General features: G+C 37.6%; 1 protein-coding gene and 2 long non-coding RNA genes across 4 annotated transcripts; 1 reads left to right on the top strand and 2 right to left on the bottom strand.

Moving 5' to 3' along the window:
- Window positions 1–7,626: 7,626 nt before the first annotated feature.
- On the bottom strand, window positions 7,627–8,409 carry LOC113293509. The gene is made up of 3 exons (XR_003332341.1): window positions 8,289–8,409; window positions 8,159–8,209; window positions 7,627–7,754 (listed from the first exon to the last, which is right to left on the bottom strand). It is a non-coding gene; the product is annotated as an uncharacterized LOC113293509 (long non-coding RNA).
- Window positions 8,410–19,177: 10,768 nt separating this feature from the next.
- Window positions 19,178–23,893, top strand: LOC113299891. Its single transcript, XM_026548988.1, has 9 exons — window positions 19,178–20,505; window positions 20,602–20,820; window positions 21,025–21,232; window positions 21,551–21,796; window positions 21,879–22,106; window positions 22,382–22,780; window positions 22,858–23,223; window positions 23,457–23,507; window positions 23,639–23,893. The coding sequence occupies exons 3-7, from the start codon at window positions 21,188–21,190 to the stop codon at window positions 23,119–23,121; spliced, it is 1,182 nt and encodes a 393-aa protein (XP_026404773.1). The 5' UTR covers window positions 19,178–20,505; window positions 20,602–20,820; window positions 21,025–21,187; the 3' UTR covers window positions 23,122–23,223; window positions 23,457–23,507; window positions 23,639–23,893.
- Window positions 23,894–44,263: 20,370 nt separating this feature from the next.
- Window positions 44,264–48,350, bottom strand: LOC113293508. Of its 2 annotated transcripts, none has more exons than XR_003332340.1 (9): window positions 48,192–48,350; window positions 47,982–48,088; window positions 46,447–46,723; window positions 45,866–46,157; window positions 45,508–45,723; window positions 45,157–45,379; window positions 44,966–45,028; window positions 44,786–44,828; window positions 44,264–44,683 (listed from the first exon to the last, which is right to left on the bottom strand). It is a non-coding gene; the product is annotated as an uncharacterized LOC113293508 (long non-coding RNA). The 2 variants fall into 2 exon arrangements; XR_003332339.1 differs by having other exon boundaries at window positions 45,517–45,723.
- Window positions 48,351–60,948: the final 12,598 nt, after the last annotated feature.

Raw genomic sequence — 60,948 nt, 5'->3', positions numbered from 1 at the left:
TATCGCTTCCTTCTATCACCACTTTAAAATGTGGTGAAAACGTTTTAAAGTTTAGTAAAATGACTCAGTAAGTACTGATACTAAATTTTATCGCTTCCATTGAAGTGCAAGAGCGTAGTAAAATGACTCAGTAAGTACTGATACTTTTGTTGCTTCAGTTATTGGTGCCAGTGGAAGAGATGATGATAAAACTAAAACATAATAGAGTAGACAGATGATCATCGTGTTTGAAGGTGCTGAATATTTTTAGGAGGATGAGAAAGGTGTGATGCGCTCAAGGTTAGTTATCATGTGGTATTTATAAGGGATTATAAGATTCCCAGTATCACATTCCAAATTCCAAAGTTCCCGTGGATGAGTTGGATGATTTAGACGCAAGTCCGGTATCTGTTTTTAGGTTGTACTTGTTGAACTCGTCCTTGCTGCATTCTTGTTGAACTCGTCCTTGCTGCATTGTTTTTCACTGGAGCTTGCGTTCGGGAATGAAATTAGACGAAGTTGATATGACTGAAGCTTTTGGACTTACAATACATAAGAAGATTCCTCTTTGTCATTTGGCTGATAACCGTAGATGACGGGTGCAAATTTGTTTTTATGGAGAACCATGAAGTTTCTTTTTAAGAGATTACCGTAGATGATGCATACAAATTTGTTTTACTGGATCCATGATAATTTTTTTAAACACCTAACCGTAGATGATGGGTGCAACCGGGTAACAATGAACTAGCAGAAAGGATACCAACAACAAGAGAAACAACCGGGTGCAACCGTAGATGATGGATCCATGATAATTTTTGTTGCTTCAGTTACTGATACTTTTGTTGTCAGCAAGTGAGACTCAGTTCAACGGGAATCATGCTTAGGTCATGTGATGTGAAATAATAATGGCTTCTGCGAGTTTTGTTGTTGGTGTTTTCAGGCGGTAACAATGGCCTATGCGAGTGAAATTGTTTTGTTGGGGTTTGCTGGATGCTACCTTTATGGCTGGTTGAAAATCATATAACGGTACCTTATTAGCAAGGTCCGTTTTCACTTATTTCTTGATCCACGGATGATACCAACAGCGGGTTCAATGGTGATTTAAGTACCATGCAGAATTGGGAGAGCCAGAAAAATTGACAGAAGTTCACAATTCAGATACATAATCTGAATGCATCTTTGACAACATTGGTGGGCTTTCGAAGTTGTAAATGATCATAAGCTTCATGGAAATTGTGAATCAAGATACTATCACTAAACTAATCATTATTTTTGACACCGATTTTTTTCAACAAATCTGTTTAAGTATTTGCATGAATCTTCGATACTTAATGGCCACTGCCACCAGTTCTATGTCTAATTAATTAACTCCTCGACAAACTGCTCTGTGTTAACACAACGTGACTTAACCCTCAAGTTAACTCAACCTGTATATTTGGAAGTCTTTGTATATTAGGGAATTGTGTTTATTTGGGAAAGATAGTATCTTAACCCTTAAGTTAGTTATGCATATATATGCATTGAGTCTTTGTATATTCTGTGTATCTAAAAATCAATTGAAACTATCTTGTTTAACCTCGTCATCTTGTCTCTCTTCTCTTTAGTTGAAACCTAGTAGTTAACCCTTTAACCTAGGAGTTCTATCTTGGTATCAGTGCCTATTAATCATCAGCCGCCAGTCTCCAATCATCAGCCGCCAGTCTTCAATCATCAGCCGCCAAATTCTGTTTCCAATCATCAGTCGCCAAATCCTGTCTCCAATCATCAGCCGCCAAACTCTGTCTCCAATCATCAGCCGCCAACCTCTGTCTCCAATCATCAGCCGTCTGTTTCTGTCTCCAATCATCAGCCGTCATCTTCTGTTACTTCTCAGCCGAAAACATCCTTCTCTAATCATTCGCTGCCGGTTTCTGTCTCTCATTCTCAGCCGTCACCTGCTGTTACTCTTCCGCTGTCGCCAACACCTGATGCTGTCGATTCATTGTCTCCTGTTCCTGATTCGTCCAACTCTCAGTTATTGTTGCCGTCTTCTTCTGCTGCTCAATCTGTAACTTCAACAGATGCTCCCCCTGTTACACACCCGATGACTACAAGAGCTAGAGATGGTATTTTCAAACCAAATTCACGCTATGCTCTCATCTGTGATTCCGTTCTTGAACCGTCTTGTATTTCTCAAGCTCATAAGGACCTTGACTGGCGTACATCCTCCGACGATGAGGTCAATGCATTACTTCGAAATGGTACTTGGTCCTTAGTCCCGTATCATCCTTCTATGAATGTTATTGGTTGTAAGTGGGTTTTTCGAATCAAGCGTAATCCAGATGGTACCATTGCACGTCGTAAGTCTCGCCTAGTTGCCAAAGGATACAATCAACAAGAAGGAATTGATTACTCTGAAACGTTTAGTCCGGTTGTTAAACCATGCACTATACGTATTATTCTTACATTGGCTTTATCCTCCAATTGGCCCATTCATCAACTTGATGTGCAGAATGCTTTTCTTCATGGGGAACTTCAAGAGGAAGTCTATATGAAACAACCTCCAGGTTATGTTGATTCTCGTTTTCCTACACATGTTTGCAAATTACATCGTTCTCTTTATGGACTTAAACAGGCTCCTCGTGCGTGGTATCACAGACTTAGCAATTTTTTGTTGCAAATTGGTTTTGTCACTTCCAAGTGTGATTCGTCCTTGTTTATTCATACTGGGACTCATGGTGTGATCTATTTGTTGGTGTATGTGGATGATATCATTGTCACTGGCTCTAGTACTACAGGTATTTCCTCTATTCTCTCTCGTTTGCAGCAAGAATTTGCAATTAAAGATCTTGGTCAATTATCCTATTTTCTTGGGATTGAGGCAATTCGTACTTCTTCGGGGCTCTTTCTCTCACAACATCGTTATGCTCAAGATCTTCTTATTCGGGAAAAAATGGATGGCGTTAAACCAATTACTACTCCGCTAAGCACTTCTGGTGATATTTCCTCTGATCGTAGCACTTTATTAACAGATGCTACTGAATATCGTAGCATTGTTGGAGCTTCGCAATATTTAACTTTTACTCGTCCGGATCTTGCGTTTGCTGTCAATAAGGTTTGTCAATTTATGCATGCTCCTACAGAGTTTCACTGGGGATTAGTTAAACGTATTCTTCGTTACCTCAAGCATACAAGTACGTTTGGTATACTCCTTAAGCCATCCCCTTCTCTACAATTATCTTTCAGTGCATATATTGATTCTGATTGGGCTGGTTCTCTTGATGATCGTCGTTCTACAAGTGGATATTGTGTTTATTTGGGTGGTAACTTTATTTCTTGGAGTGCTCGTAAACAAAAGACTGTTTCTCGTTCTAGTACTGAAGCTGAATATCGAGGACTTGCTATTGCTACTGCCGAAATTATGTGGATTCAGTCGCTTATTTCTGAACTTCGTATATCCACACGCTCTCCTCCCATATTATGGTGTGATAATCTTGGTGCAACTTATCTCACAGTTAATCCTATATTTCATGCTCAGACGAAACATATAGAAATTGATTATCACTGTGTTCGTGATCAAGTAGCTTCCAAGCTTCTTGATGTCCGTTTTATATCTTCTAAAGATCAAATTGCGGACATATTCACCAAACCACTTTCTAGTGATCGGTTTTCTCTGTTAAGGTTCAAGCTTGCGGGAGGGTGTTAACACAACGTGACTTAACCCTCAAGTTAACTCAACCTGTATATTTGGAAGTCTTTGTATATTAGGGAATTGTGTTTATTTGGGAAAGATAGTATCTTAACCCTCAAGTTAGTTATGCATATATATGCATTGAGTCTTTGTATATTCTGTGTATCTAAAAATCAATTGAAACTATCTTGTTTAACCTCGTCATCTTGTCTCTCTTCTCTTTAGTTGAAACCTAGTAGTTAACCCTTTAACCTAGGAGTTCTATCTCTCTGGAAATGATTCTTCGTATTCTTGCTGGGCATGTGCTTAACAGCTTTGGAACGCTCTCTGTCTCCTTCTCTAAATTTTTTGCCAATATTTACACCTCTCCAAAGGAATGACCAGAATCTGATTTCGTTGAACAATTTGTCAGAAATGATACAGTAATTTTGATTTATTCACCACTCTTATTAGGCACCTATGATGTTTTCATAGTTCTGATATCATGTATAGTGACATCAACTGTGTGTGTGTCTCCATCAGTCTCTTTTGTTTACTCTTTTGTATACAATCTCCATCAGTCTCTTTTGTTTACTCAACTGTATAAAAGAACATCAAAACAATGAATACACGGAAAAGTTTGATTTATCTTTGTAGGTGAAGGTTTATCAGTTACAACCAGACGTGATTTACGGTTTGTAGCATTTATAAGTCTTCTTCATTCACAGTTGTTGTGCACAAAGCAAACCGCTGCACCTAAATTGGTGATATTAAAAGTATCATTTTGTGAATAATTGTTCCCTTTCATGGTTTGATTAAATTAAGTAATTAATCTATAACTATCTGTGTGCAAGGCTATACTTAAAAGGTGGTGTTTTGTTACCACGGATGGTATTATTTGGGATGCCCAAGATGTAGCAAAAAATTATATACTTTTTCTTGCCGAAAATAAAAATTTGATCACTGAGTATTGGTAGTTTACTTTAATTTGAATTTGGACCAAGTGCAAAAATAGGGTTTTAATGCCAAGAGATGGATCACAAATCTGCAGTATAGTGAAATACACTGGGGTTTGCAAAGAGTATGCATCCTTTTTAAGAATTTCGGACTTCGTGATACACCCATAGTGAAGGCATTCTTGCAAGTTTTTTGAACTCATACTTGAAACATGAGATTCTGTTTCCAATTTCAGCAGCACCTCTCGCGATGCCATTGATTGAAGGCATTCTTAGCCGTTACACATATTCTGGTTTTGTCCACAGTTGAAGTGTTAGTTATTTACTCATAAGTGATGTTATTTACTCAACATGTTTCATTGCAAGGGACTGACTGACTGACTGCTTTGAATTGTTTATTTCTTGACATATTTTCTTGACACATATCAAACTAAGGGGGCTGGGTAAGTTTGAGTTGTAGATAGTGAATTCTCAGGTTATGAATGTCCAAATTCGAGGTGCAAGGAGTTTCTAGGTTGCTAGGTTACATTTGATGTTGCAGTGCAACTTACATGGACTGAATGCATTTCTTTGTTGCGGAAGTGCAGTCCAGTAAAATGATTACTGGACTGCATTTATTTTAGGTTTTATAAGAAAAACGGGATACTGAGAAACTACCTTTTCAACTCCCTGACTTCAATACCAAAGCCAGAGATAGGTATAAATCACTACAAGAAAAGTTGGATTAAGCGACCAGGCATTTTTGGTTGGAAAAGCCCATATTGAGTCGCTCTAACCCTTAAAGCGACTTAATTTGGCTCTCGCTCTCGAGTTGCTAAAGGTGGGATTTCTACAAGTCTAGAGCAGCTAGGCAATCGCTTTAGTAATCAAGCAACTATCATGTAGCGTCTTTTTTCTTAATTGCTTCATGGCTAAACCGACCTCCCTAGAGCAAGCAAAATAGTGATCGCTTTAAAGCTAGACCAACCAAAATACAGCAAGTAAAACGTTGATCACTTCATAGATAGACCAACCATAATAGAGCAAGTGAAACGCCGATCGCTTCATAGATAGACCAACCATAATAATAGAGCAAGTGAAATACCTGAAGTTGGTTGCTTATATTTTTGAGCTACCAAACTTTTTGCCGGTGCCGGAAGTATCTGGACGATTTCGATTTAGATAATCCCAAATTGAAATTAAAATTAAAATTAAAATTAAAATTGATACTAAAACAAATTATGAACCAAATTAAAAACTGAATCAAGTTTTATGATATCACATAGATCATTTACATCATTTCTTAAAAAAAAGACAAGATCTGTTGTTTGTTACTACATAAGATCAGTTTTACAGAACTTCAACACCAAAAAAAATTAAAAATCTAACAACACTTTTGTTTTAGTAAAACCTTTCTAGCCCTTGGACACACCGACTGCACCAACACAACACCAGAGCCTGCAATACAACTGCCTAGCCATTGCTTCATGATTGGAAGGCCCCTTATCAGGGCCTCCGCAATTGTTCCAAGTCCAGCCTACAAAAAATAATAATCATAAGAACTAAAAACAAGACAATGCAAGTAAAGATGGATAAAGTAACCAATGGGTTTCCAGGAAAATACTAATAAGAAGAAATGTGTCTCCATACTTTGGTTACAATGCAGTCACAAGCACCCATCCATTTCTCCATTTGGGTCTCGAATCATCTGATCTGTGGTGAACAAAGAAAACTGTTATTGACTCCAGTAAAAGCATCTAAAATTGATTTTATCAAAAAACAATCCCACTTGACTACATAATTAGATATACAGAACAAGTGAATTACCTATTACCTTTACTGGACTTTCCATGGTGATCTGTCCAATTGGTTTACCAAGTTCTGCACTGAATAGTGCTTCGCCGAGAGCTCTTGCAGTTTTCTTTACAGCCGAAAAAACGAGGGCCTGACGGGCAAACCAAACACGCGAATCTGGGAAGACTCTAGGCCATCAACCAACGCCCTCTTGGAAACCTCGTCTGAAGGGCAGTAGCATTGGTTGACACCAGTGTTGAACCAGAAACAAAAAAAGAATGATTGTATAAGCTCACAGATCATCCTCAAGAAAACTATGGTTCGTTCGTATTATGAATAAACTGATTCCATTTTTGTACATCAAAGGCATGGTCTAAAATATTCTTCTGATAAAATGATTCACTCATTTGAAAGGCAAGTTTGAATGATTGATCTGATAACGTGAAAGCAACATATGTACTAATTCACACTAATAAGAATAAGGAACTCACCATGTGCGATGGAAGGTGTTGAGATCTGTAATAACAGTAACAAAGACAACCTTCTTCTGAAGGCCCTGCCAATTAAGCTTCATGTAAGCTGCAATGGCTGCCATTCGTTCCTCATCTCCACCAGTCTTCCTACAACAAAACAGTAAAAAGGTCAAACACATCTTTTTCACCCATACTGAAATAAGCACAACATCATTGCACAAATAAACACTAGCTCCCTTGGCAGTATCATTGTCCTAGAAGTGGTTATGTAACTAAGACTGAGTGGCATTGTTGTCGTAACTCTTGAGCATGTAAGATTGGCAGGAAGAATCAACTACAAGTTGAAATTAGTAATAAAGAACTAAGAGAAAGAGAGAGACAGAGTGAGTTACCTAAATTCCTTTTTCTTAATTGTCGTTGCCTCGCAGTCATGTTTTCATGAGCCACAGCCTTTGAGAATTGGGAACTATATGTAGCCATGTGAAATCCTCACAATCATGTTTTCTGGAATCTCTTTGTTTAAGAAATTGTGAAGCTTACCGAGCATCTGTTGTAAGCTCAACAATTCAAGAAAAGTAAGCAAACAAACATAAAAAAGAGAAGAAAAATAAAACTGAAGACTGGAGTCTGAGTTACCATGATTTCTATTCTATCCGCACAAGTAAGCCATTTGTGCATTGAAGAATTCCTCTAGTTTAGATCGAAGATCCTAAAAGTGAGATGCAAACAAGATAATCAGTCAGTATCATATCAAAGTAGTCTCAAAATTTAAAAGGAAGCAAGAGATATACCCTAAGTATGCCTAAATCAACTTGTAAGTCCTCCTGGATTCATGAATTTTAGAAATATGTCTACACAGAATTCAACTGTTTGTGTTCCAGCAGTTTCAACTGTTTCCACATCCTCTTCAGCCACAAAATTCGGCTACACCAATCCAATACACATCCAAAACAATCATAAGTTCAAACATAAGAAATGATATACAATCCCTAAGTCCAGTGAATACAACTAGAAGTAAATACTGCAATAACTTAATCAAATTCAATCCAATGAAGCTCCAAATTCAATTATTAATCCTAGAAAGAGGTTACATACAACAAAATAAAACAAATTAGCTGACTTAATCCTAGAAAGTGGTTACAAATTCTATAAAAAATTAGCTGACACAACAAGAAATTCAGCTGCAAGATTTTGATAACTTTCAATTCTAATACTTAAACGAGAAACAAAACCCTAATTACAATTTCATATGGCCCCAAAACACAAAACAGGAAATTAAAGTTCCAATTTCAAGAAACCGCAAAAAATAATCACAAAGATCCACTTACAGAGATCCATAATGTGATTCCTGCAACTCGCAAAATCATCCACCACAATATCTGCACAAAAAAACCCAAACACACATTCAAACTCTAATTCAAACAAAAAATCAGCATCAATCAAAACAATAATAATCACCTAAAACTTAGCTTCTCTAATCTTCATTAAAACTCACACATCAATCACTAATTCTTCCTCATCATAATGTGTTCACCGAACCCACTTTAATTTCTCAATTTCTAACTCAATTACCGATTCACTGAGAAAACCCTAGTTCTCGATTCATAACAGGACTCAATCCTATTCTTCATAGTTAGCAGAAACACCAACTCCTGCTTCTTTTATACATCCTCACGATATAAATTTCTTCAAGCCATAACTCAATTTGACCTCTCGATTTTCAACTGAAGAAGAGCAAAAAAGAAGAACGAAAAAGAAGAAAGAAGAAGAGAAAATGAGTTTCAAAGAAGCAGGTGAAGAGGGGGAGAGGAGACGGCGATGACGAGTAAAAGATGGGTTAAGTGAATTAGATTTTCTCAAGTAATGCCGCCGGTCATCGATCTATGGAGGAGACGAAGAGCAGAGAAGATGAAGATAGAGCAAAACAGATAGAGTTCGAGTGGTTGGGAGGGTTCGGTGGGTGAATGAAAGTGATGGACGGAGTTCGTTGGATCTAGCCATACGGATTGAGAAAACAATCTGACGGTTGAGATTTTATTTGTGATGCTCATACGGATTGAGACGCATTTGTGTTTCTTTTGTGTTAATACGAACTCATGTTTTCGGTTTAATTATCAACCTTTAAAATGAAAAAAAATCCAAAAAAAATATAAATAAATTTAGAACATTATTTTCGACATTCTGATATAAAAAAATCCAAAAAATATATAAGAATGAATCGGGAAAACGAAAAATGAATTCGATAAATTGTGTGTTTCTTTGTGCTTTCTCTTTGTGTTTTTGTGTTTCGGGTTTGAATTTCGAATAGTCATGAAGTAATTTTTACAAGTCATACAGGTCATGAAGTAGATTTAGTTCACACTGGTAAACTCAGATTATAAGATTACTAGAGATGCACCACGAAATTCATGATGGTTCAGACTTCAAACTTAGCTGGATACATCATCAAAATCGATAAATATGAAGCTCAGTGTTGATTCGAACTCCAAATGTGGTATAACAACATACAAACTATGATCCAAGAACCTATGGGAGGGTTTCTGACTTCATACTTAGCATGATACATTATCGAAATCGATAAATATGAAGTTTAGTGTTGATTCGAACTCCAAATGTGGTATAACAACATACAAACTATGAGCCATGAACCTCCGGGAGGGTTTCTGACTTCAAGACTTAGCATGATACATCATCAAAATCGATAAATATGAAGTTTAGTTTTGATTCAAACTTGAAATGTGGTATAACAACATACAAACTATGAGTCAAGAAGCTCTGGGAGGGTTCTGACTTCAAACTTAGCATGATACATCATCTAAATCGATAAATATGAAGCTCAGTGTTGATTCGAACTTCAAATGTGGTATAACGGAATACAAACTGTGAACCAAGAAGCTTCGGCAAGGTTCTGGCATATTGTACGCATACGATCGTAACTTGGCCGTGAGTGGACTACTATAAGTCCATCTACTTCGTACGAACGATGAATTCATCCATTTACAGGTAAGATTCCTTCGGAATATACCCTGAAACGTTAAACAATCCATGTTCTGGAATATTGTGCGCATACCTTGGCTCCGAGATCGTAACTTGGCCGTGAGTGGACTACTATAAGTGCATCTACTTCGTACGAACGATGAATTCATTTATTTACAGATAAGATTCCTTCGGAATATACCCTGAAACGTTAAACAAACCATGTTCTGGCATATTGTACGCATACCTTGGCTCCGAGATCGTAACTTGGCCATGAGTAGACTACTATAAGTCCATCTACTTCGTACGAATGATGAATTCATCCATTTACATGTAAGATTCCTTTGGAATATACCCTGAAACGTTAAATAAACCATGTTCTGGCATATTGTACGCATACCTTGGCTCCGAGATCGTAACCTTGCCGTGAGTGGACTACTATAAGTGCATCTACTCCGTACGAACGATGAATTCATCCATTTATAGATAAGATTCCTTCGAAATATATCCTGAAACGTTAAACAAACCATGTTCTGGCATATTATACACATACCGTGTATACATATCGTCAAGAAGTCTTGAAGTAATATCATGTTCTGGCATATTGTACATTGGTACGTTCTTACATAGTTTCCGACTTATAGTAGTCCACTCCCGGCCATGTTTCGACCTCGGAGCCACTTTCTTTTTCGAAGTCGCCGGAAAAAGGTTTCATCCGTTATATATTAATGTTATCTAATCTCTCTCGGCCTCACTCAATTTCTATTAGATTCCCATTGGTTTAATTATAAGGTTACCAATTAATTCAAATCAAATTTCCATCCACTTCATTTAATTTTATTTGTTACCGGTCAATCTTACCAAATTTGGTTGACGCATTCATTTTCAATCAGATATATCGGTTTTCTTCTAATTATTCATCATTTTAACTGTATGCACCGATTGACTATAGTCAATTTCACATGTTATCAATCAATTTTATTCAATATCACTCGACATCACTCGATTGCTCCTGGAGTCACTGGGTTTATATGGTTAACTATTAAATCAAATCGAATTTTCATTTAGTACACTTAATTTCTTTTTTTATCTGTCAGTTTTACTTTATGTTGGTCAACCTCACCCATTTTCTCTTGGATTACATCGGCTTCTCATGTTATTGATAATTTTAGCTGAATGTCCATACTCTTTAGTCAATTTCACTTGTTATATATTAACCTTATCCAACATCGCTCGCTCCACACGATTTTCCTTGGATTCCATGGGTATAATTGTATTATTGCCTATTAATTCCAAATGAATTTCACCCGTTATTAATCAATTTTATTCAATAGTTACTCGATTTTTCTTGGATTCCATGCGTTTATATGGTTGACTATTAAGTCAACTCAGATATCCATTTAGTTCACTTAATTTATCCGAGACCAAAAATTTCACCTTGGCCAAGCTGATTTCTATTTTTCACCGAGATAAGAATTGATGCGTTAATCGGCATAATTGACCAAGTTCCACAGATTTTTTGACCGGAGGGATTATCGATATAGTTTTAAATTTTCAAGGTTTCGGTAAAGCTTCGAGATCTATTTCATGTTGTAGGATAGTTTTTTGGTTTCTTTTGTTTGTTTTTTTTTCTCATTTGGAACCAGTTAAAACAGTAGTAGCCTGGAAAATGACCAAGCGGACTAGGATCGGTTTCAAACGCAACCGATCCATCAACAGTTCCGTGGCAGTTTTGAAATCGAAAACCGAGGTGTATACGGTTTGGTCGATGGTTTTGCCTAAAAACCGGACCGACAGGACATTGTGCACCCCTAATAGTAAACTAAGATAACAACCATGATCCGTATGACACTAATCTAACCAATAAGAAACTAAAATGAGATCATTATCGGTTTCAAATGCCTACTTACAAAACTGACTTCTCTTTTGAACATGTGGTGGCCGCTTAAACTTGGTTGCTCAGAGAGGTTGTACCAACCGATTCATTTTTTAGTTGCTAGGAGTCGGTGCCTCAAAGTGAATAGCTACCTGAGCACTTTTCAAGCTGCTATAGATGACTTGAAAGAGTGATGTAGCGAGCAAACACATTCGGTCGTGGCTAGATATTAGATGACACAGGTTTGTAGCCGCCAAACTTTATGGCAGTTGCAACTTTGGATGCTTAAACCCTTAAAGTGACTAAAATTATGGGATCTTGCTAGGATTTTGGTCGCTTAAGCCAGGTTTTCTTGTAGTGAATGGATGCTTAGTCTTCTACAAATGAATTTATGTTGTTCCATTTTGTGACATTTGTGATTTTCTGCTATCAGCCATTATGTTATCAGATATTTTCTTTAAACACCGACATATAAGAAGAATTTTTTGGACAGTTAAAAATGTCTGACCTTCTTTTGGAAGACGGCTAGATCATTGTTGTTCTCTTTTTTGCGTAGCCAGATAACGGTCTAATTTTGTGTTCATGTTATCCCGGTTGTTGAGTTATTAATTGGTGGTTTCGATGATGTCAGGTAGGCAGTTACGGCTTCATGAACTGGTAATAACAAAAATTAATATTAACAGTTCCCACCAGTAGTTTTGGTTTGTTGATTTTCAGAAATGCACGGCCTGAATTATCTTTATGGTCATATACTGCAACTCATTTCTATCAATGAGGCCCCTTGCAGGTTACCCTATTAGTTGGTATTCACCATTCCAGGTTGCCAATTTCAGGTTGCCGAAAAAGCATCAGAGATGGTTTTGGATTACCACCAGGTTGCCAAATGTATCTCTAGCATTCCACGGGCAACTGCAACATCAGGTGGAATGTACTATGAATTTCATACAAAAGTTTTTTGTTGTCACCGAATTGTTTTGCTATTGAATCTTGATTTTTCATTGAATTCGGTATTTTTTTCCTTATACTGATTGAGATTATGCATGCAATTCTCTTTGTATCCTTCTCTGAGTATCACAGGGTTTTGATAAATTAGAGTAAATAACTAAGTGAAAATTTGTTTTATCTCTGAGTATCACGAAGATTAACTTTCAGTCGATAAAGTGAAAATTTAATTTCTAAACTGCCATCTTTCAAGCCAAGATGAGTTCTATATATTTGAATGTTATGATATACAAATGTTACTATTTTTAATCTATTTAGAGCTTCTATATGAATTAGGATGTGATAGTGAAGGTTATAATTTAATCCAGGCTTTGGTGCTAAAAGAGCATTGAATATGTGCAGGAACCAGAAATGGATGTATCTCAGTTAAGGTGTTCTTAGTGTTAATTGTTTTTTGCAGTTTGATCATTGACACCATGCTCTGCCATCAGCGACGGAAGCAGGATTTGAAGTCTAGGTGGGCTAAAATAGCACTATGGGCTAAACACTAAATTCTTAGGGGTGCTATTATTATTTTTTCCAAAAAAGTACACATGAAAAAATGACTTTTGGGTGAGTTTTTGAGATTTGGGGGTGGCTGGAGCACCCCTAAGCCACCCCCAGTACCATCCCTGCCTGCCATAAGGAATACTGGTTAATTTATAGAGAGGAGCTTTCACGCAGAGATTTTATAGAGAGAAGCTTTCACTCTGAGGTATGATCTCAACTAAAATATTTTTACTATTTTTCTCAAAATTGAAATGTAGAAATCCAACAGTGAACAACTGATTTATTGATCTTTGGTGCTTACTTGCTTAACGTGATGGCCTACCACCTAAATGTATGTCTATATTCGGAAGGAAGTTCTACTTTCTTTATTTTGCCTTCATTTTCACATTGTAGCAACTGGTGTTGCTTGGTATTCCAACTCAGACAGCAGACAAATATGGATGCACAACCGAGCCAGGTCTAGGATCCTCTGAAACTTATGGCCGATGACTGAGACCAGTGGCTTTCGCAGTGGAGATGGTGCTTATGACAACGCAACTGGTACGGGTCTAACAGGTATTCACTGTGCTGGTTGTAGGACCTCAACTGGGTCGTCTACGCACCACTGGTGTTTATGATACCACAAACGGGTTGACTCTTGGAGGTACTCATCATGGTATGAGCCTTATGGAGTTGCTGTCAGGGGAGAAGCTCTTCATATGACTGGTACCCTGGATTGGTTGTCACAATGAGGACTGTGGAACTACTAGCAAATGATTTACAAGTGGAAGGACAGGTGATCATGATGAGCAACAACAAGGTTTTGGCAGTGGAGTAACCCTGGCAGCTCAAGTTCTAGATAGGTCTGTAAGTTGAAGAATAAAAATCCAGAAATATTTGCCTGGTAAAATAAATACAATAAACAAACCATACTATGCTGTCAGGCCGGGAACTCATGATAAGAGGACTACAACGGAGTTGAGAAGAAAGGATTGTTGATCGGGCAGATGTGCGGGATATAGTAACAGTGATATGCTACCTGCCAAACGAAAAGGTTTTGTTCGTATCTTGGCACCTTGCAGCAATTATATTAGTTGTATAGTTTGAATTACCGTTGTACTAGGTGTTAATTATGCAGTGCTCTTTTTTCTCAGAAACCACAAACCTTTGGTGCCAAATAAAGGGTCGCTGTCTTTTTCAGTAATATCTCAGGTATACCAGTTTCTACTTATCAGATTGGTCTGTCCACATGATATCACCTGCTGACAAATCAACGGGAAATGTAAAGGTGGCAGATATTCAAAGAAAACCCAGTGGCATGTATGTGATTTGAAAATTGTCACGATTTTCTTATGCTTCAGGAATATTACCCAGGTTGTGCTTCTGGTAATGGTTTGGAAGGCTGAATTGGTGATTTCACATCGTGTGCAGGATGTAAAGGAGAGATGCACGAGAGTGTACGATGGTGGCTTTGTGTTAGCAGGATCCTTTTCTAATGGCATGCTATCGAAAATATGATCATGTCCACACTTCTAGCTGTTTGTGGAACAACAACATTTTTATGTGATTGCATAATTTGGACATGTTCCTAAACTGACATATAAAACATTGTGGAATTGTAAAAATGATTTGAAGCGCAACTGTAAAGTGCAACCTGTGTTCTTTTCTATTTTGCTATTAGTATAATATGATTTAGTTTACCCCATCTGAAGTTCGACATCCCTATTTCATTTATGAGTCCCTATTTCATTGGTTGATTACCATATGATATTAGAATTTGCATTATGCGAATCTGTGACCTTAGTATCACCAATCTCAAACAACAACCTTTAAATTATACTCAAACATCAACCCTTGAATCTGACTCAAACATAACCGTTGTATAAACGGGTTTTGGGTACAATATGTCTGTTATTGGAACTCAATACCATAAACTCAAATTCATCTTTTACATTTGTGGGACCTTTTCTCTCTTCCCATCCACACATAATAAGACTGATTATATTACAGATATTAGCTTGGGTTTTATTAGTACGATTTTTTAGTAATATTTTCTTTCATACAAGTCATTATTAAAGCATGTATCAAATGCAAGGATTGTACTAGAATTTGAAAAAATAAATAAACCTGGGAGCATTGTCGATGGTCAAGGCCGATATAACGTGTTATAATAGGTGCGAGCACGTTTTTGGCTAGAAAAAAAAAGAACTGCGGTTTGAATTCCTATCTAACGGCTATAACGTGCATAAAAATGGTTTTACAAAGTCTTTTCACTTTTTCTACTTAGAAACCCCTAATAAAGACTTAAATGATTGATCTGAACGTTTGCCTTTCTTTATTTAGTTCATAACAGTAAAAATAAAAGAAGAAGTTTAAATGAAAATGGAAAAAAAATGCTTTAAACCCGAGTCACCGGTGCATCCAAACAAGACGCGCGTGGGACGCACATATTGGTTCGTCGGACACTCGTCGTGTCAGCGTCCAACGAGCGTCCTCTTTCTGATGTGAGTCGGACGCGGACACGACTCAAAAAACGGAGTGTCCGTGCAACCCATGCTCTCATTCAGCGAAGCCTGGTTGATTCTGGCCCCACCAAATATTTTAAAGGAAATTTATTTGACGTGACATAATACAAAATAGGAAAAATATTTCCTGGCCCCACTAGATTTTGTTTAATGGAAAGAGAATTTTTTGTTACCTAAAGTAATTATCACATTCGTAAAAATCAAAAAACTAAATCAATCACAAAATAAATCACATGATTAATGAACAAATAAATGTTAAAAAAAATGTCCAATGTCCGGTTACAGTTCTCAAAATCATTCTTTTACTAATAACAAATTCATTTTTTCACATAAATTTATGAATTTTAAAATATTAAACGACATTATTACCAAAAAGAAATATTAGTTGTAGAGGTTTTGGATTCAGTTTTAAGATATCGAACGCTAATATTACAAACAAACAAACAAAAAATAGTAGTATTAATAGGTTATTTGGATTTTATGTTTCACTTTACAGAACACAAAATCATACTTATTAATTACTTTTATTATTAATTCCCCTAAGAAACTAATAATAGATGATGAATACATTGTTTTGATATGGTGGGTTTGTCAAATCGCTGAGATATTGAAAAATAATGATTTGGTAAGAAAAAAAATAAGGATTTCAACAATTTGATTACTTTTATTGTTAAACAATAATATTACCAAAATTGAAAATAATGATTTTAAAATACGTTGTGAAACCCCTTAGAAATGCAACTCACAATTTGATGTGAGAGCCCACGTATAAAGGAAATCCCAATTCACTATAATCGAGAAGTGAAAAGAAAGATGATAAGCCAATCAAGATCTCTGCCAAGTCTACCCCATAAGAAATAGTGATGGCTCTCAAGATAATGGTAAGAATGATTTTGCATATATTAGTTCATGGTAAAAATGTCTTCGTACGCACGGTTGGAAGTTGTTGTCGAATGAAAATAGGTTATCGCGGGTAGGGAGATGTTGAAAAAAATGAATAAGAAACTTGGTTGCGAAACAACTTTGACTGTTGAAGAACATAAATACCTCTACAACCAGTGGGATGCAATTATAAACAAAGGACAAGGACCTGAGGAATCCGAGGTACCAACACAAAGGCCTACCACTAAGAGGTCTCGACAAGTTGGTGAAGGTACAAGTGGAGGTGATGTGTCGGAAGATGAACGCCAAGGAGGAAGAAGCCAAGGAGGAAGAGGAGGTGGTCGTGCAACTAACAAGAAGGGTCGTCCTTAACTGCACTTTTAAGTTTCCAAGTTATTTTTATTGTTAACTGCACCGGATTCGTCTTATGGACACCTTGAATTTGATGTTTTAATCAATAGCGTAATAGTTAATCATTGAGTTTTCAAATTTCACTGAGTTTTCAAATTTCCTTCTTACTTTGTTGTGTCATCAGTGTATGGTTCGGCTAATTACCATGCTCACATATAAGCCGAACATTAAATCTTGTCAGGCTCATTTCCATTTCAAAGCTTGCCAAAGATTCATTTCCATTACATAATTTGCACACCAACCCATTGCGTAATTATTTTCAAATTTAGGCCAAAAGGCTGCAGCTATCAAGGGCGGTAATGGGCAACCGGGTCTAAGCTTGAGGCCGATAAAATGACAATTTTGAACAAATCCCATAACAAGTCTTTTGGAAATCATAGTTATGCTTCACCCCTAACCACATCACTTGTTGCATCACCATACTACCTTGCAAATTGAGTCTTCTAATCTTATTTCTTGCATTGTAGATAGTTTGCATAGTCGATTTGTTATTCTTGTCGTCCTCCTTCAATTTACTAAGAATCCTAGACGGTGGAATACGTGCTCGTGTCATTTTACTCACTTCTAGTATCTCGTTGGGTTTGAGTCGCGCTAATTTTGCATGTCCATGAAGGTCACGTGGACGTGGGTGGTTATGACGACAATCTATTTGTTTATTCATAACCCAATATTCATCATATTTGTTCAAAGACTTATTCTTGTGCTTGAGGTTTAAAACTATCTTGAAAGGGCACTTTGTTTTCTTCGTCTTTGTCCTATTCTTTCTCCCGGTCTTCCCGACATATAGAGAACCCTTTTTAACCTTGCTATCGCCGGTTCCACTTCGCTCACAAATCAATTCAAACCGATCCACTCGGCTTTGTCGTCCTTTAACTAGTATGCAATTTATCTTCATCGCTTGTTCCTCAGCCCAAGCCAGTGCTTCGGGTTTAGTTTTCCATCTCTACATTCATTCAAACACAAATAATTAGTAAGAAAAATTTCGGAATATTCCTACAACATTAAGGTAAACATCATGTTCTTACATACCAAATCATTTTAGAAGTGATCCTTAGTATCTTCGTGAATTACTTCTACTGGATCAGGTTGATTTTCCATCGGTACAGGTCCGAAAAACGTGATCTACAAAGAATATCACAAGGTTCAATATAACGAAGGAAAAATTAATAGTTAGATTCAGCTAATACGAATGTGTCGAACCTTGTATATACCGCAGGTTCGGCTTATACGATATTCATAATATGTGCCGAACCATCAACAAATTACGTACCCAACAATTTTTAAGGGTATGTTCGGCTCATACGATTTTCATTATATAAGCCGAATTATTAACAATTTTTATTCCAGAACTCTCAGCAATAGGTTCGGCTTACAATGAAAATTTCATATAATCCGAACCAGTGTCTAACAAATGGGTTGGAAGTGGAAAATATATGTTCGGCTCATACGATTTTCATTACATAAGCCGAAACATTAAAAAAATTTATTCCAGAACTCTCAGCAATAGGTTCGGCTTACAATGAAAATTTCATATAAGCCGAACTAGTGTCTAACAAATGGGTTAGAAGTGGAAAATATATGTTTGGCGCATATCTAAACAGTTTCACTTAGCCGAACTGTTCATCATGGGGTTGGTTCTGCTCATAGATGTAAGCCGAACCTCATCCTGGTTCGCCGAACCATGATGAAAAAATACAGACTCTTGATAGTTTCGAGCTATAAAAGTGAGATTAAGCATAATATAGAATTGTACATGTGTATTAGAAGCATTTTGTTCCTCATCAATGTCTTCATCATATGGATTTGGCTCATAAAAATCATCACCTTGAGTTTGAGTTTGAGTTTGTGTAAAATCATTCTCATAATCTAAGAAATCAGCCATTTGGAAATCATTGTTGTAGTTGATGTGTATTTTCCTAGGTTTTTTAGATGAATAATGACTCCCCTCATCCTCCATTGAATCAACAAATAAAATTTCTCACTTTCTCCTTCTTTCCTTCTCAATATAAAATTTCCCCCCCCAAAATTTTTCATCTACACATTTAAACCTTAATTCTGAAAATTATCTTAATCACTAATCCAGATTATTAACACTAATACATAAAAGACAGATTTGTTATTATAAAAAAAATTGGTTAAGAAGCTTTCTCATTTTGTTATTTAACGTCCCTTTTAAAATGGTGGAGTATGCCCAGACACAACCTTCAAAGGAAATGCAACGCACAATGCAGAAGCCCAAAAACAGTGAAGAAACCCGAAAAGAGCCTAAGTAGAAACCCTAACCCAAAAAGTGCCTAAATAGAAACCTTCACAATTCACCGAACCCAAACTCTCCTCACATACCACCGCCAAAGTTGCCGGAATCCTTGCACCAAAGCTCACCATCTTCCACAACCAAACAATGATCACGAAATCCGTCGCAACTTCTCCATCATAATAAACAGGTACCTTGAATTTATGAGAAAAGTGATTTTGATTTCATGTTGATCAGAAAAAAGGAGAATAATAGATGGATTAGCAAGAGAATCCAAAAAAATCAGCAACCCATCTCACAGTAGGAAACACTGCCTTCTGATGAACTCTTCCCTTTAATAAACTGAAAACCCAAAGAACATCATACAAGGCCAGGGATAGATCGAAGATGAGGAGATCAAGCTGCATCACCACCACCTCCGCCAAAAATCCTCCATCAAATATAAGTCAGAGACGAATCACAGACAAGGCTGAAGAAGGATGGAAAGAGAGGTCGAATAGAAAATCCAATTTTTCAACCTAGATCTAGAGCTGAAAGCCCGAAAATCTGAGAAAATAACCCTGGAAAACCCCCCCCAAACAGAAATTAAAAACAAAACAAACAAACGAGATTGGAGTTCGGATTTTGTAGGTGGACCAAATCCGAGCTCAGGGAGAAGCTTGAAAAGTTTGTGGAGGTTGGAGGAAGGGGATAGTAGAGTGGGTGAGCAGAGAGAAAAAAGTTACAAGAAAGTGGCTTTCCTTTCCTTGTAGATGAAATTTCTCCCTTCATATATGCAAGCACCATTGGAAGCTAGATGATTCCCTTAGTTGATTTTTTTAAGTACCGAGTTCTCCTGTATAGATGGGCACCATTTTTCGGGCTTGAGTCTTTTGCCATAGGTCCAAATAGAGTAATCTTTGAATCCGAGATGTTGAAATTTGATATATTTCGTCTTCCGTTCACCATAATGAGAAGCTCTGGTCCAAATCGAGTAATCTTTGAACCCAAGATGTTTAAATGTGATATATTCCGTCTCCAGTTCACCATAATGAGAAGCTCAGGTCTAAATCGAGTAATCTTTGAACACAAATATATTTCATTTAGAAGCAGACAAACACAGACGAGGTCAGCGATTTTGACGAGCTTTCTAACATGGAGATCGAGTGCTTCACAGCAGGGACTTATGTGAGGTTTGAGTTCCATGATGTTCCATTTGAGATGGTTAAAAATCCTGATCCCTGTCAGCCTATTCTTGTTGGAGGCATCAGTCTTGAGGAAGCAAAAGTTGGATATATGCAGGTTATTATACTTCAATATTTGATTGAAAAGTATTTTTGAGACAATTTATGCATGTTTTCTACTGTAAGCCCTTATGAATCCTGTTTTCTCTTCTAGGTGAAACTTGAGCCACATAGTTGGCATATGAAGTTATTGAAGACAAAGGACTCTATCATTGTTTCAGTTGGTTGGAGGCGGTACAAGACAAGATCTATGTATTCCCTAAAAGACTGCCATGGAAAAAATCGAGTGCTCAATTACACTCCGAAAAGCAACCCTTGTCTTGCACCTCCCAGTACTGGACTTGCTGTTGTACAAAGTCTGGCAGACAACAAGGTCTGATGTATTTTACTTAAGTTAAAAGTCCATGCAATTCGTTTTGGTTAACCCAAAAAGTGTGGTAATTATATTGTATTCCTTGATAAGAATGACATCATTTTATTATTCCGCATAAAGAAGCAAATGCATTCATCCTTTTTAAATTTTTGATTTCCTGGATTTTTATGTAATCTGCTGAGTACATTGTAATTGAATTTCCAGGCTGCATTTTAGATTTTAGCAAACGCTTCTGTGTTTGTATTTAACCATGGCGCAGAGATAGTGAAGAACCGCAAGTGGATAGGGACTCCATATAAGATTTTCAAGAAAACTGCTCTTATAAAGAATATGTTCACATCGGATCTCGAAATTGCTTATTTCAAGAATGCAAAAATTAAGACTGAGTGGAATTTCTGGGAAGATCAATAAGGTTATTGTGCCTAGTTTTCGTATTTATGTTCTCTAATGTGCATTTGAATTGTGTTTATTATTAAGCTAGCAAAAGATATGAAGCGGTGAAATCTCTACTACTATTTCTTAGTGGTTTACAGTAGTTTGTTCACATAGTTGTATTTTGAATTCGAGACCTTCATTAATGTGTTACAAGTAATCAATAAGTGTTTCCCTGAGCGAATCTATAAAATACAAATTTTTTGCACTTATTTTTAATTTTTCTTCTGTATTGTGTTCTATGCAGCAATTTTATTGCTCGCCTATTGTGTTTCTTATTGTATTCTTTAATGGACAGCCTGCTGAGAAAGATCTTACTCATGGACTAGATGGGATTGCTGTATGTACATTTAAGCAGAAAATTCACAAGCACGATACCGTTTTCATGCATGTATATCAAAAGGTTGAGGTTCCTCGCTTCTTCAACCCAATAATGAGAGGTCCAGAACCACTTGACCGTATTTGGCATGGTGTGGTTGATGCTTATGAGCTCACTCGAGCTAGTAATCTCTGTGTGCCTGCAGACATGGATTCTTTCTATAAGGTTTGGTTACTGTGGACTCAATATATAAAAAATAAAGTTAGGTTTACTGCTTTTAATATTTAACACATTATTCTTTTTACAGAGGCATATCAATCCGTTCGATACCAGGGACCTCGAATTTCATTCAAGGTGGCCACAATTGATGGTGGCACAAAGGCGTGCGATTTCCGAGGAAGAGAAGCTATCTATAAAGCGCCAAATTGAAGACTTGGAGATTTTACGTGATGAGAGACGGAGAGAGAGGGAATCAGAGGCCCTTTCTCGGAGGTGGCAGACACTTGAACAACTTCGTGTTGTTCGCATTATTGAGGTGAAAACTGAACTTTCAAGTCTTTTTAATGTATGTTCAAATGATGGTACTTTGTTAAAGAAAGGCTGTCAGATAGCTTCTGAGTGTTGTATCCGTAGGAATAACCAAGACAATGTGGCACATTTGCTCTGGTTTGGTGACTTCAATGAGAGATTTGGTATCTAACTTTGTTTGTTTTGTTGTTTTTTATTGTTGTTTTTTTTTTCCTGGTAATTTTGGTTTTATTCGTTCAGCTGTTTCAACTGCATAACGAAGTTACTATGTTTTTTTAACAGAATCAAAAGAAGCCTGAGGATATCAACAAACAGTTGCCATTCTTAGAGGATGATCAGAACTCTTTAAGGCTCATGATAGAAGGCTTCATAAAGAAATACAAAGAGTATGTGAAAGGGAAAGCGGGGATGCCAACTGGTGACATTCTCCCATCACCAAGTTCAGCAGCAGGTTTCCAAGTTAGTCATGCAACCACGTGCTTGTCTATTAACAACATAAGTGGCTTATACTTTATGGCTGATGGCCGCGTTACAACTACCTACCCTCATTACCCAGAAGATTATTTTGAAATAGTGGCCGACGATCGTAATAAAATACACTTTGTGGGTAACCGAGTGCTAGTTTCAGCTTCAGGAGACTGTTGTTGGTGTGACCTATTTATCTGGATTTTTAGGCGAGAGGTAATCTCCTTACTGTATGTAATAGGGTTTGCTGTTATTGGATTGTATGTTTAATATGTTTATGTCTTGATTTATAGATTGAACATGCTATAGCGACTGCCGATGAGACTGCTGAAGAACGGAGTGCTTTTTGGACTGTGGAGAGATGTGCAGGATTCGTACAGTGGTTTCAAAATGTTGGATTTGAAGCTCCCTTTCTACCACCAGACACACATTGTGCAATGATATTTGGGAGTTATGAGAACTTTGAGGCGAGAATGTTTTTTGCAAACAAGGAAGAAGTGCATGAAATATTCAATGCTGAATTACCAACGGGACATGATAGGCTATGGGGGGGTTAGGTTGTAAAGATGCAGTGGATGAAATTACAAGATCTGGATTTAACATCTATGAGGGAGATGGTATTGCTCAATGGGAAGAACATGTAATAGTTATGCTGTTAGGTAATAACACTGATTAGATATGTGCTGTCATTTTTACATTGGTTCCATATTTACTCGTTTCTGATTGGTTAGAAGTGTAGTGTATGCTAACACTCGTACACTCTCTATGCGTAGGTTAGTAAATGCAGACAGCCTGGTATAAATGTGTCTGTCTGCTGTCTCTATATTCTAAGTCTTTCATTTATTGTAATAAACATTCTCCATTTGATGAATTCCTCTTCTTCTACTATTAGGAATTCAGGCGGCTTGCAACAAGGATAGGTTTTCAGGGGGAACCATTCAAGGTAAATTGGTTTGTTACTCCATTGTTTGCTTCTAAGAACGATTCTAGGTGAATTATTATTTTCTGCTACTCTATTGCTTATTTTTAAGAAACCTGTCATCGTATTAATAGCTTTCGGTTTCTATTTAATAGTTTATCATATGTCGCCGCCCCTTGGAGCTACTGAGCGTGTGCACCCACACCAGTTGGGACTGCCACTGATCATCAGAGCTATGTGATGGTTTCTGACATTATTGATTCTCAGCAACTATTTGGAGAATTTCATTTCTACTTTTTTGCTACTGGACTTGTGCCTCGAATTTGGTTAAGATGCTTTTCTTTCTTGTGGTTGATTTCTTGTTAATTCTTAAGTTCAATTTGCATACTCAAACTCCTTTCACTGTTAAAACCAACACCTATGAACAAACAAATGCGTTTTCTTTTCTCATTCATCGGCTTGAATACATCACTGAACATTATTTATTGGTGGTTACTACTGCAACAATGTTAATGGTGTTGCAAAATCTCGGGTATTACTTTACGAAAATCAATATGTTTACCTTAGCTTCAAGTACTGTGCCTCCTTGAATTTTCAATCTCTAATGCAAACTGATAGAAAAGCTCCTAGAGAAGTTTTAGAAAAGTGATATTGATAAACGAACTCAACGGAACTTCATTGTCTTTCTCCAGTCTAAAGAGTTTTGGGTTAGACGCTAGTGGTTTTCGTTGTAGATTGATCATGTTGTGACGAAACGTCCAAACATCTCAGAGATAGATATAGAGGTAGGAATTTATCCAAGCAACCCCACTCCTTGGTATACGTCAGGAGTCCATTGATGAGAAGGGGCTGGGAAAGGAGCCTTACCACGTCACGTGCTCTAAAGCTCGAAGAATTTGTCTTGAAAGGTTTAATGACACAAGAATATCGTAGACAAGTACAAACATAGTCGTAATCAGGTTAAAAATACTCCAAAATAAAAAGTTAATATTTGTAAAATTGGAGCAGTTTCCAGTTCAAAAGAAAGAATTTGAACGTCAGTTACCACTTACCTGTAAGCAGACATCCAGATAGCATGGGTCCATAGACAAACAACTTGCCATGTTATAACAGCCAATTCCCCAAGCTAGAGGTTGAACTGACAGCAAATGACTACTTTTTCTTTTCTTTTTTTCATGGTTTTGTCTCTATGGATCATGGCGAGTAATTCTGTAATTGCTTCGTGTGTCTTATTACCTAAAACTAGGAAAAAACATTTCTACCCAGAATAAATTTTTTTCTATATAGTTGGGCCGCAGAGCCCAAAGTGAAGGAATTCCTTTTATGGCTACTTTTCTGTAAAATAAAACCTAACGCAAATTTGCAATTTGACAGAAAGATTGGAAATTTTTAGTGTCCATGGTTAGAATTTTTCATTGGAAAAAATTATCTCTCCGTTTAATCTGATTATGTATTTTTATTTCTTAGGGGTATAATTGGTAAGCAAACTAAAAGATAACATATCTAAAAATCCGTATCTTTTGATTTTACAAATTTTATCTCGTTGAAAAGATTTTATAGAGATCTACACCATGAATACAAACAACAATATCAAATTTAGCGTTTTAACGAAAAAAATAGGAGGTGCTTATCACTTTAGGCACAATTTTCAAAAAGTGATTTCATAGACATTATGCAAACCACCACGAAGGATGGTTAACACATTATGCATCCATATTTTAGTTTATGCATCAGCTAATTTTCTATCTAATAAAACGATGTACTCTCCCCGTTTTGAGAAAAGTGATACTTTCATTTTTTCAGTTTGGCTTATTTATAGAAAATGTCGGGATCACAAATTTTCTTTTACAGTACCATGACAGCGATGTTTCGTTTTTCTTCGCTCGGCCCTCCCTATCGAGACAACGGTGTTCTAGTATATATGAGTAACCCATAATTAATTGAATAAAGATTTGAGTACAAAAATATCCTTTTGATTATGTGAAAAAATTAATGAATATCTCTTTCTTAAAAAACACGTTGCCATTTTTTTAGCATATCCTACAAAATCTCCAAATATTACTTTACCAAAAATAACCAAATTTCCTAATAAAATTTCGTAAATAACTCGTGATTTTTTTTTCTCATGCCCAAAAATTACAACCCATGGACAAGAAAAACTAACAATTATTACTTGAAAATAACCTTGAAAACTGGATTTTTCACAAATTTGGATCGAAAAAATTACTTTCTCAATACGCAACTTGTGAAATTCACGGATTTCACAATTAAAATGCCAATATTGGTACATTTATTGTTTTCACTAGCAAATTAGTGGAGCCCAGGGTGCACATTACGGCTTTCCTAATTAGTGGAAAAAACCTCATAAAACCACTTTGTTTTTTCACACGTATTTTTGTATTGTTTTATTTATTTTTTCCGGAAATTGAAAGCTTCTGATTTTTTCACCCGTACTTTGTTTTTTCTGATCAATAAGCACAAGTTTTTCAACCTTTTTTCCCAGAAATTAATTATATCTCACAAGTTTTTTCAATTTTCTCTCCCAATACTATATTAACACCTCCATCTACGTAATCATATGCATGATTGAAATCAAACTCATCAGGTGAAATAGAATTAGGCATGTTAATTATCCCAGTCAGTTTAGCTGACTTATCCGTGTGTTTTAGTCTGACTGGGTTGAATCAGTTGGACTCGGTTTGACTCGCCTGACTCAGTCAGTTGACTGAGTTAACTCACTAACATGATATGGACCTTGACCTTTGACTGGAAGTTGGATGTTGACCGTTAGATTGACCGTTATCTTTATCCTTTGACTGTTAATTGACCATTGACTTTTCCGGTGGCTTTCTGCCCAGTTTTTGGCTATTTTCGTTACCCTTACGATGGATGATTTGGACATAGAACTATCAATCGAAACTTATCAAGAAAATAGGTAATTGAGTTTTAGAACAAAGTTTGAGATATAGCGAAGGATATCGACTAGGATTCTGAAAGATCATTTATGTATCATTGTCATGTTTATTCAGATGGTAATTACACGTTCAAGATGATGACAATGATGATGATAATCGTGGATAGCACATTGTAGATCGAAAAACTTGAATTGGAGTGGTTTTCCTTCTAATTAGGTGGGAACTCATGTAACCTTCTTGTAATCATTAAGACTCCTTTTTATTTGTGAGCATGATATGTCTTTACCGTTTTTGCGCATGTTGTGTGTACTTTGATGTGTCTGTGTTATGCGTTAAGTAATTTCCTCGCGAGGAGTGTATGTGGTTTCCACACAGTTCCTCGCTAACCTCTATTAGGTGAGAGGTTGTTACGAATATTATTACTTTTATGTTATACAGTAAATTTCTGTCTTTAATAGGACGTGAGGCCATTTGAATATTATGTTAATAGGACACGAGGCTGTTTACAAATATTATTCTTAATAACGCGGGAGGCCGTGGTAATATTATGTTATAAATTAACTTGGGATAACCAGCCGTATGCATATCATATTTGATTGCTTTAGCAATGATTGTACTACAAAATGTTATTTCTGTATTTTTTTGTTTGAAAATCTTGTTTCGATGTTATGTTTAGTACTTAGTACCAAAAGTGTTAACTCTTTTTATTTTATTTTTATATTTTAATTATTTTATCTTTTAGTAGTATGTTAGTGATTACTTGAAAATTATATATTTTTATTGAGCACCCCTTTGGGATGATGTGCTCACTCGTTCCCACTTCAATTTTCAGTAATAAGAAGAAATGATACATCTGAAGATATCCATTTTCATAGCGTAAAGTATTAGCAAATTTAAATATGTTTATTTATCTTTTAGATATGTAATATTTCTATATAAACAACACATTATTATATACGTATCACCCGAGAGACTTTCATTTATATAATGAATATCATAGAGTTTGGGTTCTGTTATTAGCACTTTATGTAATTGAGATTCTTAAAATCGATAGTCTGGATTTGATGCTTCAATTATATTGTAATCCTATTAGCTAAACATGTGGTTAGGTTGGGGCATCACACCTATGTGAGGGATAAATAGCCAATGGCGCCGTGTAAGCATCACAAGAGGTGATCTCATGATAAGAAAGTAAGGAGGATGCACCGAATCGTGTCTAAAAAGGTGATTACATATGAATCGAGATATCTGCTACATATATACAAGCATGACACAGTGTAAGGAGTAGTCAAATCACTCAAATGGTCAAGTCTAAAAATAAGGCAAGGCGAAGTTCCGGTTGTCCGCTTGATCTTGAGCCAGTACCCCAGGATGGATAAAAAGGCTTGAGGGCCTTCCCAAGCTCATAAATAAATGAAGGATCAGAGGAGGTGCGGTACAACTGTGATGAAATTACATCGTGTCAGGTACTCGGACGAAGGACGATTAACAACATTATCTGAAGAAGAAAATACCAGTCCATGTAGAAGAAAATGGGCATGCAAGGTTAGGTGGTCTTTCTGCAGAGAATTCTAGAGATATATTTAGAGATAAAAAGAGTGATAAATGTAAGTGATATTTGTAACACATCAAAGGGTAAGAACTTCAATAATAAGAATACAAATTTCTTCTCCGTGGATGTAGGTCTATAAGGCCGAACCATGTTATATTCTTGTGTTCCTATTTACTTTCATGATTCTTTATATCCTATTTGTCTTTGAATCTTAAGTGTTAATAGATTATAGTCGTTAGATCTACTTGGGTGTGGTCATCAGAAAAGGTGCAACAACAACCTACCTAGAGCAGCAACAACTTCAAACTTATGTAATACTTCTTTTAATCTGAATCTCACACCAAAACCTTTTTCAGGACCAACTCAAAAATGTTTAATCAATGATGAAAATACATCTCCATCAAAACCCATTAGTTAACAAAATTGAAGTAAAAATGAATTAAATTAAATTGAAACGGGAATGGAAGTTTACATAGATAGTGAAGATATGAAATCAGTTTAGTGTTAGAGGTACTGATAATTAAAGAGAAATTTGGAAGAAGTTGGGGTCGTGAAGAAGATGAACCGGAAAAGGAGCCGGAATATGAGACTGAAAAGAGGCGAAGAGTGAGATGAGACGGAGAAAGTAGGCTCTTTTGGGTTATAAACTTATAATAAACTAAGATCCAAGGGTATCTTTTTTTAAGATCCAACGACCAATGTGAATCGGTTGTAACCGATGGATTCAGTTCGGTATCTAGGAAAAACCAGAGTTGTACCGAGATATCTCGATTTTTTATAATTAATAACTTTTAAATACCATTTAGCTAATGGTTCAGTTCGGTTTCATGAAAATTAGGTTCGGTTCTTTAGCTGTGGTTCGGTTTTATGCAGTCCTAATTACCAAGCATATCGAAAATTGAATGAATAAAAAAACGAAATAACAATTATTAGAAGCTTACCTATCATAAAACCTTAGGGTAATACAATCAGCTTTTATTTCAGATTCTTTGATTTTCAACCTCAAGTAATGATTCCTCAACAATCACGAATAGTACCTTCATAAAACTATCAAAGAAAATCAGAATGCAGAACTAACAAATAAATTCAAACAAAATTGATGACATAAACTAAATCGTATATTCTGACATTATTTGGATCAGATGATATGTTCTTTGTCCCCGATGAAATGATTCTTGGGGGAAAACTTCTTAGTGCCTATTAAAAAATCAGTTAAACAGTGAGTCAACTTCAAAAATATTTATGAATCAGGAAACTATAATGAGAAAAAATCAGATCAAAATATAACAAGGAGAGAAACTCGTCTTTGAAAGTTAAGGTTGTGAAGATTGTGAAAACTAATTTCGGTTTTATATTACCGGGAAGGTAATCATATATAACCCACATATTTTTAGGTCAAGAAGAAACCATAAAAACAAAGAACAAGATCAGAATAAACAAAAAAAAAATTGAGAAGAAGTAAGGGAAAAGAAGAAAAGAGAAGCGAAGAACGAAAGAGAAAATACAATTAGGGTTTGAGAACGAAAAAGGTTTTATAGATCCGTTATGGGGTGCATACGTGTGTAGTTAGTACGTGGGAAAGATATCTGATTTCCTATGATGGGTCCAAAAACTCTAGAATTCGATCTTGATACAACTTTCAACCATAATAAAGTATTTTCTCCTAAAACTATATATATAATTGTTCATATGTAAGATTGATGTGTAATTTAACCTACTTTTGGGCTTCTTCTTGGCATTGGAATATGAATGCTCCTGATGCTAAAATCCATACTGGCTATGCTCCTTATGGTTGTATTTTTTCGAAGATGCAACTCTCATCAAGCAAATCTTCGATTGTGGAAAAGGCAATACCGTCATCCTCAATCATTTAGAAGATATCTCTTTCCTGTACAAGTCGTCGTGACATTAATTTTTATCGGACTTGCTCGTGATAAAAGGGCTTAAGAATACGTTTGGTAGTTTTATTGCAAGCAAAAATGCTCAAACCATACACATTGCCAGTATTAGAAGACTACTCATTGGGTACCGATGGAGAAATGCTTCGTTATTGAAGATTTACAAATTTTTTGGTTGTCTTTACCATTTCAGTTTTAGTTACCGCTTTAGGGTTTCATCGCGTTGGGCTCTTTTACTTTGTGAGGATTTTATCCATTTGGATTTAAGTTTTCCCTATCAAGATTTTTAACAAGATAACATATGCGTGTCCAACTCCAATCTTTGATTTTATCATTTACCTTATATTAATTGTGCTTTACTTTTAATGTAATTCCTTTAATATGTTAGCTATAATATATAACTATAATACTATTGTAATCATGGCTGCTAACGCCTTAAGTTAGTTTTCTATTAAAAACCTTATTTGTAACATAAAATAAAAATAAAAATAAGTTAGTCATAGTCATAGTCATAGGACACCCACCCGATATCGCAATGAAGGAATGGTCCCAGCAGGGCTGCCTGTGGTTCGATTTTCAACCTAGACAGAACTTGTCCAAACCGACAGAAAAAACCCAAAATATCAGAGATTGGAAAATCCAGAAACCAAATAATTCAAAAACCGAACAAACCAAAAAATCCCCGAAAGACCAAACCAACAAGAAGAAGATACATATGTCAAACACGGTTTGTCATATTTGAAGATCTACAAGAATAAGAGGTGTGATGAGGTAGGTACACTCTATCTCTGTTTTTGATTTTAGGGTTTTCGATCTTATTTTTATTTATCCGTCTACTTGTGTTAATTTTAGGGTATTACTGATGATCATCACCATAACGATCCACATCCACCTTCTATTGATCATACCAGTGAAGAAAAACGACCTTCATATGTAATTGTTGTTCACGGACCACCCAAGGTAAATTACTGGTTATTATACTGTAGCTGAAGACAATTACGGTTAAATTATTACGTCATTTGGTTTGATTTGATGAGTTCTTGGAATTATAACTTAGTTCCATTCCTATTTCTGTTCTAGGTTGGAAAAACCCTATTAATCAAGTGTTTAGGGGGGATCACTGTAGCAAGAGAAATGTGGCAGGCCCCAATAGATGTTTTTTGTTAGGTGACAAAAGAAGGATACAGTTTGTGGAGTGTCCGAATAATGTCAATGGCATGATTGATTGTTGGTTTTGGTAAAACACGCCTTAACTTCCTTAGAGGGATGTTAGGCAATATATATTATTATGATTACGGTCAATCAATGAGAATATCCTGTGACCGGTAAATAAGGTAAAATATATTCTATTACACCCCCTTAGTGTGAGCGGGAGAGGAACAAACGCTAAGACTAGAACGAAAACTAAGAAACAACTGACGTGGAAGACCCTTCGTGAAGATATCAGCATACTGATTTTCTGAAGGGATGTGCAAGACGCGAATGTCACCAATACGAACTCTTTCACGAACGAAGTGGATGTCAATCTCTACATGCTTAGTGCGTTGATGTTGAACCGGATCACCAGTCATGTAGATAGCACTCACATTGTCACAATATACCATAGTAGCACGCCGTAATGGTATATGTAACTCAAGAAGTAGATTCCGTAGCCAGGTTGTTTCAGCCACCGCATTAGCGACGCCTCTGTATTCTGCTTCGGCACTGGAACGGGAGACAGTTGCTTGACGTTTCGAGGACCATGATACAAGATTGTCCCCAAGAAATATGCAATAACCAGAGGTTGAGCGTCGTGAGTCAGGACAACCCGCCCAATCAGCATCAGAGTAGGCGGTTAGGGCAGAAATATTCGAAACCGATAGTGACAAACCGTGATCAATAGTGCCCTGAAGATATCGAATAATGCGCTTGATGGCTTGCATGTGAGGCTCTCGAGGATCATGCATAAATAAACATACCTGCTGGACTGCATAAGAGATATCCGGTCGAGTGAAAGTAAGGTATTGTAGCGCCCCGGCCAGACTTCTGTATAAAGTAGGATCCGAAATTGCTGGACCAGAAGTAGCGCTCGGCTTAGAATTTGTGTCAACCGGAGTTGCCACTGGATTGCAGTTTGTCATGGATGCACGAGCAATAATATCCTTTGCATAGAGCGACTGAGATAAAAACAACCCTGATGAAGAACGAGTGGCAGTAATACCCAAAAAATGATGCAACGGGCCAAGATCAGTCATAGAAAATTCCCGTTTCATCAGGTCAATAAAACGGGACAGTAGAGCATCAGTAGAGGCAGTGAGTATGATATCATCAACATACAATAATAAGTATGCAGTATCCTGACCGGACCGGTAAATGAAAAGAGATGGATCACAAACACTACCCCGAAAACCACAACCTGTAATGAAAGTTGCAAACCTCTGAAACCACGCCCGAGGCGCCTGTTTGAGACCATAAAGGGATCGACGAAGACGACAGACGTAATCAGGGCGAGTAGGGTCAACAAAACCTGGAGGTTGAAACATATAAACTGTCTCGGACAAGTCCCCATGAAGAAAGGCATTCTTGACATCCAACTGATGAATCGGCCAGGATCTGGACGTGGCAATGCTGAGAACGGTACGAATAGTGGCTGGCTTAACAACCGGACTAAAAGTCTCAAAACAATCAACCCCAACCTGTTGTGACTTACCGTTGGCAACAAGACGGGCTTTGTGTCGCTGCAATGTACCATCTGCATTAAACTTGTGACGAAATAACCACATGGAGCGAATAACATGAGCACCAATAGGTCGTGGTACTAGGTCCCAAGTGTGTGTTTTTAACATAGCAATGAACTCATCTAGCATGGCCTTGGTCCAGTTGGGATCACGAAGAGCAGACAGGTGAGATTTTGGAAGATTTGATTGAGGTTGCAGTGTTTGCACATTAAGATTCAGACGATGGGTGGGACGAAATATGCCACGAGAGGCGCGGGTGACAGGTCGAGATGAGGTGACTGAATTGTCAGGAACAGACGGAGTGGGAGATGATGGTGGATCTGCCCGGGCAGGGCAGGCAGGGGTCGTGGTAGTGACAGACCCTGCTGGATCGCTGTGTGCAGAAACTGCAGGGCTGGAATCTGGGTGTGCAGTGGAGTGGAGTCGAGTAGCTGTAGGTGAACGACGATGGGGAGGAGTATAGAGTTGCTGTTTAGATGGTAGTTCCTGTGCAGCAGGAACTGGTTGGGAAGTGACAGAATTGTGCTGAGTAGCCGGTAGTTTCTGTGCAGCGGAAATAGGTTGTGTAGAAACTGCGGAAGATGGCAGGGCAGGAGGGAGGCTGGTCTGAGGGTTAAGAGCTGTTGGGTAGAGAAGACGAATGGGAAGAAGAGGGAGAGGTGATGTGGACGGAGGTTCTGGACTGTGGGATGCGATGGGAAGTTTTTCTTTGAAAGGAAAAACGTTTTCATCGAACGTTACATGTCGAGATAATATGATCTTGTGAGTGGCTAAGTCGAGACAACGATAGCCACGATGATGTGTTGGGAAACCAAGAAAAACACACCTAGTAGAACGAGGAGAAAGCTTATGAGGAGTGGTGGCGGATAGGTTTGGATAGCAAAGACAACCAAAAATACGAATATGAGAGTACGTTGGTTGTCGTTGATAAAGGATTGAAACTGGAGAAGCGTAGTCGAGAATTTTGTAAGGGAGTATGTTGTGAAGGTAGACGGCCATATTAAGGGAGTCGGCCCAATAGGTGGGAGGGATTGAGGCATGAGACATAATTGTGCGAGTGATGTCATTGACACGACGAATCATTCGCTCAGCCTTGCCGTTTTGAGAGGAGGTATGAGGACATGAGAAACGGAAAACTAACCCATTTTGGTGAGCAAAATCGTGAAATGAGGAGTTGTCGAATTCACGACCCATGTCACATTGAAAAGATTTGATTTCACGTTCAAACTGTGTTTTAACGAAAGAGCGAAATTCTAAAAACTTGGTATAAACCTGGGATTTTAATTTGAGAGGAAAGATCCATAGATAATTTGTGAAGTCATCTAGCAATATAAGATAGTAATTGAAACCAGTCTCGACATGCAATGGAGATGTCCATAAGTCGCTATGAATTATATCAAACGGGGCAAAAGTGACAGAGTTTGAATCAGAAAATGGCAGACGAATATGTTTACTAACTTGACAGGAATGACAAAGTTTAGTAGACTGATTTTTATTACATAGAATTGAAGAGTTTGCACGTAAATTATCTAAGATAGCTTTCCCTGGGTGGCCAAGACGACTGTGCCAAACATCATAGGAGCACGTGAGAAGGGATATTGGATGAGGCAAGATCGAAGTTGAAGGTGGCACGGCAGAAGGAGTAATAGGGTAGAGCTCCCCGGAACTATTACATCGAAGAAGAATCTTCCTCGATTTCAAATCCTTCACAGAAAAACCAGATGGGTCAAATTCAACAGACACATGATTATCAGTGGTGAATTTACGAACGGAAATCAAATTTTTTATGATGTCAGGAGCAACAAGAGTGTCTTTAAGCTTTAGGGTGCGAGATGGAATGTCGATGAACTTGGTACCGGAAGCAATGACTGGAATACTGTTACCATTGCCAACTAAGATGGAACGAACATTGCTAGTATTAAAAACAGTGTTTAGGGTACCTGAGTCTGCGGTGAGATGCGATGTGGCACCGGTATCCATATAGAAAGCGTCGTCAGGAGAGTGTAAACTCATGGAACTGTACGCTTCGGCAATGTCACTGGGATGAAGGTATTCCGTGGATGGAGTGAGATATGCCTGTCCACGTCCAATACTGGAAGGTCGACCGCGTGACTGTCCACCACGTCCACGGCCTCGGTTGGAGCTGTGACCGAAAGGTTGCTGCCATGCTGTTTCCGGAGGTGCTGTGGGATACGGACAAGGTGGCGTTGCCCACTGTGGTGTCCAGTGATTGTTGTAAGCCGGATGTGGTGCACGATACAACTGGTAAAGATGTGGTGGAGTTGGCAGCAGTGGTGGAGCCGCAGTGGAGGAGGACGATCGACTGCCACCGCGTTTGGCTGAGCCTGAGCGCTGTGGGCGCTGAGCGCTGTGGGCGCTGTTGGTTTTGGTAAAACACGCCTTAACTTCCTTAGAGGGATGTTAGGCAATATATATTATTATGATTACGGTCAATCAATGAGAATATCCTGTGACCGGTAAATAAGGTAAAATATATTCTATTATTGATGATGCAAAGTATGCAGATGCTGTGATGTTCCTCATCGATGCGGGTTACGGGTTTGAAATGGTATGTCACTAGCTTCTTCTGCAGTTTTCCATTACTTTGTTCCTTATACCCTTATCTTTTCTGATGTACAAGTGTAGGAAGCTGCTAAGTAATTTCTTTTGTTGATTTCAGGAAACGTTCGAGTTCCTCGAACTCTTAAAAGTTCACGGCATTCCCAAGGTTATGGGTGTGCTTACATATCTTGATAGCTTCAAGGATGAAGATGTACTAGCAAAGACTCAGAAACACCTCTTGGACCAGTTCCAAGCTAACATACACAATGGAGCAAAAGTGTTCTGCTTATCCAGTCGTCATAATGCGATGTAAGTTTCTTATTCCTATCATATTAGTTTTTTTCTTTAATGATCAAGCCAATTTGTAATCCGAGGGACTCACCCGAAGGAGAAAAACAGAGCATTAAAGGAAAGTCAATCAACACGTCTTACTCAGCTGATGGTGGTTAACAGGTATTTGGAGCACGAAATTAGCGAGCTGGCAAGCTACATATCCACAATGGAATTCCATCCTTTGTCATGGCGAGTTGCACGTCCTTATATGCTGGTAGATCTTTTTGAAGATGTCACTCCTCTTGAGAAAGTGCAAATGGATAAAGAATGCCCAAGAGACATTATGCTGGAAGGATACCTTCGAGGATGTGACGTCGAGAATGGATCTAAGGAACTTCTTTCTCAGCCAGGTTACCAGTCAAGTGACTTGTTTGTTATTCCATCACTTCCAGAAAGTAGAAACTGCTTCTGTGAACATAACTTTTTGGTTGGTTTTAGCGTAATTCTGCTTGCATTATTGCTCCTAGTTCTGCGTGATATGTTCTTTTTCTTAAACGTTTCTCTATCTAATGTACTATATCTGTCTTCATATCTAGCGTGTAGTTGTTTATTTTTTTCCTTGCATTTACGAACTGACTTAAGGTGTATTGTGCCAGGTGCATATTGCTGGGGTTGGTGATTTTCCTTTAGCTAGCATTACAAGCTTAACTGATCCTTTCCCGTTGCTGTCTGTTGATACCAATAACCTGAAGGTACCCACTGTTTTGATTCTACATTTCAACCTTTGCTGGTAATAAAATTATTCTTCATACCTAATTTCTAGTCTCCAGAAAGGCGACTAATAATGTTCATATTTTTTTTGGTGGGATTCGTTGAAGATATTCATTAATTTGTGATTTTGTAAACAGTAAATATAGAAAAATCTAGATTTCCCAAGACGGTTCAGAGTTAATAATCTTATAGACAAAGTAAGTCTAGAATGATCTAGGCTAGTCAGTAATAAGCCTAGATTGATCTGTCAAATATCTAGAGAGTTCTTAAAGTACGAACTCAGTTGATAAGACTAGTAGTAAAGAACGTTCTAGTCTAAATGCATACTAGACTATTCTAGAAAGAGTGTGGTCGGTCACTCACTGCCTATAAATAGGCAATCTTGGTTCATTTTGTAATCAATCCAATCAAAACTAAAGTGAGAGTAAGAAAGAAGTAGAGTGAGAGCTAGAGAGTTAGAGTAAGAGCCAAAGTGTCTCTTTATAAACAACTAGTGTAAGCCAAAGTTGCTACACAAATTTCTTGTAACATTTTCATTTTCATATTAATCAAAGCCTCACTTTCCAATTAACCAACCTCTCTTTCCAAATTATTTCAATAAACCCATCTTATTTCCGCATTGCGCCAACAAATTTGGTATCAGAGCAAACCTAACCCAGTAATCCTAAAACTCTACCTATGGCAATCAACCAAAGTATTCAAGGTTTCAATTATGCCCAAATTCTAATTCCAATTTTTGATGGTAAGAGTTATGATTATTGGAGTCTACAAATGAAGACATTATTCATTTCACAAGACCTATGGGATTTAGTAGAAGAAGGTTATAAAGTACCAGAGTCAGCAGAAACTCTGTCGTCATGGACGGACGCAGAGAAAAAGGAGTATAAGGAAAATAAGAAAAAAGATGCTAAAGCACTACTGTTTCTACAACAGGGCGTAAGCAAAGCTATTTTTCCTCGAATTTCGGTGGCGAAAACTTCAAAGGAGGCCTAGAATATTCTCAAAGTAGCATTCCAAGGATCAGAAAAGGTAATCTCCATTAAACTACAAAATTTATGGCGAGATTTTGATAATTTACTTATGAAAGAAAATGAAACTATCCAGAACTTTTTCTCAAGAGTTACTGGCATAGTAAATCAAATCAGTAGTTATGGAGATGCCATTGAAAATAAAAGAGTGGTAGAAAAGATATTAAGAAGTTTACCATTCAAATTTGATCATATCGTCGCTGCCATTGAGGAGTCAGAAAATTTATCGACGCTCTCGGTACATGAATTAATGGGTTCACTCGAGGCGCACGAGAAAAGAATAAATAGGTTCACGGAGCAACCGTTGGAGCAGGCATTTCAATCAAAAATAAATTTCAGTGAAAAAAATACGGAAGCCAGAAAAGAAAGTTCCAAAGGGGGATCATCATCCAACTCGCAGTATGAAAAAGGCTCGACATCAAACCAAGGGCCCAAAAATTACTACCGTGGACGTGGAAAAGGAAAAGGAGGTTATAAAAACAACAACAACCAAAGGTACGGAAGAAATTACTCCTCAAATCTCCGTTGTAATGTCTACAAAAAGTTTGGCCATGCAACCGAAAATTGCAAGTACAAGTGCACCAAGTGTGATAAATTAAATCACATGGAAAAAGATTGTTGGCTTAATGAATCCAATTATTCTGAGAAAAATGATTCCCCAAATCAAGTATTTTATTCCTTCCTCAGCACACAACAAGAAGCACATGGTATATGGTATGTCGACAGCGGAAGCAACAGCCATATGACAGGAAACAAAGAATATTTCGTAAAATTGGAGGAACAAGAGATTCCGCCAGTTAAACTTGGAGATGGAAAGTTCCAGAATGTTGAAGGAAGAGGAGTCATATCCGTACGTACAAGGTCAGGTAAAACTCGATACATATCTGATGTTCTTTATGTTCCTGGCCTAGCTCAAAATTTATTAAGTGTTGGACAACTTATAAGAAAAAGGTACTCACTACATTTCGAAGATGGAGAATGCACAATTTATGATAAAATTAATATGCAATTGGTGGCAAAAGTAAAAATGTCAGGAAATTTTATCTTTCCCTTATCTATGCCATCAATTGAAAATTGTGCAATGAGTACCAACCATATTAACGAATGCAAGTTATGGCATTTGAGGTACGGGCATCTCAACTATAGATCCTTGAAGGTTCTAAAATCAAAGAACATGGTAATTGGTCTTCCAAATATGAACAATGGAGATAAAATATGTGAAGGTTGTATTCTTGGAAAGTTCCATAGACTTCCATTTACAAATAAATCGTGGAGAGCAAGAAGGCCCCTCGAATTGGTGCACGCCGATATCTGCGGTCCGACAAGGACAACTTCACTCAACAACATAAGATATTTTCTCCTATTCGTGGATGATTATACCAGGATGATGTGGGTGTATATTCTCGAGCAAAAGTCCGAGGCATTCACTAAATTCCTAGAGTTCAAGGCATTGGCAGAGAAACAAAGTGGTCATCAACTAAAGGTTTTCCGTACATACCGTGGTGGAGAATTTACTTCTAATGAATTTATCAATTATTGCAAAGAAAACGGTATTAAGAAGGAGCTTACTGTTCGATACACTCCACAACAAAACAGCGTCGCGGAAAGGAAAAATCCTACGATCGTGGAAATGGCTCGGAGTATGCTAAAAGCAAGGAAGCTACCCAATAGCTACTGGGCAGAAGCAGTCAACACGGCGGTTTACATCCTTAACCGTTTTCCAACAAAGGCCGTTCTCAACAAGACTCCATATGAAGCTTGGCATAAGAAAAAGCCCGAGGTAACTTCTTTCAGAATTTTTGGTTGCGACGCATACTCACATATTCCATCCCAACGTAGAGAAAAGTTCGATGAAAAAGGAGAAAAGCTTATATTCATCGGATACAACGAAGAGTCTAAAGCCTATAGACTTATAAAGCCAGATACAAAGGAACTGGTAATTTCAAGAGATGTTATCTTTGATGAATTCAAATCATGGGACTGGAATGATGAACTAGACAACCACGAGTTACCACTACTCATGGAAGACAATCCAGATCAGCCACGTCAGGAAGAAAGTACTCCACCAGCAAGCCCGAGGTCTCCTAGTCCAAAACAACAAAGTCCAAGTTCATAGGAAGCAAGTGCACCACCTAGAAAGGTGCGTTCCCTAAGAGATATTTATGAACTATCTAATTGTGTATTTATAGCACTAGAGCCTCAAAGATATGAGGAAGCGGCAAGAGAAGAAAAATGGAGAGACGCTATGGACGAAGAAATGCGAGTAATCGAGAAAAATAAGACATGGGAGCTTGTTAATCATCCAATTGACAAAGAAATAATTGTTCTGAAATGGGTCTACAAGACAAAATACAACGAAGATGGTTCGATTCAGAAGCACAAGGCAAGGCTAGTTGCAAAAGGATATTCTCAGCAACCAGGAATCGACTACAACGAGACATTCGCCCCATTCGCTCGCATGGAAACAATCCGGATGGTGTTAGCCTTGGCAGCTCAACTCAAAATGAAAGTCCACCAATTGGACGTAAAGTCGGCATTCCTAAACGGAGAAATTGAAGAAGAGGTTTACTTTGAACAACCTCAAGGATATATCCGAAAAGGAAAAGAAAAAATGGTTTATCGTCTCCGCAAAGCACTATATGGTCTCAAACAAGCACCGCGTGTATGGAATATCAAAATCGACAAGTATTTCCGAGATAATGGATTCAAGAAAAGTCCAAGTGAGCCATCCCTCTACATAAGAAAACAAGGTACGGACTTCCTAATTGTCTGTCTCTACGTTGATGATTTAATTTATGCCAGTACAAAACAAGAGATGGCAGAAAAATTTAAGAAGGAGATGATGAAAGAATATGAGATGACAGACTTAGGACTTATGCGATATTTTCTTGGGATTCAAGTAAAACAATCTCCAGAAGAAATATTCATTTCCCAAGAAAAATATGCAGAAGACTTACTGAAAAGGTTCAACATGATAGATTGCAAACCAATTGCAACTCCAATGGATACTAATGAGAAGTTGGCAAAAAATGATGGAGCGACAAAAGTTGATCCAACCTTATTCAGAAGTCTAGTCGGCTCACTGATCTACTTAACAAATACAAGGCCAGACATAGTCAATGCAACCAGCATTGTTTCTCGGTTTATGAGCGAGCCAAGCAAATTACACTATGCCGCCACTAAGAGAATTCTTCGATATATCAAGGGAACAAAGAATGTTGGCCTCAAGTATACAAAATAAAAATACAATGATTTAATTGGCTTCACAGATAGCAATTGGGAAGGTTCTATTGAAGACCGAAAGAGCACATCAGGTTATGTTTTCTGTATGGGAACAAAAGTTATCTCTTGGAGTTCTAAAAAACAAGGTACGGTGGCATTATCGTCAGCCGAAGGAGAATACATAGCATCAACAAGTGCAGCATGTGAAGCAGTATGGTTGAGAAGAATATTGACCGACCTACAACAAAGGCAAAAGCAGCCGACGACTATCTACTGTGACAATATGTCTACAATTGCAATGACAAAAAATCCAGTATTTCACCGACGGACGAAGCACATAGAGCTACGACATCACTTTATCAGAGAGCTGGTCGAAAACAAGGAAATTGAGCTCCAATTTTGTCCAACACAAGAACAAAATGCTGACATTTTCACGAAAGCAGTCACGGTGGATAAGTTCAATCATTTTAGAGACAAGCTTAACATCACAAATTAAGAGGGTGTGTTGAAGATATTCATTAATTTGTGATTTTGTAAAAGTAAATATATAAAAGTCTAGATTACCGAAGACGGTTCAGAGTTAATAATCTTATAGACAAAGTAAGTCTATAATGATGTAGGCTAGTCAGTAATAACCCTAGATTGATCTGTCAAATGTATAGAGAGTTCTTAATGTACAAACTCAGTTGATAATTCTAGTAGTAAAGAACGTTCTAGTCTAAATGCATACTAGACTATTCTAGAAAGAGTGTGGTCGGTCACTCACTGCCTATAAATAGGCAATCTTGGTTCATTTTGTAATCAATCCAATCAAAACTGAAGTGAGAGTAAGAAAAAAGTAGAGTGAGAGCTAGAGAGTTAGAGTAAGAGCCAAAGTGTCTCTTTATAAACAACTAGTGTAAGCCAAAGTTGCTACACAAATTTTTTGTAACATTTTCATTTTCATATTAATCAAAGCCTCACTTTCCAATTAACCAACCTCTTTTTCCAAATTATTTCCATAAACTCATCACATTTCCGCATTGCGCCAACAGAATTAATACTGCATTTTGTATAAAGGAAGTTCGCCTGGAATTTGAGGCCCTTTATGGCTATACCTCATGCCCTCGTGATTCTTTTGTAGATTTCTATTAAATCGGTCAAAGAAATGGTTTGCATATATCTAGTAGAAATAATACCCCATTATGTGGAAAAACAAGATTTTCCTGAAATAGGAGGCTGATATGGCTTCTTTGTGCTTAACCACTTTATGTGGATGGAGAACCGGTTCATATCATTACAGTGATGGCATCACTTCTCTTTCCTTCATTTTTTTAAGTTAATTTTGCTAGTCTTATAGAATAATCTGAAAGGTTTCTATTTATGTTTATTAAGATGTTAGCCTGGTGCCTCTTGCAATTAGGTATTTGTATTTGTTTCTTAACCTTGTTCTTGTTCAAATTATCCAGTCTTTGGTTCTCTAGTTACTCATCCTCTTCTCCCTTATTTAACTATGTTTATTTAGAAGCAGACAAACACAGACAAGGTCAGCGATTTTGATGAGCTTTCTAACATGGAGATCGAGTGCTTCAGAGCAGGGACTTACTTAAGGTTTGAGTTTCATGACGTTCCATTTGAGATGGTTACAAATCATGATCCCTGTCAGCCTATTCTTGTTGGAGGCATCAGTCTTGAGGAAGCAAAAGTTGGATGTATGCAGGTTATTATACTTCAGTATTTGATTGTAAAGTATTTTTGAGACACTTTATGTCTGTTTACTTCTGTAAGCCCTTAGGAATACTGTTTTCTCTTCTAGGTGAAACTTGAGCCACATAGTTGGCATATAAAGTTATTGAAGACAAAGGACCCCATCGTTGTTTCGGTTGGTTGGAGGCGGCACCAGACAAGACCCATTTATACGCTGGAAGATTTCCATGGCAGAAATCGACATGCCCTGTCTTGCAACGTTTTGGGGCCCTCTTGCACCTGCCGGTACTGAACTTGCTGTTGTACAAAGTCTGGCAGATAACAAGGTCTGATGTATTTTATTTAAGTTAATAATCCATACAATTCGATTTTGGTTAAATTAAAAAGTGTGGTAATTATCTTATATTCCTTGATAAGAATGTGTTAAAAATAACCAATATCTGTTTCCCTGAGTGAATGTCTAAACCTCCAAACAATATGCACTTATTTTGGATCCTTCTGTTGTATATTGTGTTCGATGCAGCAATTTAATTGCTAGTTTTTTGTGTTTCTGACTGTATTCTTTAACGGGCAGCCTGCAGGGAAAGGTCTTACTCATGGACTAGAAGGGATTGCAAAATGCACATTTAAGCGTAAAATTCGCAAGCGTGATACCATTTTCATTCATGTATATGAACAAGTTGAGGTTCCTCGCTTCTTCAACCCCATAATGAGAGGTCCAGAACCGCCCTACCGTATTTGGCATGGTGCGGTTGATACTTATGAGCTTACTCGCTAGTGATCTCTGTGTGCCTGCTAACTTGGAATCTTACTACAAGGTTTTTGTTTACTGTGGATTCAGTGATGAATGAAGTTAACAGCTTTAAATATTTAATTGTGATTTGGTTTATAATATTATTATTCTTTTTGCAGAGGCATATCAATCCGTTCGATACCAGGGATCTCGAATTACAGTCGAGGTGGCCATGCTTGATGGTTGCACAAAGCCGTGCGACTTCCGAGGAAGAAAAGCTATCTATAAAGCGCCAGATTGAAGACTTGAAGATTGCACGCGATGAGAGACAGAGGGAAAGGGAATTAGAGGCCGCTGCTCGGAGGCGCCAGACGGTTGAACAAATTCGTGCTGTTCGTTTTACTGAGGTGAAAACCGAACTTGGCGCTGTGCGCTTTCTGGTTTAACTCGATGTTAGTTAATTGTATGTGCCTTGATTGATATACTATTCTTTTATCAGAAACGGAAGGAAACCGGGAAACAGTTGGCGTTGATTTCGGAGGAATCATTGAGGCACCTAGCCGAAGGCCTGATAAAGGAATTCAGAAAACATGAAAAAGGGAAACGGAGGCATCTATTATTATAGCGATTATCAGTTTTGTTAAGACAATGGAATTAGGATGGCCAGCTCAAATAAAACTAATCCAAGAGGTCTAGCATGTTAGTTACAGTTTTCCATTAATCCTACTCTAATCCTTATCCTCTGAAGCTTCTTAGAGAGCTATTGGGGCTTTTTCAGAAATCGATACTTAAGAGCAGGAAATCTAAAAAATACAATGGAAAATTGTGGGCACAAAAAGAAAAGAAAAAGCTTTTTCAAATATACTATTCCCTCTGTTCCAATTTAGTTGATGTTTTCGAGTTTTTTTTATGTTCAAAAATAGATGAGAATTTTTAAGTATTTTCCCCAAATTCGCACTAATTTATCCCTGCTTTGGAATCACACCATAACATTAATTTTCATTGTAATCATCGAATAGGGTAATTAATTCAATTTTTAAATATATTTCATAGAGGATATATACTCCATCTTTATTAATTCTTTACTGAAAACTAGGTGTTTCAAAATTTTAAGAAGGTTTTAATATGGGTCAACTTCCTCGTTCCAACCGCGATTAATTGTCCACTGTGTACAGACCTTCCAATCGGCCTCGAAACTCCCTCTGGAAATAGCAACAATGCAACTCTAACGGCTCTCGACTTGGCATAACTGGCAGCATTTGATAATTGGTAGGTATTTAAGTGGCACACTCCGCTGGCTTTCTATGAAGACTTCAAACGGTCAACTAAAATGGTTGTTGAACTAAAGGAGCTTATCCAAGATAGCAAATAAGTTTTGAACTTGAAAGTGCACAGGACTCGAGCTGCTCAAGTTTGCTTTCTGAATTAAATCAGCCCAATATTACCCATGACCATCATTAGATTCATTACAAATACAAGGGGGCTTGAACGCACGTCAATAGTCTTACTTCCAGGTCTTACATCGGCTCACTCTTGCTCACACACGCCAAAAATCCAACCGGCCAAAATCAAATGATTAAGAACTATGAATAGATGTTACAGATTTTAACTTTTTTAGAAAACCAAAAGGTGAACAACATTGCGGTTGCATATAACATCAGACGAGCACATCACAACAATAGCTTTCACCCTTCAGACTTCTCCTTTTGTTAGCATGCATTCATTACCATAAATTCCGCCGCATTAACCTTCTTTGTACCACTCATTTCCATTATGTGGCATAACCTCTCATCAAGTACTTAAGCTTTAGCAGGCATTTTGGTTCAGAATCTATTCTTCAATTCTAAATTATGGTAAATCACAAACGTAATCAGCTATTTGATAGGTTGTAACTTGTAAGCCATGGAAATGAAAGTTTGATAAACAAAAACATTGAAGGGTGAACCTGTAGGTTTTTTCTTCCCTGCCCACTCCTGTGCCTCAAGACCCTGCAAGATAAAAAGATAAGGCAAACCATCAGTCTTTTACTCTTTCCATTTTGGTTTCAGGTGGGTGGTAAAGAACAAAGAAACTGAAACATGAGGCCGTAAACTAACGTTTTCATCAGTAAGTTAGCATCACATACCTGCTAGAAACGAGCAGGGTCACTTGAATTGGCTGAAACCTGTGATTGAGCGAAACCATGTTCCTGCAGTCCCATGCCGCAAGATACTTCAAACAATCAACTAACACCCAAATCATGTAACTTGAGTACAATCTAGACTTGAGATCCAAGGCCAAGGCCAATAGCAAGATGCAACAAATCTCGGAATTTACCTGAGCATTTTGATGACCAACAAAAAAAAAATAAAGAAGGCTGCTGCAACTGCATCTGCCGTTGAATCTGACTTTTTTGTGAGGGCCATGTTGGGTAGATAGGACCTGTGGTTGCGACTGCAATTGTGACTGAGACTGAAACTCTTGAATCAGAGGTTTTTCTGGATGGGTAATTTTTGCTGCTGTTGTTGCTCAAATATGGTTAACTCTTCGGAGTCTCCCACTACAGTTAATGCAATTCAGAGACATGGGATCACTTCCACAAGTTAAGAGGTGCAAAACCATATCGTAAGACAATAATGTGAAAAATTAATGTAATAAGGAAAAGAGAACGATAAAAAAAAACATTACTTGGCTTACACTTGTTACACTGTTTTAGTAGTAGTACTTGTACCCTTTACAAGAGGTGTGTTCGGTCCAATCACTAGGAAGAAGTGCAACCTGCCCACCAATAGGTACTAAAGCAGGATCTGTAGTGATTGTTGTGGAAGACCCAGGCGCAGCAGCTGCAGTAGCAAGACTGTCGGAAACTGTCTGCCTTTGAGGAATGTTTCTTGACCATGAATACTGCAACGAAAAATCCATAGTCAAAAAGCTATACGCATAGATAAAACCACCATTGTCCATGTTTACGGTGGGACGTTCCTAATCCATGTTACACTAGTAAGAAGGTAACAAAGAAGCTTACAAATCCAATATCTGCAATAACCTGTAGTTTAGTTGCCTGGGCATTCGGCTGCTGAGATAGATTCTAACCAGACTGCTGCACAGTATGCAACTTTGGCTGTCGCTGCGAGAATGCTTGTTGTGATGACTGAAAACTTGTGTTTGCTGAGACAGGACCTGGGCTAGCTGAGAAAGCGATTGGTCTGGAGGCTGATGTAATTGTTGCTGCAGAAGCAAAAGAGTTGGTATCCGGACACCATTAGGATACTGCTACTCTTCTATCAACATTAGGTGCCAACAGCTACGTAGTATGACATCAACCCATGGCTGTTGTGCTTTAAAAAAATTAGGACACATCAATACTAATCACTGACACGAAAAATCAACAACACTGAGAACGCACAAAATAAGAATACCTTGCCTACTAACAAAACAAAAGAACTGTGATACAAACACGGGCTAATCGGGTTCGAGATTAAGATTTTACCAAAATTAGGACACATCATTACTGATCATCGACACGAAAAATCAACAACACAAACTAAGATTAAAATAACATCAAAACTTGTCCAAAATCAAATGTGAAAAAAGAAGAAGATAAGAGGTGCAAATTGAAAAACATACTCCGACTAGGGTAACTAAGAAAAGGCCACGCGATAATGGAAATCCTTCACGAGTCTTTGACTGCAGTTGCAGTAACTTGCTTACTTCTGCCCTGGTGAACATCCCAGTTGTATACCCGAGCGATAGTCACCTGGTAAGCAGCAATTGAGTTCAAATAAAATAGGATAAAGAAAGTTGATATGCCTGTCTTACCGACACTTGGTCGCTAAGAATTATAGATTCAGAGATAAGGGGTTGCTTTAGCATTATCAAGATTCTTTTGTAGAAGAGCACTGGCCTGCCAAAAATGACCCTGGAAATTAGAACTCGATGATTTTGATTGATATAAATACTCGATAAATTAATATTCTACAGTAAGACAAGTGATGGTAGCTACATACTGATGTGATGAGTGTTATATTGATTAACCAAATCACTGGTTTAACTAAGAACTTTAATTTTACCTAAGACCAAAAACGCCTTTTTTTCTTTTTTTGATTGAAAACAGTAGCATCCTTCTATTTTTCAAACAAACTATCAGTTACTAACTCCGTTTTTTAAGAAGAAATATTATCACTTTTTCATTTTAGCATATCCCACGAAGGGAGTACTAGAGGTGTATATGGTATTGGAAAGCATGGGTCATCAAAAAACTCTGAAGCTCTCTATGATCAAAATATCATTAGAGGAAGCAAGATTAATACAAGTAGTGATTTCATGCCTATGTTAACAGATGATTCTTCAATAAAAATTTGTGCACTCTTTCTTTCAAGATAATTTTTTTATATGTTCTACACTGTCGAAGCTCCATAATTTACGTGGTCTAATGAGCATGGTTCATAGTCAATACTGGTAGGAAAAAATGGTATGGAATTTCAAATTTGATGATTTGGTAAAAAAAAAAGTAAGACAGGACCTAACACAAATGATTGAAATATGTAAGGTTTTGAATGATATCAAATACTAAACAGATGAGACTAAATCATTTATCAACATATCACATATGCAAGCAGCACTGACTCATCAAACCATACTTACCAATGTATTATATAGCATCACATGTTCCCAATCTATGTCTCAATTGTTAATTGAACTGATTAAAAACTATTAAGAGAAATTTACAGAATAACGACGAATTTATAAGTTCCTTACTATATAACAGGCCACACTCAACTTACAGGGGTATCCCAGAATATCCAACTTACATGCTAAACTTGAAAACTGTGACCATTCTTTCTCGTAAGTGAGGCAGAAAACTCATTAGCAACACCAAGTGAAATCTTATGTACAGTATGCATCTTACATATCTTATCAACTACCAAATTCAAACGACTTTATCTGGTTTTTAGAGAGGCATATCGATATGAAACTCACCACTAGCTCATGAAATCCTTCTCCTACACAATGAGGAAGGTGTAACTAAGATTCAGAAAGTCTCAAGACATATGAAATGGAATCTTGCATCTACAATTGTTAAACCTTGACTACGACTAGGGGAACGAAAAGGTCAGTAAGTGAGGGTCAAAATTCAAAAGGAATAAGGATGTCGAACTCACATCAACAGAGATTAGGTTCCATTGCCGCATCCTGGTCTGTGTATGAAGAAGCTTTTGAGCCTGTTTGACCATTGATTCTGTGCGGACCCTCACTCCAGCTTTTATTTCTGTCCTAAAGAATCATTAAATGAGTAACAAAAAGAAAAACAAAACGATTTTTATAAATTCAAAAATAAAAATGAAGGGGATTCACTGAGGTATACTACTTACACTTTGATAGAGGAAATCATTATGAGAATAAGAATAGGATCCTGGGAAACGTAGAACTGGAATGCAAAGTGACAATATTCCGTCATGACTTGTGGGATTCAGGGGATAAAAATATAGCATTCTAGGAACAAATCAACTTGAAGATAAAGATAGCTGTTAAAAACATTTGATAATTGTGATGGGTAAATCTAGAATTATCTAGATAGCTAACTATAACTCCCATGGGCTTATCTCAATGCATAGGCCCAGTCTAGAGATATCTAGACTCTTCTAAGATAAAAAGAGTGCAAGCCCATTCTAGAGTCTTCTAAGACATTTTCCATCATGTGTATCTAGAGAATTCTTTCTCTAGAATGATCTAGGTCAATTAGCTCTAGAGATTTCCAAGTCTAGAGTATTCTTAGTAGTTGGTCATGAAGTAGTATAAATAGAAGCAAATGTTGGCCTTTGTGGTCATCAAAAAAACTCAAGTGAGTGAGTAAGTAGTAAGAGTGAGAGCTAGAGTTTAGAGTAAGAGCCAAAGTGCCTCTTTGTAAAAAACTAGTGTAAGCCAAAGTTGCTACAAGCCTCTTTAATATTTCATTTCATATTAATATAAGCCTCATCTTTCAATTAACCAACCTCTCTTCCTAAATTCATTTCCATAAACCCATCACATTTCCGCATTGCGCCAACAAATTTGGTATCAGAGCAAACCTAACCCAGTAATCCTAAAACTCTACTCATGGCAATTAACCAAATATTCAAGGTTTCAACTATGCCCAAAGTCTAATTCCAATTTTTGATGGTGAGAGTTACGATTATTGGAGTCTACAAATGAAGACACTATTCATTTCACAAGACCTATGGGATTTTATAGAAGAAGGTTATAAAGTACCAGAGTCAGCAGAAACTCTGTCGTCATGGACGGACGCAGAGAAAAAAGAGTATAAGGAAAATAAGAAGAAAGATGCTAAAGCATTACTGTTTCTACAACAGGGCGTAAGCAAAGCTATTTTTCCTCGAATTTCGGTGGCAAAAACTTCACAGGAGGCCTGGAATATTCTCAAAGTAGCATTCCAAGGATCAGAAAAGGTAATCTCCATTAAACTACAAAATTTATGGCGAGATTTTGATAATTTACTTATGAAAGAAAATGAAACTATCCAGAACTTCTTCTCAAGAGTTACTGGCATAGTAAATCAAATCAGTAGTTATGGAGATACCATTGAAATAAAAGAGTGGTAGAAAAGATATTAAGAAGCTTACCATTCAAATTTGATCATATCGTCGCTGCCATTGAAGAATCAAAAAATTTATCGACTCTCTCGGTACATGAATTAATGGGTTCACTCGAGGCGCACGAGAAAAGAATAAATAGGTTCGCGGAGCAACCATTGGAGCAGGCATTTCAATCAAAAATAAATTTCAGTGAGAAGAAAAATACAGAAGCCAAAAAAGAAAGCTCTAGAGGGGGATCATCATCCAACTCGCAGTATGAGAAAGGGTCGACGTCAAATCAAGGACCCAGAAATTACTCCCGCGGACGTGGAAAGGAAAAGGAGGTTATAGAAACAACAATCAAAGGTACGGAAAAAATAACTCCTCAAATCTCCGATGCAATGTTTGCAAAAATTTTGGACATGCAACTGAAGATTGCAAGTATAAGTGCACCAAGTGTGATAAATTAAATCACATGGAGAAAGATTGTTGGCTTAATGAAGCAAACTATTCCGAGAAAAACAATTCTCAGAATCAAGTATTCTATTCCTGCCTCACCTCGCAACAAGAATCGCAAGGTATATGGTACGTCGACAGCGGATGCAGCAGCCATATGACAGGAAACAAAGAATATTTCGTAAAATTGGAGGAACAAGAGATTCCGCCAGTCAAACTTGGAGACGGAAAGTTCCAGAATGTTGAAGGAAGAGGAGTCATATCCGTACGTACAAGGTCAGGTAAAACTCGATACATATCTGATGTTCTTTATGTTCCTGGCCTAGCTCAAAATTTATTAAGTGTTGGACAACTTATAAGAAAAGGGTACTCACTACATTTCGAAGACGGAGAATGCACAATTTACGATAAAATTAATAATCAATTGGTGGCAAAAGTAAAAATGTCAGGAAATTTTGTCTTTCCCCTATCTATGCCATCAATTGAAAATTGTGCAATGAGTACCAACCATATTGACGAAGGAAAGCTATGGCATTTGAGATACGGGCATCTCAACTACAGATCCTTAAAGGTTCTAAAATCAAAAGGCATGGTAATTGGTCTTCCCAATATCGACGGTGGAGATAAAGTATGTGAAGGTTGTATTCTAGGGAAGTTTCATAGACTTCCATTTACGAAGACATCGTGGAGAGCAAGAAGGCCCCTCGAATTGGTGCACGCTGATATATGCGGTCCGACAAGAACAACTTCACTCAACAACAGAAGATATTTTCTCTTATTCGTGGACGATTATACCAGGATGTGGGTGTACATTCTTGAGCAAAAGTCCGAGGCATTCACTAAATTCCTAGAATTCAAGGCGCTGGCAGAGAAGCAAAGTGGCCATCAATTGAAAGTTTTCCGTACAGACCGTGGTGGAGAATTTACTTCAAAAGAGTTTATCAACTACTGCAAAGAAAATGGAATTAAAAAGGAGCTCACCGTCCGATACACTCCACAACAAAACGGCGTCGCGGAAAGGAAAAATCGTACGATCGTGGAAATGGCTCGCAGTATGCTAAAAGCAAGGAAGCTACCCAACACCTACTGGGCGGAAGCAGTCAACACAGCAGTGTACATCCTTAATCGCTCGCCAACAAAAGCGGTTCACAATAAAACTCCATACGAGGGATGGCATAAGAAAAAGCCTGAGGTAACTTCTTTCAGAATTTTTGGTTGTGTAGCATACTCACATATTCCATCCCAACATAGAGAAAAGTTCGATGAAAAAGGAGAAAAGCTTATATTCATCGGATATAGCGAGGAGTCTAAAGCCTATAGACTTCTAAATCCAGATACAAAGGAACTGGTAATATCAAGAGATGTTATCTTTGATGAATTCAAAGCTTGGGATTGGAATGGTGAACCAGATAACCACGAGTCTCCACTACTCATCGAAGAAGAGCCAGATCTGTCACACCAAGAAGAAAACACTCCACCAGCAAGCCCGAGATCTCCTAGTCCAACACAACAAAGTCCAAGCTCATCTGACTCAAGTGCCCCACCTAGAAAGGTGCGTTCCCTAAGAGATATTTATAATGTATCTAATTGTGCTTTTATAGCACTAGAACCTCAAAAATATGAGGAAGCGGCAAAAGAAGAAAAATGGAGAAACGCCATGGACGAAGAAATGCGAGTAATTGAGAAAAATAAGACATGGGAGCTCGTCAATCAGCCAGTTGATAAAGAAATAATTGGTCTGAAATGGGTCTACAAGACAAAATATAATGAAGATGGGTCAATTCAAAAGCACAAAGCAAGGCTAGTTGCAAAAGGATATTCCCAGCAACCAGGAATTGACTACAACGAGACATTCGCCCCAGTCGCTCGCATGGAAACAATTCGGATGGTGTTAGCTTTGGCAGCTCAACTCAAAATGAAAGTCTACCAATTAGACGTAAAGTCGGCGTTCCTAAACGGAGAACTAGAAGAAGAGGTGTACGTTGAACAACCTCAAGGATATATCCGAAAAGGAAAAGAAAAAATGGTATATCGTCTCCGCAAAGCACTATACGGTCTTAAGCAAGCACCGCGTGCATGGAACAGCAAAATCGACAAGTATTTCCGAGATAATGGATTTGAGAAAAGTCCAAGTGAGCCATCACTCTACATCAGAAAACAAGGTACGGACTTCCTAATTGTCTGTCTCTATGTTGATGATTTAATTTATGCCAGTACAAAACAAGAGATGACAGAAAAATTTAAGAAGGAGATGATGAAAGAATATGAGATGACAGACTTAGGACTTATGCGATATTTTCTTGGGATTCAAGTAAAACAATCTCCGAAGAAATATTCATTTCTCAAGAAAAATATGCGGAAGACTACTGAAAAGGTTCAACATGATGGATTGCAAACCAATTGCAACTCCAATGGGTACCAATGAGAAATTGGTAAAATGATGGAGCGACAAAAGTTGATCCAACCTTATTCAGAAGTCTAGTCGGCTCACTGATCTACTTAACAAATACAAGACCAGACATCGTCAATGCAACTAGTATTGTTTCTCGGTTTATGAGCGAGCCAAGCAAGTTACACTATGCAGCCGCAAAGAGAATTCTTCGGTATATCAAGGGAACGAAGGATTTTGGCATCAAGTATACAAGAGAAAAAGATAATGATTTAATTGGCTTCACAGATAGCGATTGGGCAGGTTCTATTGAAGACCGAAAGAGCACATCAGGCTATGTTTTCTGTATGGGAACAAAAGTTATCTCTTGGAGTTCTAAAAAGCAAAGCACGGTGGCATTATCGTCAGCCGAAGCAGAGTACATAGCATCAACAAGTGCAGCATGTGAAGCGGTATGGTTAAGAAGAATAATGACCGACCTACAACAAAAGCAAAAAGAACCAACAACTATCTACTGTGACAATATGTCTACAATTGCAATGACAAAAAATCCAATGTTCCACGGACGGACGAAGCATATAGAGCTACGACATCACTTCATCAGAGAGTTAGTAGAGAACAAGGAAATCGAGCTCCAATTCTGTCCGACGCAAGAACAAAATGCGGACATTTTCACAAAAGCAGTCACGGTGGATAAATTCAATCATTTTAGAGATAAGCTCAACATCACAATTAAGAGGGGGTGTTAAAAACATTTGATAATTGTGATGGGTAAATCTAGAATTATCTAGATAGCTAACTATAACTCCCATGGGCTTATCTCAATGCATAGGCCCAGTCTAGAGATATCTAGACTCTTCTAAGATAAAAAGAGTGCAAGCCCATTCTAGAGTCTTCTAAGACATTTTCCATCATGTGTATCTAGAGAATTCTTTCTCTAGAATGATCTAGGTCAATTAGCTCTAGAGATTTCCAAGTCTAGAGTATTCTTAGTAGTTGGTCATGAAGTAGTATAAATAGAAGCAAATGTTGGCCTTTGTGGTCATCAAAAAAACTCAAGTGAGTGAGTAAGTAGTAAGAGTGAGAGCTAGAGTTTAGAGTAAGAGCCAAAGTGCCTCTTTGTAAAAAACTAGTGTAAGCCAAAGTTGCTACACAAGCCTCTTTTAATATTTTCATTTTCATATTAATATAAGCCTCATCTTTCAATTAACCAACCTCTCTTCCTAAATTCATTTCCATAAACCCATCACATTTCCGCATTGCGCCAACAATAGCTACCAAATGTATAGATCATATTACTACTTTAGTATTTGGTTATGTGACCTTCTATTAGACATTCAGACCTATCAAAGTAGTGATCATAAAGTTACGTAAATAAACATTTACTTTTCCATTATAGAATTAATAAGTAACTATGGAATGTTGAGGGTTCGCACTCTAAATGTCAGAAATAGATGTACAAGAACAGAGTACCTTACGACAATCCCACACAATCTGAATTCCGGTCTGTCACCCTACGAATGAATAAATCAATGATGTCAGTACAGATAAAAAATGTACAGGAAACCAGAAAAGTGGATAAACGGCACAAACTCATCAAACCATATTATGTACTATAATATACGTGAGTAAGTATTTGATCAAACCAAATGACTAGCTATGAGAACATGAAAGTTGCACGAACCAACAATTGTCGCCACAAATAAACATCAGAAAAGAAAAATCCAGCTAATAATCGACCTTTCAGTTGTTAATTGATTGCTTCAAAACTTCACTCTAAGAAAAACTAAAATACTTTGTGCCTCATTTATCCTTCAGTTACAGAATAATAATAAATTTACTAGTTCCTTGCATTATTGATCATCTACATTTAAATATACAATGATATTCCAAAATTAACATGCTTAACTTATAAGCTGTCAGCACTCTTTCTCAAAGGTGTATACTGTAATAACCAATAATCATCTAAGCGATGTGTGCCTAACTGAGGCATAACACTCATTTGCTACCACATATACAACACCAAGTTAAATCTCATGTCAAATGTGCAATGTTATTTTTTTTACCATCAGCCAACTTCAAAATGTTTCATCTGATTCTTTGACAAACTCACCAATAGTCGGGATATTTGAGTTTTAGTAGCTTTTTGTTTTGCGACAACGACCACTTCAAATTCCTTGAAACCATCTTTAACCTAACCATTTGAAACCCTCCTAAATTAGAGGCGAAACTTTGGTCCAAGAATAGCCATCTTCCAAGGGATCTGCAATTGACAGAACGAGTCCTCTAAATCCACAATAATTTATTATTCTGCTCTAAGCCTCTTAAGTCAAGCTGATGCAAGCCTTCTCCTACAGTTGAGAAAGGTGTTACTAAGATTCAAAAAAGTCCCAGGACATTTCAGATGGAATCCTCTATTCACAAAAACATTACGTCAAGTTAAAATGCCGATAATGGTTTCTATCGACAACTAAGGATTAGTAATTGAGGGGGTAAAAAGAAACAAGAAAATCAAGCTTACATCAGAGAACAAGTCTTTAACATCCACAATAATTTTTTATTCTGCTCTGTCTCTAAGTCTAGCTCATGAAAGCTTTCTCCTACACTTGAGAAAGGTGCGACTAAGAATTAAAGAATCTCCAGTCATGAACAGCTCATGGCCACTCCGTGGTTAATCTATGATGAAGCACTAAGTAGAGTAACCCATTGATTTTGTGATCTGCCACACTCAAGTTTTCCAGCTTGATCATTTCCCCACTACCTCTATATAAAAAAATGATTTTTTCTCAGGAGAATCATTATATGAGAAAAAAGGAACGATTTTTATTAATTTTTAAGAGAAATGAAATGTAGAAAAGTAAGATACACACTTATGGAGAGAACTTCTTGTTGATGTCATCAACGTCAGAGCCCTTGATCATATGGTGGTTGTTCTGAGACGGTGTACAATATAGCAAAAGAGGGAGAGTGATGCAGGCGTATTTTCTATTTCTTTTTAGAATGTTTTAATCTTGGAATGCTCTACAAAATAGGGATTCTTTTTAGTTGTTTCCGTCTTTAGTTTAGGGTTTCTTTATTTCGTTTTACCTTGCTAGTATAAATAGGCATTAGGTCTTCTTTAGGAGGCAAACTTTATTATTGATTTTGAGAAAACAATCTTTAGATTCTCAATGAATAATTTGACTGCTAGCCCTAGACTCAATTTATCAACATCTTGTTGATTTCCTATTGTTTTATTCTTCAATTTTCTGTCTATTGGTAGTTTATGCATGTATTTTGCTAGCCTAACCTCATGAGAGAGGCAGTAAGAATCTAAAAGTGATAGTAATACAAACTCTAACACATAACTTTTAACTATTAGTAAATAGTGAAAAAGTTAATTACACTTTGGTTGCATCACTAGGATAGACAAAATGTGGAGCATTACAATTTGTGACGGGGTTTCCAGATTTTGAGCCCAGAAACATTTTTTAAGTTAGAATGATAGAATTATGTTGCGTTATAGATTTTTTGATCATTAGGAAAATCTGGAGCCACACCACGTATATTTTGAGTCAAGAATCAGATTATGAACCACGTGACAAATCTTGAACTGTTGTGACAAAATTAGGGTGAAGTTGCAGAATTTGGGTTGTGGAAGTTTTCATGTGATGATGCAAGATTTGGTGGTTAAAAAGGTACATATTGAACTAAATTTTGTGTCACAATACAGATTTATAAGGTCCTTGGCAATGTTGGGTCCAAGATGGAATTTAGGTCACTCAACTTCTTACTTCTCACTGTACCAGTTTGACTGCTAGTACTTCCTCCTCTAATCTATGACATCCACAGAACTACTAAAATCAAACATCAAACAGAGGCATATATATCGCTTAAGAAGACCGTAAATGGATGGGTATTCAAGAAAGCAAAGATACATATAATCCAATTATCTGTCTACTCAAACAAGTCGGGAACAAACAAATAATATCCCAAACTGAAGAGTCGATACTAGGAGCAGCATTTGGACTAATTGGCTAATTGCAAAATGAAGTATGAAGCTGAATTCTTACCGCTTCCTTCGCTGAACGGGGTAGCCCTCATTCAAATTGTAAGAAGGATTGTCTACCACCAACTTGCCAGTTTGATCATCATAACATTTGGCTGTTATGGATGTGTTTTTGTTACGCATACTGCAGAGAGTCTTCCTCAAGACTCTCAACTGAGTCAGTCAATAACCAAAAGTAACAACGCCAGTCAATAGGCTTTTAAGCCGTTCTTCTTGTTAGCTATAAACTAGTTCAAGTCTTTCGGTTTGTAAAACAACCTTTGTGTTATTCTGTAACTGTTTTTGGTTTATCTCTTAATATAAATAAGAGTCCTATCTCCACAAGCCTTTCTGTGGAAGATATTCACCAAACAATATTCTGACTTGGTATCAGTCTTCGATCCAGTCGCTTCCGCACATATCAATCACCTACCAAAAAAAAAAAAAGAGAAATCTGAAAACACAAAATCACTAATGGCAGATACAACAACAACTCTCATAAATGATCAGATACATCATCTTGTCACCTTGAAGCACACAGAGACAAATCACCATCTGTGGAAAGCACAGTTTAGACCCATACTTAAAGGGTATGATCTGTCAGGTTTTGTTGATGGCACAAAACCAAAACCACCACGTACTCTTCCTGAATATGAAGATGTAAATCCAGCATTCACAGCTTATGAATCACAAGATTCATTGATCGTTGGTTGGCTGAATTCAACCCTTACACCTGAAGTTCTCAGTGTTGTCTCAGAACTAACTACTGCCAAGGAAATCTGGGATAAACTCGAAGCTGAGTATGCACCAAAAACATTTGCTCATCAGAGTTGCCTCAAAAAGCAACTCCATTGCATGACCAAAGGTAACAAATCCTTGAAAACTTATCTCAATGATGCAAAACGTTTGTTTGACCATATAGCTGCTTCTGGTTATATTGTCTCAACTGAAGAAAAGATACAGTGTATAAGCAATGGATTGAATCAAACTTATGATCCAATCGTCACTGCTCTTAGCACTGTTGAAGGGATGGATATCTAGACCCACACCTCACACCTGCTCTCATTTGAAATGCGAGTTGAACAACAACTTGCACAAATACAAGCTCATGTTGCCAACTTTGTTGCCTCTAGTTCCACTACAACTACTAAGAATGAACCACGACGATTCAACAACCAAAATCGTGGACCACCTCCTCCAAATAAAAATCGTCGCCAAATGTCGCACAACAGAAGTCTAGCTAATGGAGAAGTCTCCTGTCAGATCTGTAAAAAGCGGAATCACACAGCGGATCGTTGTTGGTTTCGTTATGACCAACAAAAAGTTCCTCAGCATAAGCCTCCGACAGCATACCTTTCTTTTCCTGGTGACTCTTCAGGTGCTCAATGGGTCACTGATTCTGGTGCTACTCACCACTTGACTGCTGATGTCAAGAACTTATGTATACCACATGAGTATGATGGCACTGATACAGTTAAAGTTGGTAATGGTAATACTTTGCAGATTGCTCATATTGGCAATGCTGTCTTTACTTCTAAAAATAGGAAGTTCTGCCTGAATAATGTTTACCATGTGCCAAAAATAAAAACAAATCTTCTATCTGTTCATCAATTTTGTAAGGATAATCATGTTTGTTTTGAGTTTCACACAGATTTCTTTGTTGTGAAGGACAAAACCACGGGAGCTTTGCTGCTAAAGGGGAGGAATGAGAATGGTTTGTACGTGTTAGATGGAGTGGGAGACTTAAATAACCAAGAAACTTCTTTTTTCTCTACAAGCATACCTATCTGGCATCAGCGGCTTGGCCATCCTATGCTGAGCACAGTTTCTAAGACAGTTAATAAATTTTCCCTTCCCTTTTTGAATAAGAATTTTGGTTTCTGCCACTCCGGTCACATTAGCAAGAGTAAGCGTTTACCTTTTTCTCGTAGTGCAGCTGAATATGCACCACTAAGTCTTGTTGTTTCAGACATATGGGTCTCTCCAAAATTTTCAAGAACTGGATATCGTTATTATTTATTAATTATGGATGCTTTCTCTCATTATACCTGGGTTTTTCCAATGATAAAAAGATCAGATGTGTTCCTTATTTTTACTCAGTTTCATAAGCAAGTTGAGAATTTAACTGGCCATAAAATCAAAGTTTTTCAGTCTGATAATGCTCTTGAATATAAAAAACTCACTTCATATCTAAACAATTCAGGTATACAGCATCGATTTTCTTGTCCTCAAAATGGTCTTGCTGATCGTAGAATAAGACATGTTACAGAAAGTGGTCTAGCCCTACTGTTTCATGCTAAACTTCCATCAGAATTTTGGTCTGACGCTTTCACCACTGCTTGTTATTTAATTAATAGATTACCAAAGTCGTCTGCAGAAGGAAAAACTCCTCTTGAGCTTCTCTACAACAAAAAGCCAGATTATTCTTTCCTTCGAGTCTTTGGTTGCTTATCCTACCCATGTCTCAGACCTTACAATTCACACAAACTAGATCCTAGGTCTTTACCATGCATTTTCTTGGGGTACAGCCCATCTCATAAGGGTTATACGTGCCTTCACATTCCTACAAATAGGGAGTATATTTCTAGACATGTTAGATTTGAGGAATCGACATTCTCATTCTCTCCTCCTCCACAGCAATCTCCTGAGGTTAGTTCTTCAACTAAATTTACAAGCACAGAGTTTTTAAGTTCTCCTGTGTTTCAGTCATCCCCTGCTGTTACTGTGCAGCAGTCACAGCCATTGGAGCCTATTTTACAAGCATCTGCTTCTCCAGAAGCTTCTTCTCATGGTCACAACAATGTGTTTCCACTGCCTTCAGATCTTTCAGCTAATATGCAGCCGTCTCTGTCCACTGCATCACCTGTTATGCAGTCACAAGATCTAACGCAGCAGCAAGGCCATCAAATGGTTACTAGAGCCAAGGAAGGAATCACTAAACCAATCCAAAGACTATGTCTCACTAATTCAAAACACCCGCTGTGTGACGCTGAATTCATGGAACCAACTTGTTACTCCAAGGCTTGCACAATTCCGGAATGGAAGGATGCCATGGACACTCAGATTAATGCATTACTCAGGAATGGCACATACTCTATGGTACCATATGAAGCAGGTATGAACATAGTTGGCTCTAAGTGGGTTTTTCGTATTAAAAGTAATCATGATGGCTCAGTTCAGCGTTATAAGGCTCGTTTGGTTGCTAAGGGTTTCAACCAGCAAGAGGGTTTAGATTATGGGGAAACTTTATCACCTGTCATTAAACCTTGCACCATAAGGGTAGTCCTCTCTATTGCAGTTAATAACAAGTGGCCACTGCGTCAGTTAGATGTTGAAAATGCGTTTCTTCATGGGATTCTTGAAGAAGAGGTTTATATGAAGCATCCTTCTGGATATGTTGATCCAAACTATCCAAATCACTTCTGTAAGTTGCATAAGTCCTTGTATGGACTTAAGCAGGCTCCACGTGCGTGGTTTTCACGGCTCAGCAATCATCTTCTCAAAATGGGGTTTACTGCATCCATTGCAGACTCCTCTCTGTTTATTAAAAAATCTGGAGCTTCTGTTGCCTATGTGCTGATCTATGTGGATTATATCATTGTCACAGGCTCGGACTCGACCATGGTGGATAATTTGATTTCAGATTTGGGCTCTGAGTTTGCAGTGAAGGATATGGGTAATTTATCTTATTTTCTGGGTGTTGAGGTCTTACACCAGGGGCAGTCCTTAGTCTTGTCACAAAGAAAGTATGTCTCTGATCTGCTGCGACGCACAAAGCTATATGGCATCAAACCTGTGAGCACTCCTCTAGCAGCCAACGTTAAAATTCAGAAGCTTGGTTCTGAGAAGTTTACAGATCCTACACTCTATCGCAGTGTTGTTGGTGCACTGCAGTATCTTCACATTACACGATCGGACATCTCTGCAGCTGTCAATAAATCTTGTCAGTATATGCATGAGCCTTATATAGAAAATTTGGAGCTAGTTAAACGAATATTGTGTTATCTGAAGCATTCCATAGACTATGGGTTGTTTTTTACACCTGGTGGAGATTATACGCTAAATGCATATAGTGATGCTGACTGGGAAGGAAGTTTAGATGACAGGAGATCCACTTATGGATACTGTATCTAATTTGGCGGCAATCTTGTATCTAGGAGTGCACGGAAACAGAAAACTGTTTCAAAATCATCCACTGAAGCTGAATATCGTGGTGTTGCAATTGCTACCTCTGAACTCATATGGATTCAGTCTTTGCTCGTTGAGTTAGGTGTTGCAACTCCAACACCTTCTCTCTGGTGTGACAACATTGGTGCTACGTATCTTACTGCTAATCCTATTTTCCATGCTCGTACAAAGCACATTGAGATTGACTATCACTTTGTACGGGAAAGAGTTGCACGCAAACAGTTACATGTTAAGTTTGTCAGCAGTCGTGATCAACTAGATGATATCTTCACCAAAGGATTACCCTCACCAAGATTTCAGTTCATCAGACACAAGTTGCACATTCGTCAACTCTAGTACAACTTGAGGGACGGTTTTACGCATACTGCAGAGAGTCTTCCTCAAGACTCTCAACTGAGTCAGTCAATAACCAAAAGTAACAACGCCAGTCAATAGGCTTTTAAGCCGTTCTTCTTGTTAGCTATAAACTAGTTCAAGTCTTTCGGTTTGTAAAACAA

Source organism: Papaver somniferum, chromosome 7 (genome assembly GCF_003573695.1).
Source record: "Papaver somniferum cultivar HN1 chromosome 7, ASM357369v1, whole genome shotgun sequence".
Lineage (NCBI taxonomy): Eukaryota > Viridiplantae > Streptophyta > Magnoliopsida > Ranunculales > Papaveraceae > Papaver > Papaver somniferum.
This window is presented reverse-complemented; position numbering and strand designations above follow the sequence as displayed.

Coding starts and splice junctions, on each gene's coding strand:
- LOC113299891 (XM_026548988.1), top strand. CDS start 21,188: ATGCAAAAATTAAGACTGAGTGGAATTTCTGGGAAGATCAATAAG. Junction 21,797..21,878: donor ACATGGATTCTTTCTATAAG/GTTTGGTTACTG, acceptor TTCTTTTTACAG/AGGCATATCAATCCGTTCGA. Junction 22,781..22,857: donor TCTGGATTTTTAGGCGAGAG/GTAATCTCCTTA, acceptor CTTGATTTATAG/ATTGAACATGCTATAGCGAC.